The 72089-nt window shown below is 36.9% G+C and overlaps 1 protein-coding gene, 1 long non-coding RNA gene and 1 pseudogene across 2 annotated transcripts; all 3 read right to left on the bottom strand.

Annotated features, from left to right (window-relative positions):
- Positions 1-36318: 36318 nt before the first annotated feature.
- On the bottom strand, positions 36319-36994 carry LOC149168204 (uncharacterized). Its single transcript, XR_016259321.1, has 2 exons — positions 36841-36994; positions 36319-36668 (listed from the first exon to the last, which is right to left on the bottom strand). It is a non-coding gene; the product is annotated as an uncharacterized LOC149168204 (long non-coding RNA).
- Positions 36995-37843: 849 nt separating this feature from the next.
- On the bottom strand, positions 37844-40952 carry LOC149168203 (malate dehydrogenase, mitochondrial-like). Its single transcript, XM_089424851.1, has 4 exons — positions 40812-40952; positions 38555-38723; positions 38132-38193; positions 37844-37975 (listed from the first exon to the last, which is right to left on the bottom strand). Exons 1-4 carry the CDS (start codon positions 40950-40952, stop codon positions 37844-37846), a joined length of 504 nt encoding a protein of 167 aa, XP_089280977.1.
- A 54-nt stretch (positions 40953-41006) lies between these two features.
- On the bottom strand, positions 41007-48252 carry LOC149168202 (malate dehydrogenase, mitochondrial pseudogene; annotated as a pseudogene).
- Positions 48253-72089: the final 23837 nt, after the last annotated feature.

The following is a 72089-nucleotide window of genomic DNA, read 5'->3' as shown; positions in this document are numbered from 1 at the left end:
AACCAACATTCTCGTATGACTGTGCAGGTATTTTGATCATATGGCAGCAATGGTGGTGAAAGGAGGCGACATGAGTGGATGATGGAGAAAAAATTGATTGCATGCCTCCTCATCGGACTTCAAGCTTCAAATTATCCTTCATAGTCGGTCCTGGCCCGTCCAAAGGCTCTACAGGATGTTTCCTGTAGAAATATAGAACTTCCTGTAGAAAGTCATGTAGATTCCTGTAGAAGGCTAAACTATGACTAGATTGCGTCCAAACCTTGGAAGAGATGAGTGTTTGTGGAGGGAGTGTTTGTGAGGTTGCCTGGTAGCATGGTAGGGACCCTTGTCCTTGAGTTGAGACGCCTCCTTTTTGCATGGAATACCTGCAACCTGCAACAATTTCCAAATATTAAGCCTGTTTTTCTGTTTCTGCCTCTTTCTCTTTTTTCTTTTCCTCTTTTTTGCTTCTTCTTTTTTTTTTCTAAGAGACAACATGGGCGCCTCAATGAGGTTTTCACCCCTAATATCTGCCTTGGGTACCTCAGAGAGGTTTTCACCCAAGGGTCTTTTTATTCCAATTCTTTTTCAGAGAGACAGCAGGGGCGCCTCAATGAGGTTTTCACCCCTACCATCTGCCTTGGGTGCCACAGAAAGGTTTTCACCCAAGGATATTTTTTTTTTATTTTTTATTTTTTTTATGATGCTCAGGGTATGCGCAAAAAAGAGGCAAAACCCTTCTCTATGACCAGCACTGATTTTTCCACGGTTTTGATGAACTCTTGCCTCGAAAGAGGTTTCCTGTAGATCTTTAGTCGATGCCCATTGACGAGCATGGGGATGGCTCCCTCATCAATGGTCCGAATAAGGACAGAACCATTGTCATTACACTTCTCCACTGCATATGGTCCTAGCCATCTTGTCCTTAGCTTCCCCTTGAAATCCTCATGTCTGGAATCATACAGCAGCGCCCAATCTCCCGGCTGGAATTGTTTGTTATTGAGGTGTCGGTCATGCCATATCTTCCTCTAGAGTTGAACCACTTCTAAGTGGAGAAGGGCCTGCATTAGGTGTTCATCTAACCCATTCAGCTGCAATAACCTTTCTTGTTGGGCATGGCTGAGATCTCGGTCCAACTAAGCTGCCATCCTCAATGTGTTGTACTCGAACTCAATTGACAGCAAAGCTTTCTTCCCATAGACCAACTCATAAGGTGTGAAGCTGGTTGTGGTCTTCCAAGTGGTGTTGGAAGCCCAAGTGGCCTCAACCAAGCGATCTGCCCAATCCTTTCTGCTGCTGCTCACCACCTTAGTCAAAATCCCTTATAATGCTCGATTGGTGGCTTCCACCTACCCATTTGCTTGAGGATGATAGGGGGTGGAAGTCCTATGCGTGATCTTGTGATGAGCGAGCAAGTCTTCAATTAAGTTGGAGGTGAACTGGCTTCCTTGATGGGTGACTAACTCTCTTGGGTAACCAAATTTGTAGAAGATGTTTTCTCTTAAAAAGTCAGCCACCTTTTCTTCTGTCACTGCTTTGATTGCCTTGGTTTCCACCCATTTTGTCAGATAGTCTATGCACAGAATGATGTAAGACCTTTGCCTTGAAGGAGGATTGATAGGACCCACAAAATCCATACCCCACTTCTCAAATGGTTCAAGAGTCACTTGAGGTTGGAGAGGAATTTCGTCCCTTGGGGCCGGCTTCCCCATCTTTTGGCATCGGTCACATTGGCTGGTATATCTTTTGACATCTTGATGAAGCGTGGGCCAATAGTATCCTGCCTGTAGAATTTTGAAGGCAATCCTCTTGGCTGCAAAATGTCCTCCACAAGGCCCATCACGACAGGTTAGGAGGATGCCAAAGACTTCCTCCTCCCTTACACAATGCCTTAAGATCTGATCGGGGCCAAGTTTGAACAGGTTGCCCCCGATCCAAGTGAATGAAGCACTTTTCCTCACAATTCTGCTCTTCTCTTTTGAGGATAGATGCGGAGGGAACTGTGCTGAGACCAGGTAGTTTGCTATATCAGCAAACCATGGAGAGAGTACTGAGATAGCAAACAGATGTTCATCTCGCATCTGGTCATCCACTGTTCCATCTTCACCTGCAGGTAAATCCAATCTAGACAAGAAGTCAGCAACAACATTTTCTTTACCTAGTTTGTCAACAATAGTCAAATCAAACTGCTGCAACAAAAGTAACCATCTAATAATACGAGCATTCACATCCAGTTTATTCATTAAATATCTAATTGCAGCATGATTAGTATGTACAAATGTTTGATAGCCAGTGATGTAGTGTCAGAACTTGTTCAGGGCATGGACCACGGCTAAGAACTCTTTATCAGTTACAGTATGATTCATTTATGCCTTGGACAAGTTTTTGCTGACAAAGTATATGGCATATGGGAGTTTTTGTTCAACCTGTCCTAAGGCTGCCCCTATGGCTTTTTTCGAGGCATCAATGTGGATGTGGAAAGGTAGGGTCTAGTTTGGACCTCTCAAGATCGGGGCAGACACCAACTTATCCTTTAATTCATTCAGAGCCCCTTGACAGTCATCCGTCCATTTGAACTCAACATCTTTTGCTAAGAGGCCAAACAATGGCAAGGCTAGCTTACTGAAGTCTTTAATGAATCTTCTATAATATCTTGCTAAGCCTAAGAAACTCCGAACATCTCTTACCTTCTCAGGAGGTGGAACCTTTTTGATGAGGGCAATTTTATTAGGATCCACCTGTAATCCTTGGCGAGAAATGGTATGTCCTAGCACGGTCCCTTTAGTCATCAGGAATTCACATTTTTTAGGACTAAGGGATAGGTTCATCTCAATGCACTTGGTTAGAACTTTTCCCAGATTGGACAATGCTTCCTCGAAGTTGGACCCATAAGGAGTGAACTCATCCATATAGATTTCCACCGAATCATGGAACAACTCAGAAAAGATGCTCAATACTGCTCTTTGGAAAGTGGCAAGAGCGTTGCATAGCCCAAAGGGAAGGACTCGGTAAGCAAAGGTACCCCAAGGACAAGTGAAGGTGGTCTTATCTTGGTCTTCTGGGCTGATTTGGATCTGACTATACCCGCTAAACCCATCTAGTAAAGAGAAAAACTTCTTTCCTGCCAGTCCATCCAACACTTGATCTATGAAAGGTAGAGGGAAATGGTCTTTCTTGGTGGCTTTGTTTAGTTCTTTTTAGTCCACACAGATTCTCCACTTCCCATTTTTCTTGGGAACCAACACCAGAGGGGAAACCCATTCGCTGTCTGAGATGGGGTAGATGAATCCTGCATCCAACAATTTTTGCAATTCTTCTTTGACAATGTCCTTAAGGGCTGGATTCATTCTCCTCTGAGGTTGCCTAACTAGTTTACAATCTTCTTTAATGTAGATTTGATGGGTACAGACCGAAGGGTGTACTCCTTTCATCTCCTTATAGCTCCAAGCAAAAGCATCTAGATGACTGGCCAGCAAGCTACACAGCTCCTTTTCCTGGGAAGGAGATAGGGAGGAGCTGATCTTTAAAGTTCTCTCAGGGCTAAACTCCACATTCTTAACTCTGGCAGAGGTTGGATCAGTCACACAGAGGTCCACTAAGGTGCTGGCTTGAGTATCCTCCACCAATTTCTCTAAAGACAATGCAGTGGGAGGCAGATTTTGAATCAAGGTCTCAATCAAATCATCCTTGGTTTGAGGACCTCCACTGGTGGTTTCTAAGGTGCACAAAGGTGCAGAGTACACCTCATCCTCTTCTCCTTCTTCCAACCAAAGTGGTAAGTCATGCTCTAATAGAGGTTGGGCAGGAGGGTATAGGACTAGCTGCTTGGACATAGGACCATTTTTTGTGGTCATGTTTCCTGCTCGGTAGCTTATGTAAGCATCTGCAGTGGCTAACCAAGGCCTTCCTAAAATAAGGGGGTATCTAGTAAGCTTTGCCTTTGGTTGAAGGACCAGGAAGTCTGCAGGATACTCCCAAGAGTCAACAGAGACCAAGACATCCTCCACAATCCCTTCGGGAGTCATGGTGGAGCGATCTGCCAACTGCAGGACTGTCGAGGTCTTCCTTAAGGAACCCTGAAGGTTGAGTTTGAGCATGGTATCCCTGGTCATCACATTAATGGCAGCCCCTAAATCAATCAAGGTGTGAGGTATGATGGTGCCATTGATGTGGACATCAACTACAGGACTCCCAGGATCCAAATACTTTGGACAAATTACTTGCCCCAACATGAGATCAGACAGTTGTCCTATGACATTGATGGTTGAGGCATCTATTTTTCACCTGCCTGGGTGCCTGAAACACTTTTCCTTAACCAATTTGTTGTATATCGGTACATCTTTGATGGCTTGGAGAAGTGGTATTCTCACACACAATTGTTTGAGTTCTCCCAGAAGCTCATTCTCTTCTGGGTCGGGTTGTGTGGTTACTGTTAGTCTCTCAGGAAAGGGTCGAATGGCCTTGGGTTCACTTCCTTGTTTATCTTCCTCGTCCTCTGGGGAAGGAGGTTGGCGATCCGGAAGAGTCTTCCCGGATCGCAGGTTAATCTCCTGGATTTCCACAGCATAGGTAGGGCATGTTGTTTCCCCAATATATACCCGTTGGGCCTGTCGGTTGTTGGGGTTCGGGCTTGGTTGAGCAGGTATTTTGGGTTGTCTAGGAGGAGCAGGAGGTAATGGTTGTGGTTGAGCTGGTGGTGGAGGCAAAATGGCGGGAGGAGTGTTGTATTGGGGCCTCCACCCTGGTTGAGGTGCATTCCACTGAGGTTGTGGCTAGACATGTGAGTGAAACGAATGAGTAGTGGGCTGAGTATGGTACTGAGGTGGGTAAGACCATGGAGGAGGTACAAACCAGGAAGGATGAGTGGGGGGACCCTAAGAAGGCATAGGAGCAGATTGGTTGGGGCTATAATAAGCTTGGGATGTCCCTTGCATCCCCTGCTGGTAAGGTCTAGGTCCATGCGGCCTCCTTTGGTTGAGGAAGTAGAGAGGTTCAGTGGGTGCCTCAGTCCCTTGGTATATGGATTTAAATCTAGGTAAGGTTCGGCATTGGTTTGTGGGGTGGTCTATTGGAAATAATACTGAGAGGGGGGGGGTGAATCAGTATTATCGGATCAGTAAAACCTTTACAATTTCATACTCAGAAACATATACGCTACTTCAGTTAAGTGAACCCGCGTGTACACGCTACTGTGTCTGAAGCAACTAGCGTATATCCAGAAATCTTATGATTCAGTTAGCTTATCTTCAGTAAATGCATCAGAACATTATTAACCATATTAATAGTAAACAGGTGCAGTATAACAGAACAGATCATCACACAAAAGCCACACACATGAACACCATGATATAAGGTGGAAACCCAATGTGGGTGAAAACCACCTGCTGCAATTCATCTCTTTCTTCTTTAATAAGAAACTTCTTTTACAATGTACTAGTGCAGTCCTTTACCAGCACGCAGGCTACAACCTACAGAGGGCTACAACCCTCATAGCTCTTGTACTAGCCGATCCATTTACTAGTACGTAGGTGCCAATCCTACAGAAGGGTACAACCTTCACTCGTTTTCCAGCTGCTCCTGGAAGGGAGCTACAACCCCCTAGCTCTTGTACTGTCTGATATGTTCACCAGTACGTAGGTGTCGGCCTACAATCTTCCCGGGACCACGTTTCATACATTTTCATACTGGATCCATGAAACTATCACCATTGTAGTACAACCTACATCATCAATCTCTGAATCACCCAATACTAAATCACTGAAACCCTGTTAACAACAACAACCAGATCCAACTCCATCTTCAAATATCATACTTCACATTGTATACGCTACTTCGACGAACCCAATCTGCGTGTATACGCTCTTTCACCAAAACCAACCCGCGTACAGATCTGCAAATTCTAACTTATAACTCCGCAGCTATATCAGACATCAAAACATACCCAGATCATAACAATAAACATGCGTCAATAGATCTGGTCTATCCACAGTCATACCATATGAAGATGATCATTCCAAGCCTTGAGATCTCGTTCCGTCATTCATCATCCTCCACATGAGTGAAACCTTGGTTCAGATCACCAACCCATAACTAGCACTTGGATCTCACACTTCCTCAGATCTTCATCACTCACACACTCTTTCTCCTTCAACTGGCCTAATGATATTCTCCTTATATAGGTTTAGGCCCTTCACAATACCACGGTCCAAAACCATAGTAACACAATACCATCAACTTCAAAACTAGGGATCAACATGTCCGTCGAGACACCATGGTCCAAAACCATAGGCACAACTTCCAAGGACTAACCGCCACGGACCAAAGATAAGTTTTCCACATGTACGCGCTTTTACCGAAGCCAACCTGCGTGTACACGCTGATTTTCCTTACTGAACCTGCGTATATCTCTTTCTTGTCTTGCTGTACTGAGATCTGTCCTCTGATCAAGTTGCCATCACTTGTACCTGTCTCTGAGTGAGTTGCCATCAAGGACAACACTTGTATCATAATGCCAACAATCTCCCCCTTTGGACTTGATGGCAACCACCACACCAAGTCACTCTCCCCCTTTGACATCAAGGGCAAAGGGCGAACCAAGATATTCTCTTCTTTGGTATACCTTCTGCTATCCATACTCCCCCTGAGTACCTGCTGAAATCTCCAAATGTGCTCCCCCTTTGTGTATGCCAAAGTGTACCAATCTATCCATCCTGCTCTTGCTGCATTGTGCTGTTCATGCTCCCCTTGACTGTAGGCAAGATCTGCAAAAGATGTTCTTCAAGAAGAACAAAGACTTATACATCATAGAAGACCTTCCTATCACCAAAAGACTCAATACATACATTCATCACCCAACCTAGTGGGGATATACCAATATTGATGCATCCACCTAACCATGTGGAGATACATTAAGAGTTTACTCATGATAAGACATGAACATTACATCATTCATCCCAGGAATTGTGGGGAAACCAATCATAGGCCGTTACATGACCTTGACATCATAAAAGAGATATCACAAAAGAGATACATGACAAGACTTATGAAAACCACCAGCAGCATCATGATCTGTACCATAAGCATCATCCTGCAATACCATTCCTTTGATCAAACAGCAAGATGTATCATTTAGCTTCATAGACTTTTTCAACAACTTCTAACCATAATGCCAACAATGCATTATTTGAAGTATATGCTCCCCCTGAGCCTGCGCCATAAGTATCAAGACATTTCCAGACATCCTCAGCAGACTGTAACTGTTAACCAATAGAGAAAATACTGGACTGGATCATGTCAGACCCCTTTTCTGAGTTTGTCCCCACTGCTTTTTCACAAACTGACATATATGCGACTTTGCAGTGTGAAACTCGCGTATATACGCGACTTTCCTTCATGAAACTTGCGTATGAGAATTAGAACACTGAAGTTTTACACTTTCAGCTCCCCCTGAGTCTGTTCTGTCTGTGCTGTGCTGAGTACCCTGTGTTATGCCACATCTTTCTGACTGAACTTCCTTCTTCTTCCATATCTTCAAGCATGTTGATGATTTCCTTTTATCATGAGCTTTGTTCCTGCAATCTTTTGCTCTATGTCCAAACTTGTTACATGCATAACATCATACATGTTTCATATTCCTCCTATAGCAATCAGCAGCTTTGTGGCCAAACATATTGCAAGAAAAGCAATATCCATTAAAGTACCTTGAATGTGATGATCTTTCTACATGATGGTCTTGAAACCTTCTTCTTCTACATATGGCTGCAACATGTCCAAGATTATGACATACATGGCATTCAGCATTATTCATGGGAGGAGTAAAAGATTTTCTTTGAGGAGTCTCTTTCCTTGATTGTTGATGGGGTTGTCCTTTCATCTCCTTGTAGAGCCTTTCAGATTTTGCATTAGAGATTCTTGTCTTACTTTGTGAACCTGATTCTCCTTCAATAGACTCATGAAAACCAAGACCAGTTTTGATAGCAGGGGAGCTTTGACTACTAAGAATATCATCCAAGATCTTAGTACTATCTTGAAATCGTAATAGTTTATCCTTTTCTTCTAATTTACTTTTCAAGATATTTACCTCAACTTGATGTTGTTCTTCTTTTTCCAGACATTGCTTCTTCAAGGTCTCTTTAGCTTTCCTTCCTTCATCCAGCTGATGCCTTAGTTTGAGGATCTCATTTTCTTGCTCTTTATTCAGCGCTAGCAGCATTTGTCGAATTCTGGAGGCACATTCCAACTGATCTTCTAATCTGATGATTTCTTCTTTGAGGGCATTCTCCTTTTTGCTAGGTAGATCTTGCTGATCTATGGTTTGATCTGATGCTTCATTTGTTTGTCCATCTTCATTCTGAGGTGATTCAGGATCTGAATACTTGCTTCCACTCAACTGCAGGTTGTCATTGTTCCTTTGAGCTGTCTTCTTCTTCTGACGCGCTTTCTTCCCCATTGTTCTACGAATCTCCTTCAAGCGATCAAGCTTCTCTGAAGGACCTGGCTCTGATCCCAATTGTTGGAAATAATACTGAGAGGGGGGGGTGAATCAGTATTATTAGATCAGTAAAACCTTTACAATTTCATACTCAGAAACATATACGCTACTTCAGTTAAGTGAACCCGCGTGTACACGCTACTGTGTCTAAAGCAACTAGCGTATATCCAGAAATCTTATGATTCAGTTAACTTATCTTCAGTAAATGCATCTGAACATTATTAACCATATTAACAGTAAACAGGTGTAGTATAACAGAATAGATCATCACACAAAAGCCACACACATGAACACCATGATATAAGGTGGAAACCCAATGTGGGTGAAAACCACCTGCTGCAATTCGTCTCTTTCTTCTTTAATAAGAAACTTCTTTTACAATGTACTGGTGCAGTCCTTTACCAGCACGCAGGCTACAACCTGCAGAGGGCTACAACCCTCATAGCTCTTGTACTAGCCGATCCATTTACTAGTACATAGGTGCCAATCCTACAGAAGGGTACAACCTTCACTTGTTTTCCAGCTGCTCCTGGAAGGGAGCTACAACCCCCTGGCTCCTGTACTGGCTGATATGTTCACCAGTACGTAGGTGCCGGCCTACGATCTTCCCGGGACCACGTTTCATACATTTTCATACTGGATCCATGAAACTATCACCATTGTAGTACAACCTGCATCATCAATCTCTGAATCACCCAATACTGAATCACTGAAACCCTGTCAACAACAACAACCAGATCCAACTCCATCTTCAAATATCATACTTCACATTGTATACGCTACTTCGACGAACCCAACCTGCGTGTATACGCTCTTTCACCAAAACCAACCCGCGTACAGATCTGCAAATTCTAACTTATAACTCCGCAGCTATATCAGACATCAAAACATACCCAAATCATAACAATAAACATGCGTCAATAGATCTGGTCTATCCATAGTCATACCATATGAAGATAATCATTCCAAGCCTTGAGATCTCGTTCCATCATTCATCATCCTCCACATGAGTGAAACCTTGGTTCAGATCAACAACCCATAACTATCACTTGGATCTCACACTTCCTCTAATCTTCATCACTCACACACTCTTTCTCCTTCAACTGGCCTAATGATCTTCTCCTTATATAGGTTTAGGCCCTTCACAATACCACGGTCCAAAACCATAGTAACACAATACCATCAACTTCAAAACTAGGGATCAACACGTCCGTCGAGACACCATGGTCCAAAACCATAGGCACAACTTCCAAGGACTAACCGCCACGGAACAAAGATAAGTTTTCCACATGTACGCGCTTTTACCGAAGCCAACCTGCGTGTACACACTGATTTTCCTTACTGAACCTGCGTATATCTCTTTCTTGTCTTGCTGTACTGAGATCTGTCCTCTGATCAAGTTGCCATCACTTGTACCTGTCTCTGAGTGAGTTTCCATCAAGGACAACACTTGTATCATAATGCCAACATGGTCCTCTTCACAAACGAAACATACCTCTACCGAGTGTAATGGACACTCGTTCTTAGGGTGCTTCCTTGTACACCTAGGACAGAAGATGGCCAAAGCCCTCTCAGCTTCCTCTTTCTTTTGCTAGATTCGAAATGTATCAAGTTGCATGGCAATGGTCTGTCTCACCTCACTTTTGAGGTCCTCCAGCTGATTAGCAAACTCATGCTTGGAGAAAGTAGTACTAGCTGAAAGTGGGTTTCCCCTACCTCTTTTCTAGGATACCCTAGAGTGGTTTCTAAACACAGTCTTTATATCCTCATAAGTTAGTTGGTAAATATCTCCTCCATATAGCATGTGAAGGGTATCTAGAAGGTCTTCAGGGACTCCTCGGAGCAGGACCAACTTGAGAGATTCAGGGTCAAGTGTGCACTTGGCCTGTTTATAGCTAAGTTGGAACCTTTCCTCGTAATCTTCTAAAGACTCATCATTTCCCATGGTCATCCGAAAGATTTCTCCCTTGGCTTCCTTGGACCTACAGTAGTCCCGGTATTTGGTATTGAAAGCTTGCTGCATCTGAGCCCAAGTGGTGATATTGTTTCCAGGTAAGCCCATGAACCAGCGTAATGCTGCATCCTTGAGGGTGGAGGGAAAGAGTTTCAATTTTTGCTCATCTTCTGTATAGTCATAGGTTCCACAAAGGACAGAAAACTCAAATAGGAAGGTATCAGGGTCTTCAGTAATCAATCTATGGAAGTGAGGTAAATCGGAGGGGCTTATATTTTTCATTTTCATGTCTCCATTGGTCTCTCGGATGGGAAAGGCACCTTCTATTCTCTCATCTTCTCTTCAACCGTTTCGGTTTTCAGCCATGGCTTCAGATGGAGTGTTCTCTAACTCTTCTTTTGTTATAGAATCTTCGTATATCTCAGGAGGCTCACCTATAGGTTCTTCTGGATCACTGTCACCAAAGAAGAGAGAAGGGTGATTCAGTGAAGTGGTTGGGGTGTTGGGTAAGAATTTGTCGGTTTTATCTATGTTCCTACGAGGCATGAAATGGAAATACTTTTGATTGATTTTTGCTTTTTTTCTGCTTGTACCTGCAAAAACTAAAATAGATTGAACTCGAACTAACTATCTTGCTGAAACAAAAAATGCGAAATTGAAATGAAAGCAGGAAAGGACTAATCTATGTTGCCCAAATGAAATTGCAGGAATGAAATGCTAGTCTACGCTTGCAGAATTGAAATTGCGGAATTGAAATGCTAATCTACGCTTGCAGAATTGAAATTTCAGAATTCAAATGCTAATCTATGCTTGCAGAATTGAAATTGCAGAATTGAAATGCTAATCTATCAAAGCAGGAAATATCTACTCTACTTTTGTGGAAATGAAATTGCAGAATGAAATAAACTATTTAGCAGAAGGCGAGAGTAGGAAAATAGAAGAAAAGCAACAATCACCAATACTCTGACGCTTCCCCGGCAACGACGCCAAAAAGATGGTGGGCTCCAGTATTGCAGCAATAATGCTGCAACTCCTGGGACTCCCTTCTTTACTTTTATCAACCCGGTAGTTCGTAACAATCTTGGAAGCGACGGTGTTGTATGCACAAGTACTAGCTCTTGCCGCAGCTGTCACTTGGTCAGCTAACACAAGTCTGCTAGGGGCTTAAGCCAACTTCTATGAGCTCTTATAAGAAGCTTTTTAACTGATGGATGGAAGCTAACTCAAAGGAAGCTGATCTACTTGCGGAAAGAAACTGAAAGCCAAAAAGTAACGCAAACCCTAGCAAACCCTAATTCTACCAGCTAGTCCTACTGATGTAAAGGAGAGAATGAAAACTATTAAAAGAGATGCCATTACTTCTATGAAGGTAAAATGCATCTCTCAAAGCTACCTCTATCTGAAGAAAACATCTTTTTGTATTTTTGAATAAGTTATCAGAATTATCATGCATGTGTTTTTTTTAACTGGCTCTTTGCTGTGCAGGGGTGGATCAAGGAGGATAAATGCTTGGAAAAGGTTGGGAAGGTTTAGAGAGGGTCTAAGGAGTCCCTAACACTCTTTTGGAGAGTTTCACAAAGTTTGGCTATCAATAAACCTCATTTCTGAGCTTCTACAAGAAGTCTGCAGGGGTTCTACATGATGTTCCAGGGATTTCTACATGATGTTTAGAAATTTCTACAGGATGCTTTAAAATTGGGTTTTGGAGGATGGGTGAGTGGGGGGAGATGAATGAATGGATAGGGAGGTAGGGTAGGGGTCTGAAATGATCCAGGGACTGATGGATGGAGTGATGAGACGGTGTGGAAGGCTGACTTGGCTTAAAGGAGGCTAAGACAATGGAGGAGCAAGAAGGTAGGGTTACGTCAGCAGAAGAACAGTTGTGAGATGAGGAACCTAACTAGGAGATGGAGCAGTTGGCCTGGACGAAGCTTAGGTGGATGAGAGAGTGGTGGAGATGCCCTGCACAGTGTACACTTAACCGAATCAACCAAGTCCTGCACACAATCGAAATCTTAGCTAATCTATTCTAACTGTCAATGAAACAAATGAACAGCAGCTTTATTTATAAATAGAACCATGTACAGCACTTAAGCAAAGAAACATTTCGAAGGTATGATCGCATAACTAACTTCTACAAATGAAAACATTACACCAAGGATTGCATGGTCAAGCAAACTAGTGTTTTTGTTGGGGCAGCACTGTTTCTGCAATTCTAGCCCCTGATCCAATAAGGAAGAGGTGAAACTGAGAGTGTTGTCAACCCTTTTCCTTGGAGCTTTATCTGTTATTATCCTACCAATATATTCTACACATCTGAAGCAATTATATTTATCACCAGTGACCTATTTAACCAACACATCTAAATCTGCTCAACAGAAACACGTTTCAAATGCATAAAAGGAAAATCATGATGCATAAAGAAAAGATAACAATACAAAGAAGGAGGCCCTAGGCTCTCAGGTTGGGCCCAACCCTGAGAGCTATGGCTCCTATAGAAAACTCAGAGCTGAGATCAAATCGGACTGCTTCTCATTATCAAAAAATAATCATAAGTCAAGAGTCATGCCAAAAATGGCTACAAGAGAACAAAATGAAGCTAGCAGCACTGTAGTGCAAAGTATGCAAGAGTTTCCGAAAGTCCCTCACGAAGGCTGAGGCCTTAACATTTATACACCACGAGGCCCTAGCTGGCCTCCTAAATCTATGGGACTTGGCTGCCCAAACTGTGAGTGAACATCTCCTTCCAATATCTATTTGGTTTCCTTCTAGATCTGGTTTTGGTGGCCTTTGGAGCTCGGAGTTGGGGGTGAAGATCTCGAGGGAGGTTATTTAATGCCATAGACAACCCCCCTATGAATCCTCAACCCAAGCTTGGATGTCTCCTAGCCCATGACTGCTCGGTTTTGCTCCAACATATGTCAAAAAAACCTAAAATGAGCACGTGTTAGCCACCTAGGAAGAGTGACTACCCTTATTCGTACAAATGACATAAGCATACTGAAAAATAATGCATAAGTTATGAAAAATGAAGGACTGAAGAAGGATAATTAGGCCAAATGAGCCCAAAATGTTACCAAATTTGGGGCTCATCAACAAGCAAGAGTTGAGGCAAACACTTAAGGTAATGGCACCCAATCCATCATATAGGATGGGACCTCCCACACCAAATGGTGTGAGGTCTAGTTGGGACTTCATACTGAGGTGATCCCCTGAATTTTGGCGGGTCCGGCACCGTCAGCAACGTGAAAAGTTTTAGTTGGACCAAATATATAACCATATTTTTGTTTTGACTTGTGTATCATGGTTTGAGTATGTTGTTCTAGTGCATTGATTCCTAACTATGTCACTTATGGTGGGCATGCTACATGGCATGTAAATTATGCTTCTTACTTTGAAGAGCAACACTTAGTCGTACATGTGTATGAGGCATCACATAAAATTATGTCACTTATATGTGTTTCTTAAGTGTGCCACACATGGTAGTCTCGTACATGGTGTGTTTAGGATAAATTATTCGCAATGACATTTAAACAACAAAATGCCATCCATATAACATTTCATGTCTCCTTAAAAATCATGAATATAAATAATACAAATAACATCACAAGGAAAGTGCATAAGCATAATGTTTATGTTACCTCCGTAACAAAATGAGGCTATCCACACTTCACCTTAGTTGTTAACTAGGTTTTCCACACTTAACCTTAACTAGCATAAACTAATAAAATTTGGAACAAGTGAGACTCCCTAAACACTTTATTCAATATCCACCAAAATAAGAAATGTTAGGCATAAGGTATGCTTTTCAAATTCAAAAAAATTGGCATTGTCAAGTTCAAAATTACCAAGTGTTAAAATTATAGAAAACTAAGGTTTTCAAATCACACAAAACCATGGTTTTCTAAATTCCACATCAATATATATCGACATGCATTGCCAACTTGTGATCCAAGGTTAATATCATATATTTACTTGCATTTTCTAATTATGCACTCAAATATGAACTTACTATGTTTCTCATCATTTATATCTTATGTGCATCATTTGTGTTGTTAGTTAAGGTCATCACCTATATGTGAGATCTAATATGGTTTTATATGGCTAAAGTGAGCATTTCATGAGTGCATTGAAGCTTAGTTATGTCACTTATGACAGGTATCTTACATGGAATGTAAGCTATGTTTTGCACTTTGGAGGGTATCACTTATATGTACATTTCCTATATGGCAAATATTTAAATTATGTCACTTATATGTGTGATTCTTATCTATGTTGCTTATGGGAGTCACCTACACGTTTGTTGCGTATAAATTAGTTAAAACGACATCTAAACAAAACAATTCAATCTACATAATGTTTTTTGGTTTCATAACATTCATAAATACAATGAACGAAAATAACATCCAAGGAAAGTGCATAAGGAGAAGGTCTATGTTGATCTCTCAAAACAAAATGAAGTTTTCCATACATTTTTATATCCATAAACATGATTTTCCACATTAATCCTTAGCCATCATAGCTTAATACAAGTTGACACAAGTGATACTATCTAAACTCTTCATATCGCATCGAGCAAAATAAGGAAACTTAGCCACCAACTATGAAATTTTTCAAATTCCAAAAAACTAGCATTATCAAATTGCACATTATTAGGGTTTTCATATTCTACAAAACTAGGTTCTCAAATTACCCAAAACTATGTTTTTTTTATTTCCATATCAATATACATCAAGAACATTTCTAACTTATGATTCAATCTCAATTTACTTACATTTTATAGTTATGCACTAGTGTTATCAAATTCCACGTTACAAAGCTTTGAATTAACTCAATAATAGGTTTTTCAAATTGCACAAAACTATGGTTTTACCTATTCCAAATTAATATACTTCGATGAAATTTTTTAACTTGTGATGCAAGGTCAATATAATGTGTCTACTTACATTGTCTAGTTATGTATTCAAATATAAACTAACTATGTTTTTCATTTTCATTGCTTAAATATGGCATTTGTGGTTGGTATATTATTGTTATAACCATTTTTTCCACTATATGTTAGCTAGAGGAACCTATAATTAGCCCTTAAAAGTTACTCTTGAAAGTGCATTCTTGTTTCCCCTTGTTTGTGCCCTTTTACTACCTCATCACTCCCAAAATCTTTCCATCTTGTCACCCATCGCTCTTTTGTAGATATACATCCTCACACTTGAGTATACAACTTATCTTCACCTTGGGAGCCATGGAGGTCAAAATTCTCAAATAGGTCATTAAAAGGAAAATCAGCTCGGCCCAATTTATCTTGAGTTGGTTGAGGGTTAATTATTGGAGAAGCTTCCTAACTTCTCATGACCTTAGGTGCCTAGATACATTCTCCTAAGTTAGTGTAGCAAAATACTATATAGTGAGACTCTCTCAATGGAGACTACCTCACCCCTTACATGTGTGTGAGAGAGTGATTTATACTTATTTATTGTTGTAATTATAGAACTAACAATCTATTACAAAATTTCTAGTTTGTGCAATTTATAGATTATTCATAATTTTAGTAAGTTACTATTGCAATATTTATTGGGACACTGTGTTGTTTCTAACACTTGCATAATTTTGAATAGAATTAGGGATTTATTATAATAGATACACTTGCATAGTTAAAGGCATTCACATTCACCATAGGCCTCTCCTATGGCGATCTTCTATTCTCTCAACTTATAAGACATGCACATACGATACATTAGAAATAGAATGTTCTCTAAAGTGTCACACTAGAAGGAACATACAGTGTAGGGGACTTTTTTTTGGGAAGCCCTTATAAAAATATCCCAAAAATCAGTTTGTAGCTCAGGTAACTAGCATATGCTCGCATAAGCATGTTCATTTTGGAGGTAACTAGCATAGGCTCACAAAAGAATGTTGTGGAGGATTTTTTTGAAGGGTGAGTATAAATTCTACAAAAGCACTAGTGATTTACGATCCATACAAGCACCAATGCAAATAACATGGTGCATTATCTATTCTTTTTTATAAAATAAGAAAAACACAGTGAGCTAAATAACATAAAGCACTAGTTTTTGAATAGTGGTTAACATAAGAAAACTTCTAGGTGCATACTAGTAAGGAGCACCCATGTAGTTTTAAATTTCATAAGAAAAAAGTGTTGTTGCTTAGTGAAGATTTAGTAATTCCACAAAAAAACCTCCAAAAAAACTAACAATACAAAGAAAGCAACCACGCTAAAGGAATCCAACTAGCCAAATTACATGGCTCCTACAATTAACTTTTGGTGAATAAGTAACTTGGAAATTCAAATATTGAGAGTATATCTTGACCATCATTCCTAGATAAGCAGCATCCTCACTCGAACGAAAAAATTATCTTTTTATTAAAGGCTACATTTCCAATACAATAGAATCAAACAATCCATGGATATATCTATTAGGATATAGATTATAGGGGAAAATGGCAGAGGAGGTCAATAGAATTGTCAAGTAAGAGACTATCCATTTTGAATCTCTAATTTAATTAATTAAATATTTCATAAAAATGAAGAACATCCCATACTTTGTGCCAAATTTAATGGTTCTTACAGTAAACACCAAGACAATGTGCTCTTTTTGGAGTATGATGTTCTTTGTTGAAGTTGTAACTATGTCTCCAAGACATAGAAGGTGAAACTCATCCCTGCTGTATGGAGAGGTGTTGCGGTCTAGTGGTTGATTGGAGCTTGGAGGATATAATATGAGGGCTTGGACAAAGATCTTCATTCCTTTAAAATATCATGATTTTTTCATGGATATGGACGAGAGAGAAGAAAGTTGTTGGATATCATATAGAGAAGAATAAAGCTTGGACTACTATGTGGAACATAAATGTACTTTGTAGTGATGGAGGAAAAATCAATTGGAGGATGACACAATAAAAGTTTTATTGTTAAGAAGAATTAAAAATGAATTAACATCCTGAACCCGATAATTGGTGTTGATATACCCCCCATGATTATAAGGACGCTTGTGAATTGTGTTGAAAGTATTCTATAACCACATCAAAACTTCGAAAATGGCTTAAGGGATATGTTGACTATAACCAACGAAATAGTTAGTGGAAGAGGTACCAAAGAAGAAATTTCCAACTTGCTAGAAGCATTCTAAATAAATATATTTAGTCCTTTAAGTTCATATATGTTGCAAGTACAAAATAAATGGGAGTAAGCATAATTTGTTTTAGGGATTTTATTTTTGAAGTGCGAAAAGAAGTATTCATTGAAGGAGTGATCATTAAATCAAGAGGAAATATTCAAATTATGATAATATGACCTTAGTCAGTTTGACATATAATTTCCTCTTGCAAGCTAGAAAAATCTCCCTAGGCCTCGAACTAGACCTAGAACCTAGGCCTAGAAAAAAACAAACATAAATGGAAAACTTTCGATGGATCTAATCATATACAGTAACAATGGAATGAGAGCTTAGTAACTAGCATATGCTCGCATAAGCATGTTCATTTTGGAGGTAACTAGCATAGGCTCACAAAAGAATGTTGTGGTGGATTTTTTTGAAGGGTGAGTATAAATTCTACAAAAGCACTAGTGATTTACTATCCATAAAAGCGTTGATGCAAACAACATGGTGGATTATCGATTTTTTTTTTTTATAAAATAAGAAAAACACAGTGATCTAAATAACATAAAGCACTAATCTAGGTGCATACTAGTAAGGAGCACACATATAATTTTATATTTCCTAAAAAAAAAGTGGTGTTGCCTAGTGAAGATTTAGTAATTCCACAAAAAAAACTCCAAAAAACTAACAATACAAAGAAAGCAACCACACTAAAGGAATCCAACTAGCCAAATTATATGACTCCTAAAATTAACTTTTGGTCAGTAAGTAACTTGGAAATTCAAATATAGAAAGTATATCTTAAGCATCATTCTTAGATAAGCAACATCCTCACTCAAGGAAAAAAGTATATTTTATTAAAGGCTACGTTTCCAATACAATAGAATCAAACAATCCATGTATATATCTATTAGGAGATAAATTCTAGGGGCAAATGGCAAGGGAGGTCAATAGAATTGTCAAGTAAGAGACTACCCATTTTGAATCTCGAATTTAATTAATTAAATATGTCATAAAAATGAAGACCATCCCATACTTTGTGCCAAATTTAATGGTTCTTCCAGTAAACACCATGACAATGCACTCTTTTTGGAGTATGATGTTCTTTGTTGAAGTTGTAAATATGTCTCCAAGACATAGAAGGTGAAGCTCATCCATGCTGCATGGAGAGGTGTTGCGGTCTACTGGTTCATGGGAGATTGGAGGATATAATATGAGCTCTTGGACAGAGGTCTTCATTCCTTTAAAATATCATGATTTTTTCATGGATATGGACTAGAGAGAAAAAAGTTGTTGGATAGCATATAGAGATCAAGAATAAAGCTTGGATTACTATGTGGAACATAAATGTACTTTGTAGTGATGGAGGAAAAATCAACTGGAGGATGAAACAATAAAAATTTTATTGTTAAGAAGAATTAAAAATGAAAATATTAACATCCTCAACCTGATAATTGGTGTTGATATACCCCACCATGATTATAAGGGCACTTGTGAATTGTGTTGAAAGTATTCTATAACCACATCAAAACTTCGAAAATGGCTTAAGGGATATGTTGACTATAACCAACAAAACAGTTAGTGAAAGAGGTACCAAAGAAGAAATTTCCAACTTGCTAGAAGAATTCTAAATAAATATATTTAGTTCTTTAAGTTCATATATGTTGCAAATAAAAAATAAATGAGAGTAAGCATAATTTGTCTTAGGTATTTTATTTTTGAAGTGCGAAAAGAAGTATTCATTGAAGGAGTGATCATTAAATCAAGAGGAAATATTAAAATTATGATAATAGAACCTTAGTCAGGTTGACATATAAATTCCTCTTGCAAGCTAGAAAAATCTCCCTAGGCCTCGAACTAGATCTAGAACCTAGGCCTAGAACAAAACAAACATGAATGGAAAACTTTCAGTGGGTCTAATCATATATAGTAACAATGGAATGAGAGCTTAGTACCTTATTAATGGGTGTTTCTCCTTTCTAGTTGTGAGTAATCTTTAACTCCGAGCTAGGTCTTCAAGGAGAAAGAACCTAGGATGACACAAAGACATACTAGAACAAAGCACCATTTATATACAAATATGATTTCAAAAAGGCATATGAACATGATCAAGGAGATATGTAATAAAAACCCATCAAATGTATACAATGCATAACTATATTAATCAAGAAAGTAGTGATTACAACCTTCAGTCCTAATGTTGTAAGTCCCCTTCTAGTTCGTTCCTTCATTCCAATGCCTTGCCTTCAAAATCCTTGTAATCAAAAGGTAGTTATTTGAGTAGAGTTTCACCAAGTTTTTTTTAGTTTTGCTAGCTAATCATCTCAATGGGAGATGGTTGTATTTGTGGGCTTGTGAAAGGATAGGAGGAGGATAAGGGATGGAAGTTAAGATCAAAGTAGGGATACAAGTAAGGTCGACACTTCTATGAGAAGATGGAGTCCACGAGCCTTCTAGAATAGAAGCTTCTCTTATTTTATTTTATTTTATTTTACCTTTGTTAAAACAAGCAAAGTGCAAAAAATGTTTGAATGCAATAGTTATACATCATGTAGATAATCACTAAACACCCATTGAAATTAAAATTAAGATTTGTTAAGGGTATTTTCATAAAATCCTTATCTTTCTTAGTGAGTTTCTCTTCCATTGGCAAAAAAAAAAAAATATGACATAGTTTATAAAAAATGCTACAATTTAATTTAATGTGTGTAAACAAGACACAACGAGCTTCCCCTACTAATGAATATGATAACATAATAGTTTGCTAAGAATGAAGTAGTAAAGCAGAATTACCATGCTTTGTTTCACATAAATCCGTGACAACAACCAAAAAGTTAATGTATGATTGCCAGTCAATCTCATTATTATAATTCCTTTGGGACAAATCCTTTAATACAGTACTCTGCTGTATATTAATGCCCCATCCTTTAATACACTTTCCTCAACGGTAGTGCCCACCAAACCCTAAATCATGGTTTCTCCACCCCAAAACTATCTTTGACAACTTGGTGGGTAACAGAATTTTTATGGTTTTGAAATAATGCAACAATACATTTCCTCCATATAATCACACTGTTTATGGTTTCTCTAACTTAATTTAAGTATTTGAATATATTTAAAACTTTCAAAACTTTCATATTAACTGAACTTAAATATGTTGCAAATTTTAAATTGCAGTTAGCCATTGCTCACTAGCATTATAATCGTATTTTAACTGTAATATCGTTAAAGAGAAAAACCGCGCGAATAACACGGCGATCTGATAGCGCGGTATCGCTCGTTGTTTGATATTGTGATTTCTGATTGATATTTTGATTTCTTTTTAAAGCTCTTTCGATTGTGCCAACGTGAATCAGAAGAGGCAAGAATGATGTGGCACGAGGCGTGGTACTCTCCCGATCCACCCACGGTAGTGATGGTCGTCCTTTTGGAGCTTACGAGAAAGCTCATTATAAGTAAATTGAAATCACTACACTGAAAGTTAGTAAATGCTTTACGCTTGATATGTGATTGCTGCAAGTATAACATCCACATGGGCATGTAGGTAATATGTATTACGTTATTTGTGAAAATGCTTCCATTTTTTTAAGCGCCAAGACACATGCAATAGCTACTTCCACTAGTATACGTTTTCATATCACTAAGTTCCTGCAGTTGTGTATACAATATTACTAATCGCCGTTGAGTTGGCGTGTAAATTGGAACGTGTTACATAGAAATTTAGTTATTAATTGCACGAGGCTTGTACTCGTATTTTTGCAGACGGAAATAAAAGTCGCATTACAGTTTTCCATATCTTATAAATTGCAGTAATTACCTAAATTGCATGAATTCGGACCCGTTTAATCCACGCTTTTCTGGAGATGTCATGAATATGGGCGCCCCTAAGTGGCCAGCGTGCTGATCATTCCCGTCCCTTGATAGGCAGCGATTTCGAGAGAAGCTGAGTTGAAGTACAACCAATTGAGCAAATAATTAAATGTGTGGTACCGTTCTATGAAGACATCGAATCCAATTCGAGTTTCAGCGATCATAACAGCCCAGATATTTCTCGTTTCTCGGAAAACCCTAGTTTATAGGCTATCCTTTGGTGTATCATTAGACTCAGCGAATAAAACGTCCATGGGATATATCTTCGGGACCTCTCTATTGCGTTTCATATACGTCCGTTGGTTTACACTATGGAATTAGTATTTATTTGATATCAACAGCCCTATGCACATAAAAACTAGTGTAGTATTCGATTGATGGAGTTGCCTTAAATGCATTTTGTTTAGTTATTACAAATTTTAAGATCGGAGATGCTATGAATTTGATTAAGTTTCACGTGGAATGAAAAATAAAAGTGGAATTTAAATATATTTTTTAATAAGTTTATTCTTACCCAGTTATTAATGTATTTTTTTATGAATAATTTTTTAATTATCAATATTTATAACTTCATAGCAAGTTTTTTAATTAGGGAAATTTTATAATTTTTTACAATTTTATGTGTCAATTTTATAACTTATCAATATCATATACTAAACAAATTTTAACTCACTTCTTATTATACTTGTTCAAATGACACTTTTCTAAAATTAATTAATTTAATTAAAAATCTCTCATAAACGTGATATGGATCACAGAAGCCTCAACTCAACAATTGAATCCCTGCACGGAGAAGCCATTGCATCCAAGGTTCATCATTTTGAACTGGCATGCTTGCAGGTTTCAAGGTTGAAGTCAGATCTAGCTTTTCTTAAAAGATGCAGAGACTCCTCCTGTTGGAGTCTCTGCTCAAGCTATTTATCATGCAAAGCTGGATCTGGTTCTTCAACTTGTCCTGACTATGAACCACACTAGTTGGTTCAAAACGCGTCCACAAATGATAGATCTTGTGATTTACGCCGAAAAATCTCTCATAAACCTGATATGGATCACAGAAGCCTCAACTCAACAAGAGTAGCCTCAACTCAACAAGAGTAAGAATTATTTTAGATAAATATTCAACTTTTGATTTGTGTATATTGTGAAGTTAAATCTCTATCATCACCTTAATAGTTATTGATAATTAAATTACAATTCTCAAGTCTTTATTCCAAAAAAAACATCACATAATTAATCATTGTTTTGTTTATATATTACATATTAAAATCCATTTTAATGAACATTAAATAATGACTCATTAAAATAATTAGTCATTATTTTGTTAGTGTATTCAACTTTAAAATTAATTTTAATGAATGAAAATAATAATTGTTATAGTATAATGTTATAAGATATATGCCTTCTAAAATATATTAATACTTTACCTAGTGACCTTTCGTAAAGTAATACATATTATTAACCATTAAGTTAATGATATCTATATATAATGGGTTTATAGGAAATATATACATATTATTAACCATCAGGTTAATGGTATCTATATATATAATGGGTTTATAGGAAATATAAGAAGAGAGAGAAAAGTCAATATGAAAGGGAAATGAGTGAACATGAAAGAAATACGAAGATTTAAGTAATACTCGGGAAAAAATAGGGAAAATAAAGGTCATGATATGAAAGATAATTGATGCGCACCAAGATAATGGATGTGGGAAGTTGACACTAATTACGAATTATAAAGATTTTATATTTATATAGAGAAGGAATTATATACCATTGATATTGGATCAATTTATAGTAATCCTTTCCACCGACGTTATCAATGTTATTGTAAATAGAATAAAGTGAAAATTTGACCATGATTTTGATGACGCTAAAGTGTATGTGAAACTAGTTGTGACCGGCACTTAACATTGGATATTTCTGTTTCAGTTATGGTTAAATATATCTATATGCTATTTGAATTTTTATTTTTTTCCAATTTCTCTATTTAAGCTATATACAGACTTCACATCGACATAGGATTTCATAGAATACTCGACGTAGGAAAGGAGCCAAACTTGTAAGTTTACATTGTTGAAGATTCTTTTAAGAGCAATGTGGGTTTTGAAGATGGTATGGATGTACTTTTATACGACGATTTTCGAAACCTTATGTGTGACTACTTGAATGACGAGGAGAGATGACTCCGTGGTTGAGGTTTGACAATGAGAGGGGGAAATCATTGCTTTCAATAGCTTTACGATAATGTTTTTTTATTTAACTGCAACACTATTAATGCAGTGATTTTTCAATCTTAGTTTTGATGGAATTGATGATATTATATAGATTTATGGATAGCTATAACATCTAAGATTTTCATTAGGACTATTTTTTGGTTTTGGTAGTGATATTAATGCAGTGATTTTTCAATCTTAGTTTTGATGGAATTGATGATATTATATAGATTTATGGATAGCTATAACATCTAAGATTTTCATTAGGACTATTTTTTGGTTTTGGTAGTGATATTAATGCAGTGATTTTTCAATCTTAGTTTTGATGGAATTGATGATATTATATAGATTTATGGATAGCTATAACATCTAAGATTTTCATTAGGACTATTTTTTGGTTTTGGTAGTGATATTAATGCAGTGATTTTTCAATCTTAGTTTTGATGGAATTGATGATATTATATAGATTTATGGATAGCTATAACATCTAAGATTTTCATTAGGACTATTTTTTGGTTTTGGTAGTGATATTAATGCAGTGATTTTTCAATCTTAGTTTTGATGGAATTGATGATATTATATAGATTTATGGATAGCTATAACATCTAAGATTTTCATTAGGACTATTTTTTGGTTTTGGTAGTGATGAAAATAGTGATGGAATATTTATTTGTACCAAGCTTTTTCGGGTAGACTTATTCAATTGTAACCATACATTGTCTTCCACCTTGAATAAATTATTTCTTCTCCTTTCATCATGATTGGCCTTATGTTTTTTCCATGACTTTTGTAATGTGAGGTATACTTGGATATGGATTTACCTTATCTTCTCAGCATTCTTTCCTACCTTTAAGGCATCCCCTGTAATATCCTCCCTCACTCCTCCTTACTAGACATATGCAAATTATATCCAAATGTGAAGTGTAAATTATCCAAAACAAGTTTTAAATGGGGACTTACCGATAAAAGTGTGGACTACTATGTTATAATAGTGTTTTATATATACTATATTTCCATATAAGGAATTCATATGCTTCTAATTATGACCCCTAAAAAGCTACCCCAAAGTGATGTTGACTAATTTCCTCCCATCTATTTGTGGACAGAATGATGTACATCTCTCTTTCTTCTTGTGCATCTTCTTCAACAATGTAGTTCAAGATGAACTGAGAAATCTTGTGTCCTTATCTAAAATGATGCTCTTTGTTGGTTTTGTCTATAGTCTAGCCGGAGTTATATGCAAAGTAAAACCAAAAAAGCCCCACTATATACTAGCCCTTTTGGGATCACTTATAAGATAGGTGAAATCTCACACAAGGCATAAAGGGGGACTAATGGAATCACACTTCTCCAACTACGAAGGGAATAATAATCAAATGGGCGTAAACCTTCTTCAACATCCTACCCATTATTCATAACGTTATTGCACGTGTAAATACATAAAACATTTATTGAGATTTTGATAAACCAAAATAAAAATTTAAAAGGGGGTATCTTAATTAGTGAAAATGTTGTAATATACCCAACAATGCATTACAACCATTAGGAAGAAACATAACTAATGCATGACGTGATCATCCCATAGAATACAACAAATGGAAACAAGCTAAGCATGAGCCATATTTAATTAGTAATTAAAAAGGGGCACTTCACACAATAGTTACAACATTACAACAACATTTCACCTCAACTCACCAACCTAAATATCATAATATTACAACAACAACAAGACATTATGAAGAAATAAATCAAGAACCAACTTGAATCCCCTTGTAATTCACCTATTTATACATAGTTACATAGACATCGATAGCATGGGTGGTACGAAGGAAATCAATTACCATGGGAATTACCATGGGAAGACACCCTACACGTTCCAATCTAGACCAAATCAAAATTGGTTCAATGATGTAGTCAAACTTAACCATTTTTGTCCATTCACTTTGTGCACTACTCCTATCCACACAATTATCCTTTCTATGTCGATTCTATGCACACTTTCTTTTACAAGAAATTTTTGTGCCACTTTTCTATGATGTTTTAATCCACCTTTTTGTGCACAGCTCCCAAAACTTCCTAAAAATTTCAACATTTCTTCAACTACCTTGATAAGTCTTGGTATTACAAAAAGGATGTTTGAACTCCTACGTTTACCAAATTTCATTTCTCAATCCAAAGTTCGTACAAACTTAAGAGGTGTGAGTGTTATAGGCACAAGAAGTAAGATTCTATTCAAGTTGTTCTAAACCAATGAATTGAATTGAGATGTACGAAGACCACTTTGGAAAATTCAAAAAGGAAAACTACTTAGCTTAATTTTTCAAGAAAATATATGATTGAAGCATGAATTATTCTATTACATTGAAGAAACACTAATCTATTTGCATGAAAGGAATGCTAGAAACAAGATCCTAATCTATCTTGCAAAAGGTAAATAGTAGGAAAGTAACTCTAAGCTAGTTGCATGGAAATAAATTCCATGAATGTAACTTTGGTCTACCTTGCACAAACGACAAAATTTGCTATTGCAATCAAGATAAATTCTATTATATTTGGAAAGACAATTAAATGCTCAAAAGTGATAAAGGTAAACTATTTTAATTCTACTTAACAACTAATCAAAACAATACACCCTAGTTGTAGGATTGAAACTACATTAATGAAAGGAAGGTACCTAAAGGGTCTGTAATATGTTCAAGTTTATTTTCAAGGCTTAGAGGACATTATGGAGTGATGAGAAGGAAAAAAAAAATATCTAGAAGCAATTCTAGGTGTTTTCTGAATAATTATGTGTACTACTACAAGATTGCTATAGGATTCCCATGTTTGCTACAAGATTGTATCGGAGAGAAACTGATGCTTCTGGGAGTGGTCTCAAGGTGGGAGAAGGTGGTAGGTGTTATATAATGCATTAGGGTAGATACTAATTCAATTCATCCTTATTTCTTAATATTTTCTTGTAAACATTATTAGACAATGGACATAGAAATTAGGCTCCACGTGAGGGAAAAACCCTTCCAAAGGGAATACCTAGAAAATATCCTCTTCATATAGAGTCCACGTCAAATGAGAAAACCAGGACCTGAACCCTAGGCCAAGCACCAAGTCATCCCTCCAAGAAGCTCTTGAAATTAGGCTAGAGAGTAACCAAAAAAGCAAGGGTCAATTCAGCTCCAACCAACATCCACCTTCAACTTTGGCCCAAAGCTTCAACCTGTAACTTCGAACTACAACTTCGCCCCTATAGTCGCTGCAGAAACCTTAATTTTGGAATGTGTCATCTCTTCAAGAAGACTTTCTTAAAACAAGCCAAGGTCTCCAAAGTTAAAATTGATCAAAATAGAGTATTTGATTCTCCTACAACTTGGATCTACAAAGCGATCTCCTACATTTGAGTCTTGCAATTTTTGGCCTCCCTTAAAGTTGAAAAAACCCTAACCTTTACACGTGTGATAGAATAAAGCCCAAAAAAAAATTCCTTCATTATTCTTGAGGTCTTCTTCCCTTCCAGAACTTCACAATTTCTTCCTTGATGCTTCGAGATTCAGATCAATTTTTTTGATAAGAGAGATCAAATTAGTGATCAAATGAGATTCATGTTGCTTCTATTTATACACATTTGAGGGGTTCAAATTCCTTATTTTAGGAAGAATTGTCATTTCCTAGGCCAACTTGTTCTTGGAGGTTTTTAGGACTTTCTAGACTTAAAATCAATATCTTTTACATGTTACATCTTTCCCAATATGAGCTATATAAATTATAAAGACTCTCTTGACTTAATAAAAATATTATTTTGACATTAAAAACCCTGCAAGCATGAAGAACATGATTTACCTAAAAGACCATCAAACTTACACATGTAACCCGTGCTTTAAAATAATATTTGTATTTCTTCTTTTTCTTGTAACATAAGACATACATAATGATTTGAGTACATATAAAATAATGAAGACCAAAAATAGTCACATTTTCCAATCATAAGGAGCTATGGAAGGGTTCAAAAGACCTTACCAAGCCCATATCTACTTAGTAGCCTAACTTGTATAAGGGAAAAGATATTGGGTTGGGCCTTAACCCAAAGAGACTTAACTCCCTTGGTGAAAACTTATAATAGAATCAAAATTATGCTTTTAATTAATTTCAAAGCTATTCAAACATGTAACATGTAAATGGAAATAACAAGCAGAAGTCTCCTTATCTAAAAATAACTATCTTGTCTCTAGAATTTGAATTTCTATTGAGTTGAAAAGCTCTCTTATTTATATAAAAATGCGAAAAGGGAATCCTCATTGAAGGGAGGATTGCTTCCCTCTAAAATTCCTACAAAATTGGATCTGGTCTCTAGTGCACTTGTAGCCATTTACATATCGGTAATAGTAAATGTGAATCAAAATCCACGATGACCTCTCGAGTTCAGTCATAAATTTTATTGGTGGTTTTAATTAGGTAGAAACTCACAAGTTTGGAAAAGTTGAAAATGACATGAAAAACCTATTTAACCATAACCTTGACAACTTGAGAATGGAATTGAAGACTAATTAAACAACATGATCCTCAACTAATCCATAAAATGTAGTGGATACTCCATCAGACAGATCGTTATAACAAATATGATAAAATTATACTTAAAAATATGAAATCTACACTATCGGGCTTTATTTGTATTTTATATTTATAAATATGTAAATTACATTTTTTTGCGTATCTATGAAAATTTTAATTGTGTAGAAAATAGGAAACATTTAAATATAAACTCACAAAAAATAATTGGCATAACAAATATCCTAGGAAACCCTTTGAGGAGAAAAACTAGCTCAAAGTTGAGGCCACTTTGCTCTCTTTCTCTTAATAGAAAATGGTTGCAAGTACAAAATGTAAGGTCCATGTCCCGTGGGATACTATAGTGTACAAATACTCTCTGTGCTCTCTCTTCCTATCCCACTCAACCTCTTTACTTGTCTATGGAATAAAACACCCTAGAAAAGAATGGAATGTATTTTCCTCTTAGTGTCTCAGTTATAGCACAACCTGATATCCTACTAATGCTTATGCTTGACCCCTTCAACTTTGAACTAGATATAGAATATGGACACTTTTCCATGATCAATTGGAGGCTAGTGTGGCATCCTATCAAATTATGGCGGTCAAAACAAGAACCTCAACTTATGAGTGCCATAACTTTTGCATATGTAGTGTAATTAATGTGATCCTTTTGTTGTTCAAAAGGTATTTATGTGTAGAATAGAAAAAAATATTATATAATGATAATATGGCAATTTTTTCCCCCACAAAAATGTCTTTTCATGCCTAAAAATTCTCATGGAATGTTTAATACCCCAATTTTATAAACTAGGTCTTGCCATTAAAATTGGTCTTCTCCTGTGATTCTTCCATTTTTTCCACTTTGAAAGCATCTAAATGGATGGAAAATAATATAATAATCCAATTTGGATCACACCCTATTTAGGGAGGCTTTTGGTCCCTAAATGCTTCTACTAAATGATGTGAGGTGACTTTTACTCCACCTTCTCTTTAGTACAATACCATTTCTCCTTTTCTAGAAGTTGTCCTTTTAGCCCAATATATGAAATGTAATGTTGCCCTTGTCTTGTATTTCATGACCTCTTCTACAAAAATGTATCCTCTATCAACTATGCTTGACCATCTCGTGCCAAATCCCTTACATAAGGTAAGACTTGATCTTCATCTTATTCTGGCATGGAAGGTTAAGATAGTTTCATATTATCCACACTCAAAACTAAGTAAATGTGCATGGATGTAGGTATATTAATTTTATAGGTAGTATCTCTGATCTTTTCAAGTATCTCGGAGGGACCATACCATGGAGCCTTGGTTTTCTTACAAGATCTTGTAACCTCTCCTTATTCAATTATAACCATACATTTTCTTATGTTTTCATCATGCTTGGCCTTATATTTTTCCCATGGCTTTTGTAATGCCACATATACCTAGATATGGATTTACCTTATCTTCTCAACATTTTTTCTACCTTTAAGGAATCCCCTATAAGATCCTCCCTCACTCATCATTGCTAGACATATGGAAATTATATCAGAAGGTGAAGGTGTAAATTATCCAAAACAAGTTTCAAATGGAGACTTACTAATAAAAGTGTGGACTAGTGTGTTAGAACAGTGTTTTATATATATGATATTTCCATCCAAGGAGTTCAAATGCTTCTAATTGTCACCTCTAAAAAGCTGCACCAAAGTCATGTTGAATAATTTCCTCCCGTCTATTTATGGATGGAATGTTGTAGATGTCTCTAACTTCATGTGCATCTTCTTCCACAATGTAGTCCAAAATGAACTAAGAAATATTGTGTCCTTCTCTAAAATAATTCTCTTTGTTGGTTTTGTCTACATTCTGACACCAATTATGTGTGAAGTAAAACCAACAAAGCCCCACTATATATTGGCCCTTTTGAGATCACCTACAAGATAGGTGAAGTCTCACACCACGCATAAAATGGGACTATGGGAACATCACTTCTGCAACTATGAAGGCAATAAGAATTAAATGGGCATAAACATTCTACAAAATCCTGCCCATTATTCATAAGCTAATTTCATGTGTAAATACAGAGAACATACATTGAGATTTTGATCAACCAGAATAAAATTCTAAAAGGGGGTGTCATAATTAGTGAAAACATTGCAATAGACCCAACAATGCATTACAACCATTAGAAATAAATATAACTAATACATGATGTGATCATCCCACAGAAGACAAAAAATGGAAACACTTAAGGTAGGGCCAAGGGTGTATACCTGGCTATTACCCAAGGAAATGGTTGATTAGTCTTATTTTATTGGTTGTAAGGTTTCTCATGCCTAGCCATAATGTGTTGTCCCTTGTCCCACAAACAAGGGGGTCTCATACACCAATTTGGTGTCTATATTGGCCGTGGCCTCAAAAATGGATATTATTATTATTATTATTATTATTATTATTAAGACTAGATCTCTAGCGATAAGCAATATGAAAGTCCTAATTTTCTGTATGGTTTGTGAAGTTACATAAGGTGTGTACAAGAGTGGGGTTTCCAATGCATGTGGAGTATTGACTAATTCAAAATGTTCGATTGTCAATTGTCACGAAAGAATATCATTTAAAATGATCTTTTAGTGACCAAGTTGATAAATTACAGTTGGGAAAAGTTGAGATGTAACATTAGTTATGTGACCTTCAAAATGTTCTTGCGGTAACGCTTTGCTTCACATTTTGTAGGCAGAGACAAAACACTCATGATTAATGACCATAAGTGTGAAGTTTTGATTCAGGTTACTTCGCATATATCTCCTTGTGGAAGCTATAATGTGGGTGTGAAAGATCTCTATTACCCGTTGAAAATTTTAAACTCGATGATAATGAATGTGTGTAATGAGCTAGATAATCACAAACTATCATCATTCTAGTATGGTGGTAAGTGGGGGGCACTAATGGGTTTATGAAAAATGAAAATTATGAATAGTGGACTCGCGAGGTGGAATGCACAAAAAGTAAATTTAGATCTTTTCCACCAACAAAATCATACAAAATGTCATTCCTCCTCAGGAATTAATTCAAATAGTTCCCCTAACAATGATTCAAGATGTTGGGGCCCCAGAGTGTTGTATAGACAATATCTTTTGTGGAAAAAAGTGATCTCTCTAGTCCTTATTTGGATGGGGTCTCTTGGGTTAGTTTGGGGTTATGATAAGCCAAGTTCTGGTATAGTTTTGTAAATAATGTAAAGTCTCTGTGATTTCAGGATTCAGAGTGCGTAGATGAATAGGTGTCAAAGGGGCTTAACTCCTTGTCTTATGTAAAGTTTTGAGTCAGTTTTGAGATTCACCCACGGTCTGTGGACCATGGCATTGTATGAAAAACTATAAATAGTGAGTCTTAGCGAAGGGGAAAGTAGACTTAGACATAGAAGGGAAACAAGCAGAAAAGAGAGAATTGGGTGATTCATGTGTCTAGGGCAGGAAGGCTCTGCTTCTTGTGCTTAGATAGGGAAAGAAAGGCTTCGTAGATCAGTGCGCAAAGGCTTAGGTAAAGTCTTCAACTGAGTGCACGGACCCCTGCAACTATGTGCACAGGGAATTTTGAGTCTGTAACCTTGAATTAAAGATCAATAAAGACAGTTTTTCTAAAGAATTCCAAAGTACTCTTCTTATCGTTGTTAATGTTATATACTACTGATGAATGATTTGTTTATGAAATATTGTTTGAATGTTACACAATTCTCTTGAATAAGTCTTAATAATGTACGTTGTTAGGTTCCTATACCAATAGGAGTCATAATTTTGAATGACTAAGGTTAAGCCTTGTAATATTATACATACCTTTGCTTTCTCCAAATGTTTTCCGTATTAAAAGATTAAAAAATGTAAAGAGGGCATGTCCTAAAGGAAATATCAAAGGACAAAAAGAATAAGAGAAGGTCAAAAAATGAAAATATATGGACCTCAAAAACAAAAAGGGATCATGAAAGTGTGCAAGTCTAAATGCCACTACTATTTACTTTTATGCATAATAATGATTATGTGTAGCTTGTTATTCATGCTAGAATCTATGGTAATCAAACTGTTTAATCTTGGTTATTTCATGCTTCAAATTTTATGTTTATAGTTAGAGAACAAAATCTGACCAAACAGTTTAATCTTGGCAGATCATTAGATAGGTATAGAAAATAAAAGGAGCTCATGAGTTTAATCTAAGCCCTTGGATGATATAAGGTTAGAATTAGTTATATTAATTTTCAAAAGAAAAATAGATGATAAGGGTTTTCCAGTCTAAATGCACCCAAATAAAATGAAGAAAAAATGGTAGGGTAAGTAATGGGTATGTAGAAGAAAGGTTGCTAAAGTATAAAGTTGATTGGATCAAAACACATGCATCATGCTTACACACATATTTCAATATGTATGATCAATTATGGAAGAAAAAACAAAGGTTTGAAAGTTAATATGATTAACTCCCCCTCATTCATTCTTCCCCTTACTTACTAATTCCCTGCCCACAAATATGTTCTAGTACTTTAAATCCTTTAAGTCAAAGAGGCTCAAAGCATTTCTATGACTTTTGGTGGGACCAGACCCTCAGCTTAATGACTTAAGGACATCAAGTGTCAGAATCCCCTTCATGAAATTCATTTCTCCCTCATTACCCTAATAAAACCCCTTTTCCTAAGGTTAAACTTCATTTGTCTAGGAAAAGTAAAAACCCCCATGTAAATTACATTTCACTAAAAAAACCCACAAAAGTATTTTATCCTAAGTATCAAAAGTATGTGAATAAAATGTGCAAATTTTACATTTATGCTAAGGATATGATCACTCCTCTCATTTCATATTAATTTTTAACTTTATTATATAAATCACCGATATACATTTTCCCATATATTTTTTTTGTTAACAGAGGAATTGGCAACTAGAGCAGCCTCACAACTCATGTTACACGGGGTCAATTCTGACCGCTACCACTATAACCCCTGAGAAACTGCGCCCACCCCTCTCCACAGCTTTGGGTTAGTCCGAGGAAATTGAACTCCTGACCTTCAGTAGAGAGCCCGCCTTTCTAACGAACTTCACCGCATTGTGATTACCAACTCGCCTACCATCGTGGGGATTCCTTTTCCCGTATATTAATTAAATCATATAATAAATATCCCAACCCTTAGTTTAATTATAGAATATATAATTTACCCCAGATCTCGACAAAATAGGTAAATCCCATCATTAAGCCCCGCCCGATCGATTAAATTTGGGATCAAGTCTTAATTAATCCCAAACCGTCAAAGTTTAAAGCCATGGGCCCCCCGAAGCCCATGCTCTTATCACCCGCACACCTCCCTTGCCCGACTGCCGTCCGATCACCATCCCCCTCATCTGACGGTCCACACTCATATCAGCTGCACTCGACGACCAACCTTTACCGCCTGATAAGGTGGTTTTCCCCGGCCTCCCAATTGCTACATGTCTAGTGCTGGAGTAGATCGGGTGACCCCTCCTCAATACCGCCTCCTCCCCTATAATTGGTCAAAACCCCTAGAACATTCATAACTAGCTTGAAATCCCAGCAAACAAAGCTAGATCATATAGAGATAGCCCTCTCTAAGCCTAGGTTGGCTAGAGCCTATGCTCCAAAGTTTGTTTTTGGTAACCTTGGTCATTTTCTTTCTTCTAATAACTTCTAGAGAAATTTCTAAGTGATAACATGGTGGCAACCATACTGGGTACCAGCGAATCCTCAGTCCTAATAAAGCTTTAAGAAAATTCTAAATCTACATTCTGAGCCTCTTAAAGTCATTTTTTAGAAGTTATTTTGAAAAAATCTCACAAAAAAAAGTAAAAATTTTGAAATTCTGGCTTCTAGGAAGACTCATTTTACTAGGGCTAATCCTAATCCAAACCCTGCCCTAGTAGTTGATAATCCCAATCTAATTTCAAGAAAATTTAAAAAGGGAGAAAGTTCAGTTAGCCAAATACAATTATTTAAAGCTAATTCATGTCCCCTTGAGTGGTTATTTTTAGAAGAACTTCCCTTTGATGTGCCATTTGATCTTTCATTATTTAGAACAAAATCTAAAAATGCAATCGATGAAGCAGTTCTGGATCCTAATTTTATTGCAGACCTTCAAATTCAACAGGCCAACAAATCAATTGATGAATATATTCTGAAATCTCCACAATCATCCATTAATACTACCTCGACCCCTGAGCTTTCTGAACAATCATCCATTACTTTGAGTTCACCATTGTTTCCTTCAACTTCAACGATAATACCTTCTGAAGTCCATTCTTCACCACCATTTATATCTACACTCCCTCACCAACCTATCATTACTCACTACAACAAAACCAGCGATTTGCGCCAGATTAGCGCCAGATTTGTAATTGTGATGAGCAACCTGGCGCTAAATCTGGCTCTATTGTACAATTTTTAAAGCGTCCTTTTTTGCACCTGATTTTTCATCCCTTTTCACGCTAGATTTTGCATCATTTTTTACACCAAACTATGCATCATTTTTTGCGTCAAATTTTGAACCAAGATTTGCATCTTATTTTATGACAGGTTTTGCTTCTAGTTTTGTGTCATTTTTTGCATCTATTTTTCATTCTCTTTTGCTTCCTATTTTATGTCATTCTTTGCTTCCATTTTTGCACCATCATTTGCATCAAGTTTACACTGTATTTTGAATCCAATTTAACGTCTTTTTATGCATCCATTTTGTGTCAGTTTTTGCATCTAGTCTTACGCCAGGTTTTGTATCTAGTCTTACACTAGTTTTTGCTTCTATTTTTGCACCAGCTTTGGTGCCTATCTTTGCACCATGTGTTGAATTTGATTTAGCACCAAATTTTGCATCCGTTTTTGTGCCCATTTTTGCATCGTTTTTTGGACCATTTTTTACATCCACATTTACGTTTGATTTGTCTCCATTTTTCCCATCTCATTTTGCACCATATTTTGCGTCATTTGTTTCATCCAATTTTGCATCATTTTTAACACCATCTCTTGCATCTAATGTTACATCATTTTGAGCATCAAAATTTGCATTTATATTTGCATCTTATGTTGAGTCATGTGTTGTGTCCACCTTTGCATCTTATTTTGTGTCTAATGGTACATTCAATTTAGAGCCATTTTTTACGTCTACTTTTGTATTTGTTTTTGCACCAAGTTTTGCATCCAATTTTAAGCTATTTTATGACCCTTTTTGCACCATTTTTTTGTGTCTACTTGTGTCCAATGTTGCACCATTATTTACACCGACTTTTTCATCCAATTTTGCATTTTTTTGGTGTCTAGTTTTACATCGTTTTCACCATCCAAATTTGCATCTTTTTTTGCCTCATTTTGTGTCCACATTTGCATATAATTTTGTGTCTGAGTTCGAGCCTAAATTTGCATGTGATTAGGAATCATTTTTTACATCCAATATGGCATCCTTGGTTTCACCTTTTTTCAGCCCCATTTTGCATCTTGTTTTATGTCTTTTCTTACATCTTTTTTTTTTCCTTTTTTGCACCCAAGTTTGCATCCCAAATTTACACCATTATTTGCATCATCATTTGGCATATTAATTTGTAACATTTTTTGTTTCTTTTTAACGCTCAACTTTGCATCTTATTTTACATCTAGTTGTTGTCTTTTTTTGCATCTAATTTGGTGCCCATTTATGTGTCCTTGTTTTTGCCCAATTTGATATCCTTTTGTATGCCATGTTTTGTTCCCTTCTTTGTGTCAACTATTGCACAATTTTTCACTTCTAATTTAAAACACTTTGTATGTCAATTGTTTGCATTTTGTATTAATTCCTAGTTTAACATCCAATTTTACTTTCAATTTTGCATCCATGGTTACATCCGCATTTGACTTCTTATATAGAGTATATTTTTCTTTACATATATGACCCCCTTTATAGATTCATAGTGAAATATATGATAGTTTCTAAATATCATTAAGGCAGATATCACAATTCAAAATTATTTGTAAAGAAATTTAAGAGAAATTGACAACATCCATCCAAAAAAATAACAATGTGCCATTAACAATTTTCAAAACATGTATAAAATAGCAACATAATACTAATAAAATCAGTATTATTTTTAATCAAAACAACTAAAATTCAAATATGATTAACAAATCAAAATATTTAATGAATATCGTTACGATAAATTAACAACATACATAAATCAAACTCATCGTATGATTACAAAATCAAAATGTCTCATTGATATAGGGTAAATTCACAACACCCATCTAAACATAACAATGTCATTCTACACAATAATTTCTTCATAAAAAACAATGCATGTGCATGCCTAGCTACCACCACCAAGATCATCCTCATGATCATCTTGACCATCCTCATTACTCTGATCCACATCATCACCAACACCGCAACTATCATCATCATCTCCTCCTTCACCACCATCATCTTCATCCTCATCCTCATCATCTCCTGATATATGTTGAACATAATTTGGATCATCGTCTTGGCAATCATTATCTATAGCATTCTGACAAAAAAAATCTATATTACATGTTAGTATTAATTACATAACACAACGCATGTTTTTGTTATACAATGTTAACCATAAAATGAGGTAAGATATAATATCTAATAGTACTAAAAAATAAAATGAAAATATGGTTTAAAAGTATATTGGAAATCCAACTAAGATTACATACCATAGAGTCCATCCAAACAACAAATTCAACCCATCTCTTTTGCTGCAGCACCTCCTTTTCCAAATGATTTGGAGGTCTTCAGGGTAAAAATATATATCCCATGGTTTATATTTGGCCTTAAAAAACAGTAGAAAAAAAAAATTTGAGAACACAGGAGCAAGATGAAAAAGGAATTGCATGTCTAAACATTTTGAAGTCTCAAAAAGCATTCATCAACATAGAGAAGACTACAACACTACTCTTGACTTCCAAGTTTTCAACTAATGGATTTAACTGACCAGCAATGTTTTTTGCATGAACCACGCTCAAATGCTCAAGATGAGGTAATGAATGGATGTTATGCACCTATCTGTGAATTGCAACCACAGGCATACATGTAAGTGCAAATTTGTAAATCTCATACCCAGATTTACCCATCATCAAGCACACAACTTTTGCGGGATCCATTTGACATATCTTATGTTTCAGAAGGAATAACATCCTTGAAGAGACTCATGGCTTTTCTTAGGGAAGGATCTTTGCATGCAGAATCTAGATTAACTCTGAACATTTCAATCAAACTAAGGTAAATGAAAGGCAACAATCCATCGGTCAAACCTCACAGGTTAAAAGCACCCGCTGAGTTTCACACAAATGAGAAAGCCTAAGGGAAAAGATTTGACACATGCATGCTACATGATTTCATGTAGGATAAGTACCTAAGCTTAAGGCAAAAGATTTGAGACATGCAAATGTATGAAGTACAAGATTCAGATAAAGAGAAAGAAGCTCCTTCATGCCATATTCTCACTGACAGTGAATCTCAAATTAGGTACTTATCAAGCATGAAATCATGTTGAATGCCAAGCATGAAATCATGAAGCACACACCATGATAAGATTATCTGACTCCAACTACTGCATCAAGATGAAAAATTCAGCACTCTAGACAGTCACATAAGAATAAAAAAACATTCAAAAGATATGAATGCATATTAGCCACTATAGAGGACCAAAACATAAACTTACGCCATAGACAGTGTGGCTGAACCTTTCCCTGCTTTTGCTTCAACAAATTCAGTTCCTCCATCCTGTGTGTGCTTTGTCAAGGCTTTAATGTCCTCCTCAGATAATACAGAGTTTGGCTTTGGTGTTGCCTAAATTTTTTTATCAAAACAAAAAAGTGTATGTTCCCTTTTTAACTGTATTGAAGGGTAGGTAATTATGATCTCATTTTATCTTTGATAAATTAATCTTCTAATATCCAAGAGTAAAGAACAAACTCAAGATGAGGATCCAACAAAGTCATATACATGTGAAAAAAGTGGAAGAATTGTAACACCTGCATGTCCACCTACAACAGGAACATCAACTTCTGCAGACAGCATAGGATGACATCAACAACAAACATAAAACTGAGAATTGTATCTAATGTTAAAAAAAGCATGATGTTGGTAAGATCCTGCAGCATATCATGTATTGGGTCTAGCCCAGATGGTTGTGTGCAAAGACTGTTATCCTTCCCACCTGGGTTCAATTCCCTCAAGTGACATCTTGAGCTGACTATATTTCTGATGGCCTTGAGCCCTATGATACCATCCTTGAAATGAGGAGAAGTGCCTGGCATGTTTGCCCATGATGCATATTTCATGATTAAATTATAAAAAATAAAAATATTTTACAGAATACTAAATATTTGAGAGTAGCTAAGCATAACAAGCCAGAATTTTAAATACCTTCAACAGGAACCCCTGCTTTTGAAGCATAGAACGTCTTTGCACGGACAACATCAAGAGTAGTAACACCAAAGAGTTTCTTTTCATTATAGGTCCCTGCCTTCTTAAAAACCTCAGCAGCTATTGGTACAGTAGAATTTACAGGATTGCTGATCATATTTACAATTGCCTGCCATGGATATCAAGTCCTCAGCAATGCCATAAAAACCAATTCTAGATGATTTCTTGAATCCAAATATACCATTCCTGATAGAAGGAAAACATTATCCAGTACACTCTCCCCCCTCTCCATATCTCTATCTATATAATATGTAACAATATACTATACATACTGTACACTGTATACTATACATACTGTACACACATACTGTCAACAACAACAACAAATAACACGATTTTATATCCCAAGGGGTGGGTGGCCCTTCACGGGAGCAAATCTCATTAAATACCTTGGGGTTACTAGCTGGTATTTCAGCGAGCAGTTGGTTACTACCCTTGTCGTCCATCCAGAAAAATTGGGAAGAGGGAGGAAATCTGCAAGGGGCTATCAAGATGCTTGGAACGCCTAAACTGTGGGACAATATTTTTTCGGACCCGAAAAAGAAAGATGACTCCAGGTGATGTGGAGTTGGAGTATGATGTTACTAGGTACCATATAATAATACCTCCCTCCCAGGTCAAAGACATATGAGTTGAGTTAGAAGGTTGTCTCAGGTTTCAAGGGAAACTGTTTGTCAAGAAGATTCTACAATACAAGAATCAGCATAGATGGTGCCCTGTCCAGCAGTCAAAGAAACTCTACCAAGCAAAACCCTGCTAATACACATTTAGCATTAGCTCTAAATCTTTTTCTGTGCTTTTGATGGCTAGTAACTACAGTTAGACAAATGAGACCTGCTAACAATTAGACCACAGTTTATTCATTTATTAAGAAGTCTGGTGTACATAGCTTGATGATGAGTGTGTCCCAGCACTCTAGTGTTAGCAGATAAAAAATCGCAATTCCAAATTAGTTATCATGATTTCAAGTTTCACGGGGCCAATTTGACAGCACAGTACATGTAGCCTAGTAGGGCATTTAAATTCCATGTTATCACTTCACCAACACAGAGAACACATATAGCCTAGTGGTATACATGGATACAGAAAGAAACAGGGCATTTGGGGGGCTTCTAACAGTTTAAAGAAAGAGATGGCGTTTAGCACAACTCCCTCCAAGTGTTACCAGATGCATAATCAAGGAAAATTCGGGGAGGCCAAGTCTTGGGCAAGGATAAGGAAAAAATTCGGGACAAAATTGGAGAGTAGAACAAAAATATAAAGATATATACATATATATTTTGATGAAAATATATAAGCAATGGTGAGTGCGACTTATAAGAGCGTTTGATCTGGACTTACTAGAAAAGAGGAGACTTCTTATAAATTTCAGCAAAATCTATCTCAAGGCACTCCTCAGCAACTCTAAAGCTGATTTCTAGCATCCATGTTGCAAGGTTACATTTATCAGTAATCTTTGTCGCACCTTCAATAGCTTGTCCAGGACATTTCAAGTTGCTAGATTCAATGAGACTTGAATAAATTGTAAGATGCCTTAATAACATATGCTGCATTAGCAAACATTAATCATATACCTGGAAGTACTCTATGACATGGATTGAATGGCAACCTAGTGGACCGCCATATATAATTTGACCACCTTGTTTCATCAACAGTAGCTGCAAAAAAAGAAAGAATGCTATTGTAGTTGGGATTGTTTGGGAAAGTAAGCATCATTAAATATTTGCAAGGTTTTGTTCAATAAGCATTGCTTTACACACATGATTATCAGGTTTTACCTAGGTGTCCAAATGCATTGCCCTTCAGAGTGGGCAGTGAAAATTGTTTTAAATATTGATATTGGTGGGCTTCTAAAAGATCTTCCTTTCTAGAAATTTACAGAACCATCTACTTCTTCCTACAATCCATCTTATAACCTTTTCAAAACTAGCCATTTTGCTGAAGACCTTTGATATTAAATATTTAACTCCATGGCCTTGGATTTGAAATTTAAATATAGCTCTCCGAACTCTAGATACATCACTACCAATTGGCCCCCTATGATTATTGTCAGTGGTTTGGATTTCTAGTGAAAAATATTTTTCCTTCCATGACATGTGGTCTCATGCATGCTTTCATATTTTTTTTGTGGGTGTCTGATCACAATTTCAGATTTGGCTATATTAACAACCTGTAAGGAGTTAGAGATGTATCTTACCTCATCAAATCCTTCAAAAATATCTATACTTGGCTGATGGATAGTACAGACTACAATTCGGCCTGTGTCCACTGTATTCCTAACTGTATGCATCGCGATAGTTGCAGCTCTGGCATCCAGACCAGATGTCGGCTCATCCATGAATATGATTGAAGGATTTGCAACAAGTTCTATAGCAATGGTTAGTCTCTTCCATTACTCAGTTGATAGACCAGTCACACCAGGAAGACCCACCAATGTGTCTCTCAAGCTATCAAGCTCTACAAGCTCCAGCACTTCATCCACAAACATCTGTTAAATAGAACAATCTCAATCTTAGGAAACCCAATATTAAGAATGAAAGAAAGAAACTATATTAAAGTCCACAGGTGGTTCATAAGCGGCTCTCCAGTAAATAATTATTGAATAAAAACAATAAATTGAATCTAAAGGGAAATTCCAGTCCTTTACTATACATCTGTAACAATTTTTATGTGTATTTTGTCATATATTTTTCATACCAGCATTTTGAACCATACATTACAATGAATCAAAATAGTTGAATTTTATCATTACTATGAGAAAAAGCAGTGATGAAAGAACAAGGCTGGAAAGCGCTGTGGGCTGGCAATGGCAAGACCTAAGGGTCTAGATTCATCCTCTCCTCTCCTCACCAAGTCTATATAATGAAGCCACTCCAGAGAGAGATAATTACATGCTGCTGAAAAATCTTAGAGAGAGCTTTCTTTCTGTCCCTTAGGAATGACTTCATTATATAGACTTGGTGAGGAGAGGAGAGGAGGATGATTCCAAACCCTTTGTCCTAGTGAATTCAAAGTTTAGTATGAGTTCCCAAGCGATTAGATGAGGTAATTGAAAATTCAAACCTCTTCAAAGTATCCCCTAAAAAATGAACAAATCTAAGAGCTTGACCAGGTCATTGCTGCTGAAGGGCATTAGGCAATCATTGCTCCTTGCAGTAAGGACAAGGGTGATGCATTGCTCCTTGTCAGTGTACAGGGAGCAATGAACCTGCTAATCTTTGTTTTTAAGGGAAGAAAAGTGGTGCTTCAGCAAAGTGACATCGTGGGACCCATTTTAAAACAAATGAACCATATTAAATTTAATCCAAAAGAAAATCGAAAAATCTAACCTTAGATTACATCTTCAGAAGCTTACCTTGCATCATTTGTCAGTCGTTGCTCTCGTGGAGAGAGCTTGCAGTTGAGATGTTAAGTAAACCTTCCCTGCTGTTGTAGCTGATTTGGAGATGATTTCACAGGGGAAACCATTTCTATCTGAAAATGACATATACATACTTGTACAGTTATCAGCAGAACCCCAGGATCCAATTTATAATTTTAGCGTATGACCCTGGAAATTATGCTCTACTGCGGTGTAACCTGAGGATCAAACTTGCAAAGCTCAATGCCTGTTAAATGACATTACAGGTGTCATGATGAAAGGTTCCAGATATTTTATCCTTAAAATGTAAAACTATCTTTAAATGTTTTCTGTTTTAAATGCCTTAAGAGGACCGAATCTACAGAAATAAATATTATAGTTCTCCTCTCTTGAACAACCCACAATCTAAAGAAAAGCATTGTTCTTGTTTTAGCAATTGACAGAGTGCATTCAAAGCAATCTTGGATTTCAACTTTTCTCTTCTCCCATCTGAATTCTTGTTGATGATTTCTAGATCAACATTTCCTAGCTAGAAATTTAATCTGGGTTGAACTTCAGTGGTGAAATTCTAATTCGTTGATTGGATATTTAAGCGTCATTTTCCATTTTGATTCTCTAGAAGGAGGTCTTGTCATCTATATCTGTACCTTTCTTCAGGCTGTTATTAACTTTATCTAGCATGCAGGGCATTGGCATTGTGTTTTGGCATTTTCAGGCAACAGTTGTAAGCAACATGATGGGAAAGGCACACCTTCTGTCTGCATTCCTTGACTACAAGATTTGGACAAGTGATTAGACCCCTTTGGGCTCATTAAGAGGATCCATAAAAGAATCTGCAACTGTATCAAAGGTAGTTGCATCCATGACCAGACTTGCAGACCTTTGAGAGATCTACAAACTTTTGAGAGGGGTGCCAGTCTCTTAGGGATATATATTAATAATCCAACTTTTAAGGTCATAGCCAACCGATACATCAAATTCATGTATAAGATCTTTTTGTTTGTGAGACAAGGGACCTACCTTTAAGTAGCCATTGGATCCTTCAGGCAGCCATTGTACTACTAAAATATACAAAAGCATACATAATCCACACTACTCTGGATTTTAACAGGAAGAAACACATGTTCTTAAGTTCTCACTGATCTTCTTCTAGAGCTGTACATGGTGTCAAGTTGGTAGTCGCAGCAATCAACCGCATTTTGTACACAAGTCACCAAAAAAGAAGCCAGAGTCCCAGATAGAGAAAGTAGGTTGGCAAGCAGTCCCTGAAGCATTTTCTCAGGGAAACGGTTAATTTCCTGTTTTCTTGTTTCACACAAAATGTAATACTCAGCCGTTAACCCTTTACATGCTTAATGACTCTTAACCAGTTTGTCTACCAATGTTTTGTACTTTCATCTTCGAAGTTCGAACTACAACATCTGGAAAATTTTACAAGCTAGGAATCAAACCCAACCCAAGACCAAAGCTGCTCTTTGACCGTGCTACGTGCCATTTTCATGAAGACACGCTTAAGAGTTCGCTGTAGGAATGTGAATTGCATATTCAAAAATACCATCTTCCCTGCAATTTGAAGGCAGAGGAAAAGGGCCAACTTTTATAAAATAATATTAAAGAAGGGACTCAAGACACCAAACTTGATCATTGACAACCACTCTTTCAATAAAAGGACCATGGCATAAAACCATAAAGTTCAAAAAAGTTCTTGCTTTACTAAACTTTATTAATCCCTTTTGCATGATGAATCGTTTCTGCTCTTAAGACATTACATAGTTTACACTACCCCGTAGCAACAATAACATGTTGCACAAGCTAGTAGCCATGGAGCTTCAAAGCCTACGATGGAGACTCTTTTTCGACAGCCAGGGTCAACACTTGGTCTAAAGACGATCTCCCGTACATAGTCAGGGATGCTTACTCAAAGCATTTAAATAAGAAGCCATCTCTTACAGTTCTAGCTGTATTGTGTCTATTTCCCTCTTACATAGACAGCCTGAACCTTTCTAGCTGTATTGTGTCTATGACTATTTCCCTCTTTCTTAGAGGCTGTAAAACTCAGCTCATTGGATTTCGAGTAAAATTGACAAAAGCCAAAACACTATGTTATTTGGATAAACTGGAAATATGCATTTGGGATTTCTGAAGCTAAACTGGAAATATGTATTTGGGATTTCTGAAGCTGCACACTGAGTCCAGTATCCATATTAAATCATAAATGTACCAAATGCATGGATTTGATTCAATACACGCTTGGTGGGAGCAGGGGGCATGGGGCAGTGGACACAACTCAGGTTGTAGAATACGCCTCCATTTTGTTCTTGGAACTATCAAGGGATTCGGGAACCTACTTAGCTTAATGGGTATTTGCTTTTCAAATCAAAGAGGTTTTAACTACTTCAGTAGGATTCCTTTGGTTCATAGGTCTAACACATGGAATTCAGGCATGTAAAATCAGCCAGGAATCACACCATCATTAAACACAATACCATAACCAAACTCAGGCAAACAAAATTAACTTGGTATGAAGGAGAAGAAAGAGGAACCAGGACGAGTATTACCAACAGTTGAAAATATACAAAAGCATACATAATCCACACTACTCTGGATTTTAACCGGAAGAAACACATGTTCTTAAGCTCTCACTGATCTTCTTCTAGAGCTGTACGTGGTGTCAAGTTGGCAGTCGCAGCAATCAAATGCATTTTGTACACAAGTCACCAAAAAAGAAGCCATAGTCCTGGATAGAGAAAGTAGGTTGGCAAGCAGTCCTTGAAGCATTTTCTCAGGGAAACGGTTAATTTCCTGTTTTCTTGTTTCACACAAAATATAATACTCAGCTGTTAACCCTTTACATGCTTAATGACTCTTAAGCAGTTTGTCTACCAATGTTTTTTACTTTCATCTTCGAAGTTCGAACTACAACATCTGGAAAATTTTACAAGCTAGGAATCAAACCCAACCCAAGACCAAAGCTGCTCTTTGACCGTGCTACGTACCATTTTCATGAAGACACGCTTAAGAGTTCGCTGTAGGAATGTGAATTGCATATTCAAAAATACCATCTTCCCAACTTTCAGGTGATGACTCTGATATGCAAAATGATGAAGAAGCTATTGTCTATAGAGGGAGCTTCAAGAATGGATACAACATTGGAAATACTCCAAACCAAATTTATTGTAAAAATCCAAAGCATGTTTCGATGGATTTGACAAAAAATTCTCATGTGGTTGGAGAATATAACCCAAATTCTTTCATAAGAAATGATAATAATGTTATAGTGCATTCATGGTCAACACAATATCCAGCTCCTATTTCAAGGACTCTACCCACTCATGTAGGTAAATCTTCCTCATTGCAAAGGATTCAAACAGCTAGTGTCATATTGTCTGCACTTGATAAGCCTATGCAGACATTATCTGTCACAGATTCTGGTCAACATGGAATGCCTTCTAATGAAACAAATGCAGGAAAAACTTCATATTTTTGGGTGCAACCTAGCGATATTCAAGGTTTAAAAAGACAACTTGTACACATTCTCAATATATATAGAGGAAGTATGCTTCTTGTACATGTTCCATCTGAATATCAAAAGGTCTTTGGCAGACCTCTATATTTATTGGAGTATGGTTCTTATAATCTAGTTAATTTGATAGAAAAGATGCATGATGTCTTCACCACATCATTGAAAGAAAAGGAAACAATAAGTTTGTGTCTTTAAGAGAGTTATCAAACAAGTTCATACAAGGTAATATAAAAATGAACTCTTCTACCAATGATTCAAGAGATGTGCTTAGGAAGAAGGAACATACTGGAAAGTTAGAGAAGGGAAAAGTTTAAAGGAGTCCAAGAATTCACAGATTTAGGTGCTTGTAATGACCTATGTGATGACTTTGATGCATATGGCATAGAAGTGAAAATGGCTTCACATTGAGATGGAGGTTCAGATGATGGAAGTTGAAGTGAACAAGATGACGAAGATGGGGATGGAGAGATGATCCTCCAAGGAGATTTGAATGTTGATGAATATGCAGCAGAAGCAAGCCTAGAAATATTCAAACGAGAACTGCATGGGATTTTGGTAAGCCATTCCTGTGCAATTCTGCTGCCAAATTTTTCAACACTGGACTAACAAAGATACACCGAAGATCTTGATTACAATGTATTTGGTGTTTAATAACTTGAAGCACTAATTCAAAAATTTATAGATGTTGCAATTGTGATGGAGGAACGCGACATTAAAAGGAAATTCGTTGTTGCTGACGGTGGTTCTAAAGTTTATTAAAATTAACAATCCACCGATGTTGCAGTCACCATTCTTTGTCTAGATGTAAGTATCAAATCTTAATGTCTCAGGATAGATGATTTCAAACTATTTAGAGCATTGTCAAAATACATTTTTTAAAGAGTTAACTAAGCAAGTAATTGACATCTTGATTCTCAAGAGCATTTTGAAGTTCTTGGCTTCTCAAGAGTTTGAAGTTGTTTCTAAAAAGAAAATGCTAGAGTTATGGAACAAAGCTCTAAATGATATTGAGAATTACAGGTTTGTAATTTATCTATAGCGACATATAAATATGCAGAGTAGAGGTTATGGTTTGCATTTTGGAAGATGTAATTTATATATTGTATTGAGGAATTCTTATTACAAATATATAAGATGAAATGAGAGCTTTTATATTGTGAGAAAGTTGAAGGCTGACATAATGATTTTGTTTTTTAGTCTCTTGTGATGTGATTCTAGCAACATGACTTGTTTGATTACTGATCAATTTTATTTCATGACTTGTTATTAACTAATACAGGATGTACAGGACATGTGACCCCATAAAGATGATATTTCCCATTTTCTGAACAAATTATATAAACGTATTTGAAAGGAACAGAATTTCCTGATTTCCAAATAAACCTGGACTTTGACCTTCTGAGGATATATTTGGGGATTTTCTGTTTCAGGTCTCCGCAACATGGTTTCGGTTTCCTCTCAGTGCATAGGTCCACATTAGTATTGCTCTAGTAGTGGGCATGTGTTCATGAGACAAAATTGTCTGGGGTCAGCTTGTTTAAATGCATCTTTCGGGCAATGGCATTTTTGAATGTGCAAGATGCGTAAAAGTTATATTGCAAAATAGATATGGCTCGTCTTTCAAGCTTGATGAAGTTCCTTAAGAAAATTGCAAATAATACTATCCCATGTGTTATTGGTCACTGAATAAGTACTGGTTAATAAAGTCGGAGGATATTTCTAAATTGGGATATTGAAAATTGCCCTATTCCTGGGGAAGTCCATCCAGAGGATGTAGCAGGTAATATTAGGATGGCTCTTGGGTTGCATCCAATGGTTACAGGTGTTGTCACTATGCTCTCGGCATTATGGAGATTTTAATAATTTTCCTCCAAGACTGAGAGAAGGCTGTCAAAAGACTGGAGTCAACCTCATTGACCTTCCCAATGGAAGGAAAGATGCAGCATATAAATCGATTTTAGTGTATATGTTTTCATTTTCTCTTGATAATCATCTTCCTTCTACCATTTTATTGATTTCATGAGATGTTTATTTTTCTCTTGCTTTGCACAAACTAGGGAAATGGGGGTATACAATTGTTCTTGCATTTCCAGATGGAGTGGGTGTCTCTTCTTCACTACACAATGATGGTCGATTTGTGTGGGATTAACCATGTTTGGCTTGAGGTGAAGGTCTTGTTCCAGCAAAATCCTTGTCTCTAGCACCCGATTTCACTTTTTATCATGTTGGTTGTCTTTCAGGTGATGACTCTGTTATGCAAAATGATGAAGAATCTGACCATGGACAATATCAGAAACGTAAAATCAAAGAACTAATAACAGGTAAAACACTAACGAAAAGTAGATCCTACCAAGTGGGTCGTCGTACGATCGATCCCAATGGAGATCCCTTGAAACTAAAATCAAAACATCTCTATCGTTCGCAGAGAGAACAGATCCAGCATACAGAGAACGAAAAAAACGCGGTAGGAAAAGAGGAACCCACCTCAGCATGACTGTTGATGTGGCCGACATCTGCAGCCACACCTGGAGTGCCAGCGATATCATAGAGTGCCAACTTTGACACCAGAGGATTGAGTTTCATCAGAAGAGCCAATGGCTGCCCGATACCCCCAGCAGCTCCCAACACAACAACCTTGCGTGGCGGACTTCCACCACTCGAATAAAACCTTCTCGGCATAGCATTAGTTTTGAAAGAAGAAGATGATGCATTCTTCAGTGCAGATCCCACCAATCGTCGCATTGCAGAACTCATTTTTGCCGCTGGTAACACTGAAAGAATGCAAGCTGAAGGCAGATGAAGAAGAAGGGGGAGATTCCAGAGCTTAAAGGCCGAATCAATGGAGATGTGTGGATACGACTTTGTTAAAAGGGATTTTAAAGCCTCACGGTACTATGCAGGGCTTTGGTTTAATCTATTTTATTGCGAAATTCTTAGTTATTGACAATCAGACAGCTCGTGATAGAAATCCCTCTTTTGGGGGGACGAGGTTCGGGAATGGAACATCATGTGATCGAAATTTTCAGTTGGTCAAATGTTAATTAAGTTATTATAAAATAGAGATATTTTTTATTTTATTTTTTTAAATAAATTTAATAATATTAGGAGATTTTTATCAAACTCTGGTTAGGGGTCAGACTAGTCTACAATGTATTTAAACATTGCAAATCTCGGTGTGTTTAAAAGGAAAGTGTTTTTTTTTTTTTCAGGGGTGTTAGTTATTTATGGAATATGTCATATTGTGGATATTTTGATTGATATTGGACCATTTTAGTTGTTTGTTATGTATGTCGAATAGTCCAATCCCAAGGAATCCTTGAAAGTGGTGAATCTTTGCAGAGAATCTTTAAAAGTGGTGAATATGATGTTAGGGTGTTTTTTAAAAGGGAGTGATAATTGAGATAGCTATATATTTTAAAAGAATATGTTTTTAGGGGTTATAAGAGTGCGAAGGACCATTTTCCATTCTAGGGAAAGGGAAAGGTTTATATTTAGGGATTAGGATAGTTTTTAATTTTTATTTCAAAGTAATAAGATCATTGAGGAAAGATATTATAAAAATATAATTTTTGATGGAGATTTATAATGATAATTAAATCTTTTTATAAAGGTATAAGGTAGGGTTAAAGAATGTTGTTATAAATAGTTTACAGGATAAATAAAGAGATAGAATTGTTTGAAAGAAAGGAGTTATTTCATGCGCTTAGCGCAGTAAATAACAAGGTAGTTGGGTTAATGTAGCAAGTAAGTTAGATAAACGAGTATTTTAAAATAAAATCCGGTAAGTAAGGGTATTAATCCCATAAGAGTTCAGCCTTGAGCTAATAATGACATATTTTTGTAAGATTAGAGGATTTAGATTATATTACTACGAGAAAAAACGTGATTATAACATAGATGGATTGGTTTGGTCTATCATTAGGGAGGTCAAAGCAATAGCACATAAACAAAATTTTCATATTGCTCGCATTCTTTCTAACCTGAGAGTCTGGGAATTTAAACCAAAAACAAGGATATACATAGAAAAAATTACATAAACTAAGAGACCAAAATACATTCTGAAACAAGTAGAAGAATAGAGACGGTATAGAGAGAGTTATCATTTTTCCTAGAGTTGCACTTGAGTTGTCATTCTACAGGGTGTTAAGTATGAGCTCGAGGGTGAGAGTCATCTCCTGTGGTTGATGGAGGCTGGGTAGTAGATAGAATTTGGTTGAGGTTGTCATCCATGTCATTCAGCATGTTCTCCATGTTGTTCATTCTGTCCAGGAGTTCTAACATCAAATAAGGAGCTCTTGTTAGGTGTCAACCCTGTCAGTAAGTACCCAGCCCATGAGTGTCTCAGTATGCCATTACAGGTTAATATTCTTAAGCAGAGGCCCTCGCCCTGGTGGAGTTTCTGTTATCATGAATATAATCTTGTTTATATCGCTCCACGTGATGATTTGGCACGTATCTTCTAGCCTAGCGAACTTGCCCTTTGATGTAAGCGATAGCTCACTACATGACCTCAAGAACGAGACGTTGATAATGGTCCACGATGGCTCCGGTGGAATCCTGAGCATGGGAGGCATGCAGGGAGGGAGGAGTAGGAGAGGGGAGTTGACTCGATCTGCCCCTATGTTCTGCCTCTGTGGAGATGGTGGTGCAACATCGAACCATGACTGAGTGAGAGGTAGGGGCGGTAGAAAGTCGATTGAAAGGAGGAACAAGTCGATGGTGGGTAAAAATAAACTAGATAGAGGTTAACCTTTCTAACTGAAAGTGGGGGGGGGGGGGTTAAAATTGTGAGGAGGCTCAGGTGACGAAACCTGCAACAAAAATAAAGCCAAGCATGGGGACAGAGAGACAAGATCCGAAATTCCAAATCGGAGCAAGAAGAGAGGTTGTGGAAAAGAACCAATCTTGAAGTGAGTTGCAAGGGGAGTAAAGGAGAAGAACAAACTTGATTAATAGAGATCCTTGTAAAGGAGAGGCATGGATGATAACCGAAAGTGGAGATCCTAAGGGGTTGATTGCAAATGCAAACGTCGGGGATTACATGGCGCTTGCAAGCTAGATTCATTGATAGAGTGTTGCAGGACCGCATGACCATATGCCCTATTTTAAACGCTTCGAGAATTGGCTGTATTTTTCTCTTAATGATCCAACATGATATGCTTTGCTTCTTTAAATGACAGTGGTGTACTCACCTACACAAAACCATGAATGTGTGCTCGATTCGAAGAGTGTGAGATCTACGAAATGATAGTAGCCCACCTCCTTTCGTACAAATGCCTCTAATACCATAAATATCATCCTCTACTGAGAATTGTGATGGTGGTGGCAGATATGCCATGCAGGTCGCTGGGTGTGGGCATCTTGCCTCCCTCTCATATGATTACTACAGATCATGGTCAATCAAGAAAATTAATGTTGTGCACCCACCTTAGGGAACTTTGTCTTGTTCAACAATGTCTTGACATTCATGCTTCCATTGAGCAACAAAAATTTGTTCCCATAGAGATTCCATGACCTCTAAAGTGAAGTTGAGTCCTTCATTGGCAAGCATGTTTACCAACTTGTTGCCCTTTCTTAGTATGTGTTGGAAAGCGAGTGCATTGAAGTTTAGGAGTTGTTTTGTGATATTCTCTAGACTAGCCAAAAGTCTCCAACTCCTTTAGCTCGAGTAGCCCCGCCTACCACCATCTATTTGATGTCTGCAAAGAAATGTAGTAAGATCATTTCACAGACTAGGAAATTTGTTTTCCTTATGATTCACCCTCCGGACAAGAAGAAGATTGTGGCCACAAATTCCAAACATGGCTCCTCCGCACAGTAGTAGCAGATGGACAAGGTCATGGAGGAGTACAAGGACATTTTCACCTCACCTGCGGGGGTACCTCTCCATTGTCAGGTCAAGCACTCCATCGATCTGACCCCAAGCGCGTCATTCCCAATGGATCAATATATCGACGTTGTGTTATGGATAAGAATGAGATCAAGAGGAAAATTCAGGAGTTGTTGTAGAAAGGGCACATTAGGAAAAGCTCATCACCCTGTGGGAGTCTGATTGTATTGGTACATAAGAAGGATGGGACTTGGAGACTCTATATTGACTATCGGGTGCCAAAAAAAATCATTGTCTATAATAGGTACCCAATCCCATGGATTGATGACCTTCTGGACCAGCTCAAGGGGGCCAAATATTCCAGCAATATTAACTTGAAGTTTGGTTAATTCTGATGTGTGGAAGACTGCCTTCAAATCCAAGGAGGGACTTTTCGAATGGTTGGTCATGCCTTTCAAGTTGATGAATGTTACTGCAACCTTCATGAAGTTGATGGATGACATCTTGTGACCCTTCACTAATGCATTTGTGGTGTTGTATTTAGATGACATCTTAATCCTCAACCAAATTTGGGAATGAACAAGAGGTTAGTCATGATGATAATACATGGAATGAATACTTTGATACAATTGTTATACTTTGTGGGTGTTATAAATAAGTTCAGTTATAAATTAATGGACGATATAAGTACATCATATAGTCTAATCTCTAACCTTGGAAAAAATAATGCATGTATCAATTATTTTAGGTTGGCAATGGAATCAAAACAAATGAGGAGTTTAATCATTTTGATAGACCAATACAAATACCTGCATATGGACGTGGCCTACGCCGTACAATTAAATCACGCAAAAAGAAATGGGTGGAAGAGGATATGACAATGGAGTTTGTAAATGAAATAGAAAATCAACACAATGAACAAGAGGTTGGTCATGATGATACTACATGCATAGATGAATAATTTGAGACAATTTTTGTTTTTGGATGTTCCTAAGGTAGAAAATCTAAGAATATGAAATTAATGTGGCTTGTTTTTAAAATAATGTGTTCAAAAATAATATTTTTAATTTATTGTATACATGTATAATGTTGTTTTTTTGAGTAATTTATTGCGTATATCTTTGAAATGGATCCATGTTCTATACAGTAATTGCTATCTAACATTAAATAATGGTTGCATTTAATTATAGGTAAACGATGTTGATGATACACCTATTAATGATCAAGATCCAACTAGACCATTAAGAATTCAACGAGATGATCCAATTCATCCTTTAAACCATACTAGGAGAAGAAGAGAAGCATTGAAGAGAGCACTACCACGTGAAAAATTTGAGGAATTGATGAAATTAGCATACATTGATGACATGCCATCCACTACTCAGAGTAGAGATGTCGATGGAAATGTAATGCATGAAGAATGATAGTAATACGTATCCAGAAGATGGTATTGAAACTAGTAATTGTTCATGAATCCATAAGATTGTAAGGTCATTCTCATTATCATAATCATTGTCATCATCATCACCATCATCCTTGTCATTGTTATTGCCATCATTACATTATCATCATAATCACCATTCATGCCATCATCATCATCATTATGGACATTGTTTGCAATTGTTCATAATTGTAGATGTTGTAAGAAATATCATCAACCCAAAAAATGTGATCAGTGCTAGAAAAGGGTTGTTTAGGACACATTGATATACGTAAGAGAAATAACAACTCTATTTTTGACAGATGATCGATGATGATCATCATCACCACCATTATCATCGTCATTGTCATTTTTATCATCCCCATCATCATCATTAATGTAATTTCTATCGACATTGTTGTAATCATGCATCATCATCATTCATGCCATTATTGTTTTTGATGATGACCTAGATGAAAATGATGATCATGACACCAAAGATAATGCTTATGATTATGACAATGACAACATCTAAAATTGGGAAGATTCGCCAACGTCATTAGCATCGTCATCATCATAATCATTGCCATCATCATCATTGTCATTGTAACCACTATCGTCTTTATCATCATAATCACAATTCATGTCATCGCCATCATCTTCATTTTCATCATTGTCAATATTATTGACATTGTCATCAATTGTTCATAATTGTCAATGCCATAAGGAATATCATTAATGCAGAAAATATGATGAGTGTTGGAAAAGGGATGCAAAAGCGAACATAGAAATGGGGGCAACAATAGAAGTAAAATTGGATGAAAAGTGGATACAACATAAGTAGATGCACAACAACATGAAAAACCTGACACAAAAGTGGATGCAAAAGTAGATGCAGTTGTCAATGCAAACTTGGATGCAACCATGAAGGCAAAAGTGGAAGTAAACATGGGTCCAATGGTAGGTGTAAAACTTGGCACAAATTGTGGTGAAACAAATGTGGATGCAACAACGGAAACAAAAGTATATGCAAAAATGGATGAAACAAAAGTGGATGCAAACGTGGAAGCAAATGTGGTTGCAATGGTAGGCGTAAGATATGGTGCAACAAAAATGGATGTAACAATAGACAAAAAATATGCAAAATAAGATGCAAAAATGGATGTAAAAGTGGAAGCAAACATTGATGCAACAGGCAAAACAAAATTGGATGCAAAAAATGGATATAATGTAAGTAGATGCAAAAGTAGATACAAAACGAGATGCAAAACCCAATGCATAAACCTGACATAAAAGTGGATGCAAAAATAGATGCAATATTTGATGCAAAACAGGATGTGAACATGGATGCAAAATTGGAAGCAAACGTGGATACAACAGTGAGTGCAAAACATGGTGCAAATTCTGGCATAGCAAAAGTGGATGTAATGATAGATGCAAAAAAAGAATCAAAGTATGATGCAAATGAAGATGTAAAAAGGGATGCAAAAAGTGAAATTTAAAATGGGTGCAACAGTGGATGCAAAATTGTGTGCAAAAGTGGATGCAATAGAAGTCGATGCAAAAGTAGATGCAAAACGAGACACAAAACCCAATGCAAATCCCGGTCCAAAATTGGATACAAAAAGGGATGCAAAAATAGATGTAGTAGTTGATGAAAACCTAGACGCAAATGAGGATGCAAACGTGGATGCAAAATTATAATCAAAAGTGGGTGCAAAAGGAGGTGCCAAACTAGGCGCTAATTGTGGCACAAAAATATGAGATGCAATAGTGGGTACAATAATAGATGCAAAAGAGGATGTAAGTATGGATGCCAAACAAGAGGGAAAAGTGGATGCAACAAAAGTAGATTCAAAATTTTATGCAAAACTAGACACAAAAATCGATGTAAAACTTGGCGCAAAAGGGATGCACAAATGGATGAAAAAATGGATGCAAAAAATGATTTTAAAAAGGATGCAAAAGTCGATGCAAAAGTTGATGCAAGTGTAGGTGCAAAAAGTGGATGAAAATGAGGATGCAAAAGTATGTCAAACAAAATTAGGTGCCAAACTTGATGCAAAACCTGGAACAAAACCTGGTGTAAAGGATGACACAAAACTTGGCATAAAATTTGGTGCAAAACATGGTGCAAAACCTATTGCAATACCTGGTGCTAAACTTGGTGTAAGATTTGGTGCAAAACTTGATGCAAATTTTGTGTCAAGTTTTGCACCATATTTGATAAATGGATGCAAATAGCACCAAAAATGGGCTCTAGATGCAAAAAAAGAAGTAAAAAGGGATGCTAATCGTTGGTTTCGTTGTAGTGACTCATTCATCATCTACTAGTCCTGGTTCTTCATCCATTGCTACATCATATCCAAGTACCTCAACCCCAAATCTCAGTCTCCCCCAACTTACAACAATGGCAAACATATATGCTCCTCTTATTTTACCTGCCCAACTTCATGCTATGCCTGCAAATTATCAGAGTAAGATTTTCCTATTTGATGCCACTGGTCATTACACTGCCCAATCACATGTGAACAAGATGTCTAGCTTTTTTTAATTGCATGAAATAGATGAAGCAGATGTCTAGATGAGACTCTTTTCCCAAACTTTAACTGGTGATGTCAATAAGTGGTTTAAAGCCTTTCCTACCAACCACATTGCAGACCTAGAAAATTTCCAAAGGTTCTTTATTAATACATGGGAAAAGAAAAAGAATTCCCTACAAATCCTTTCAGAGTATGAGAATATTAAAAGAGGGCCTAATGAATGTGTTCAAGGTTATTGCACTAGATTCAATAATATATATAATGCAATCCCTTTTCACCTTAGACCCCCACTTGACTTAGCATTAATAAAGTTCTCTGATGGTTTTGACACAGATATGGCATACAAACTTAGGGAAATAAATCCTCCAATATTAGAAGAAATGCAAAGTGTAGAAGTTAGTGTAGAAGCTAATTTGTTATCTAAAAGGGCTAGAGTTAGAAATGAAAGGAGAGGAACTGCAAAGGGTCAAACTTCACCATCTGATATTAAAATAGATAATTTACCCAAAAGTATGGAAAGAATAATGGATAGAATAGAGAACATGGAGAGAAAACCGCAATGGGATAACCAAAAAGCACCTCCAGTTAGAAACCCAAAGTTTAGAAAAAACCAAAATATTGGGAAAAATGGACCGGATCAGAACATCAGACCTCTTTTTCAAGAAAATTATGCACAGACATCCCATCCAGAAGATCTAGAACAAGATACACAAATTAACCTAATGGGACTAAATGATGAGGACATTATTTTTCTAACCCAAGATGAGTAGGAACTGTATATGTTGCAGCAATTATAATTACAGTCTTGGGAATCATTTCATTACAAACAGGGATATGATTATGCCATCTTTGAAGTCCATAAATAGTATAACCTAGGAAGAAAAAAGAATGTTAATGTCCCTGACCAAACTAAGAAAACAGTACAAAATCAACCCAAGAAAATAAAAGAAGCCCCTATTTCAAAAATCCTCCAAATTCTCCCTAGGGAAAACCCAAAGCCTTCTAGCCCCACAATTATAGACATAACTCTGATCAACCTTTTGCTTATCAACCATCCAATTTAATTCCACCTAAGGAACTAGTGCACAAATCTTAAAACATCATATTTGAAAATCCACATAAGAAGGTCCCCAATAAAGAAAAAGAAGATAAGCCTACTCAAATCCCTACTGCAAAAATTCAAAACCTTCAAACATAAAAAGTTTCTTTACCATTCAATTTGGGAACAAAGATAGCAAAGCTAAAGGTTTCAGATCATTTAACAAAACTAATCAAGAAAGAAACTTATAAATCATAGATAACCAGACCTTAAACATTGCAGAAAATGAGGATTCAGCCAACTTGTTTGATGACCAACCAGAACTCATATTTGGTCTAGATGTTAATAGAAAACCATTATAAGGAGGAGTTCCACCTTTTCACATTAGCCTTAGTATCCATGACAAAATTCTACATAATGCAATGTTGCATTCTGGGGCCTCCCACAACTTAATGCCCAAATCAGTGATGGAGAAATTAAACCTATACATTACAAGGCCTTATAAAGATTTATTCTCATTTGACTCTAGTCGAGTAAAGTGTCTAGGATTGATTAAAGACCTATGTGTCACTTTAGTCCAATATACTTCCAAAATCATCCTTATGGGTATTGTAGTTGTTGACATCCCACCAAGGTATGGCATGTTGTTATCCAGATCATGGGGAGCCAAACTTCAATGATCCTTACAACTAGATATGTCATATGAAACAATCTCTTTTTTTGGACAAGCTAAGAAACTATACTAAAAACCCTTAATGAAATATATGGTAAGTAGCGAGGATCAGCTTCAAAAATTTCCTGTCTACTCCATACACTCAGATATTGATTCTTTTATCCTATATAATGTTGATCCAACACAAGAAAGAATTTCAGATAGTACTCAAACAGAACCAAAAGAAATTGCTTTTCTACACAAAATGAAATTGACCAGAGTACAAAACTGTTCAATCAACAAGATGGTCAAATGGCTATAAATGATGAAAAATTTGTTGCACAAGATAGTGTAAATATAGATCATGAGATGTTATGGAATTTAGATTTTGATGGATCAGTCAATAGGTTAGGAGCAGGCGCAGGAGTGTGGATATATAATTTGGAAAATAATTACTCAAAAGGCCATGCATATAAATTGAATTTTAAATGTACCAATAATATGGCCGAATATGAAGCATTAATTTTAGGTCTTAAGTTAGTTAGGAATCTAGGAGCTAAAAGAGTTCCTGTCATGGGAGACTCTGAACTAATTGTAAAACAGATTGATGGTGTATATATGACAAAGGACCCTACATTAAGTTGTTATAGGGTAACTATAGTAGAAATACTTAACACTTTCCTAGAATCAAGGCTTGCGGTAATTCCTAGAAAAGATAAAATGCAAGCCCATAGTTTAGCGATGTTTTCTAGCACCTGAAAATTACCCTTCCAACCTAACCATCAATACACTTCTAAAGTTAGGCAGAGACCCGCAATTCCAGATAATTTGAAGAATTGACAAATATTTTCTGATGATAAATAGATAAATAACTTTTTAACTTCAAAAGAAGAGTTTACCAATAAAAATATATATACTGTTAGGGTCCCACCCTAACCCCCTTATTTATGTCATGGGATCACGTCATAGTCAAGTGTCAATAAAGCCCATATTAATAATTGTAATTGGTTAACCCGCAATTAATGACGGGACCACAATTAGTTGCGAATGGGCCGTAGTATTAGATAGATGGTATTAATCCCACGGTATTGGCCCGTGGTATTGCATGTATGAGTCATATATAAAGGATAGAGAGTCCCTGCGAGGAGCATTGTGTCTTGTTTTTGTAATCGAGCTCTGCTCTATTGGAGGTTGCCCCCTCGAAGAGGCATGTGAACATTGCTCTCTGAATAATAAAATCATTGCTATTCTGTGTTCTGGGTATCTTTTCTTCGCATATTCTGTATTTGGGTATTATTTTGCAGGTTAAGAGCATAACATATACTAATACATCAATAGATCTTGACACTAAGGATAGAAATAAATGAGATAGAAGGTGAGGAAATAGATAGACTCAACCCAACTAAATTCACCAAATTAGATGTAGATAACTTAGAGCAAGTTGAGACTGATGAAATAATCAGTGAAGAAACCAAAGTAATTAATCTCAAGGATAATTTCTTACCAAAGGGATTAACCCCTCTAGAAGATTTATTTGATTCAAATGATGTTCCTAGGAAACCTAAAATGGAACCTTCAAGGTGTGATATAGAGGAATGTAATATAGGCACCGATGAAAATCCTAAACTGATCAAACTTTCAAAATCATTACCCTCAACTGAAAAAGTGAAATACATTGAGTTGTTGAAAGAATTTCAGGATGTCTTTGCTTGGAGTTATGAGGACCTCAAATCCTATGACACCAACATCATCCAGCACACAATTCCTATTAAAGAAAATAAAAATCCTTTCAAACAAAAAATTAGAAGGATTAATCATGTCTTATTACCTGCAACTGAAAAATAAATTCAGACGATGTATGATGTAAAAATAATTTGATCAATCAGATTTTTTGATTGTGTCTCAAACTTGGTGCCAAGTAGAAAGAAAACTTGTGAGATCAGACTGTATGTGGATCTCAGAAACCTCAACAAAGTGTCACTAAAAGACAATTACCCTCTCCCCAAAATGGACCACATTTTACAGAGAGTAGTTGGATCAACCAGAATCTCGTTGTTGGATGGGTTTTCTGGTTACAATCAAATCTTGGTTCATCTAGATGACCAACCCAAAACTGTCTTTACTACTCCTTGGGGCACATTTATGTATGTGAAAATGCCTTTCGGACTAATGAATGCAGGAGCCACTTTCCAGAGGGTTATGGATATAGCCTTTGCAAAAGAAATTCATGATTTCCTTGTGATATATTTATATGATATTACTATATTTTCAAAATCTGACAATCAACATTTGGATCATCTAAGGCAAGTTTTTATTAAATGTAGAAAAGATGGAATCTCCTTAAACCCCAAAAAGTCCTTGTTTGGGTTAGAAGAAGGAAAGTTGTTAGGTCGCATAATTTCAAAAGATGGTATAAGAATAGACCCTGCTAGAATAGAAGTCATCTTGCATATAAAACACCATAGGAACATTAAAGAGTTACAAGCTTTCTTAGAAAAAATTAATTTTCTTAGAAGATTTATATCTAATCAGACAAAGTTAATTAGATCACTAAACAACATGCTGAAAAATGACTCCACCATAAAATGGACTGTTGAGGATAAAAAATCCTTTGAAGACATTAAACTAGCCTTGACCAAAACACCTGCGTTAATCAGTCCTAAATTCGATAAAGAAATCATCTTGTTTTCTTTTGCTTCTGATCACACAATTGTTGCAGTTCTATTGCAGAAAAATGACCAGGGCTATGAACAATCCATTGCTTTCTTTAGCAAAGCACTGAGAGATGCCCCCTTGAAATATAATATAATGGAAAAACAAGCATTGGATTTAGTCAAATCCATTAACGACTTTAGGGTATACATCTTATATGCTCGTATCATAACATACGTTGCTAATTCAGTAGTTAAAGACATCCTAACTCAGAATGGTCTGAATGGAAAGAGAGGAAAGTGGATTGCTACTATTTTAGAGTATAATAAATAAATCAAACCTACTAAGTTAATCAAGGGCCAAGTTTTAGCCAAACTCATGGCTGAATCAAACTGCTAGGCCTTGGATATAAACTTTATTGCAGTAATAGATAATTAAGAGGAGATGGCGACTCCACTGATTAGCCAATCCTTTATTGAATAACCTTGGTATGCTGATATTATTTATGTTTTACTAAATTTACAAGCTCCTCCTCAATTATCTAGGACTAAAAGTAGGTTTTTGAAGATGAAATACTTGAAATTTTGTATATTGGACAATGCTCTATTTTGGAGAGATCGTGAAGGTATTCTTTTCAATTTCTTATTAAAAGATGAGGCTGACAAGATCTTTTAAGAATTTCATGTAGGTGACTATGGAGGACACATTTACTGGAATACCACTATAGATAAAATCCTTAGAGCTGGTGTCTACTAGCCTACCTTGTTTGCTGATGTCAAAAAATATGTGACCTCCTGTCACAGATGCCAAATTTTTTAGGGGAAGAAAAAGCTCTTACCTTTACCTCTCAAACCAATCTCTACAAAAATACCTTTTCAACAATGGGGTTAAACTTCATTGGTGAAATTCACCCACCCTCCTTTGCCCCGAAAAAATGGATCCTCACAGCCACAGACTACTTCACAGAATGGATAGAGGAAATACCTTCAACGCAAGCCACATATATTGTTATCATAACCTTCCTTAAAACCAAAATTCTATCAAGATTTGGATGTCCAACTAAGCTCATCACCGATAATGCAGTAACCTTTAAATCCAAAAGAATGATAGATTTCTACAATAAATACCATATCACCCTTGGTCATTCCACAACCTATTACCCTCAAGGTAATGGACTGGCGGAATCCTCAAGCAAAGGCCTAGTAAACATCATCAAGAAGTTACTAGAGGATAATAAGAAAAATTGGAATAGAAAGCTAGTCAATGCCTTATGGGCAAATAGATTGACTACTAAGAAATCAATTGGTACTTCTCCCTATCAACTAGTTCATGGGATGGAAGCTATCCTTCCATCCTCTTTTGGAGTACCAGTGATGAAGATACTTCAAGAATTTCAGGTTGAACCAAATAGTATCCAAAGAAGAATCAACCAAACTATTCATCTACAACAAACTAGAGAAGAGGTCTATCTCAGGTCTCGAGTTGTTCAGGAAAATATTAAAAAGGTTTTTGATAAGAGAACCAAGGCTAGAGATTTCTACATTGGTGACAAAGTTCTTATGTGGGATTCAAGGAAGGAAGACAAAGGAAAACATGGGAATTTTGATTTCCTATGGAAAGGTCCCTATATCATTTATTCTTACAGGGGAAATAATGCTTTCTTCTTGAGAGAAATTAATGGTACAGATGCAGAAGGTGGGCTAGTGAATGGTCGAATGCTAAAACATTACTTTGAACCAAGTTACTAAATATTTTTTTTTGGTAGATAAGCACCCACGGGGGATTTTAACAAGTGACCTATCGCGAGGCGTACCTTAACAGTGCACCCATTCACTGTCAATCCAAAGCCCCATGGGCTCAATTTTTTTTTTTTGGTAGGTAAGAAACCACAGGTGTTATCGGGGAAACTAGTGTCTATATAGAGATACTAGTCCCACTAAGACGGGTAGCTATCTTAGAAACAAACAGATTAAAGTCACTTGTTTTTCCTTTATGAGAGAGAGATGAGAAAGAAGCAGAGAATACCAACCTCAGTCTTCCGCTTGGCTCCTTGCTTGTTTCCTTTCCCCTTTGACAGAATCTCACCACTGCTTCCTTACTTGCCCCGCTTCAAAGAACACCTGTAGATTCACAGCAGCATAATACCATCAAAGCATAGAGATCTATCACTGTAAACAATATAGGATCATATATATATTGACCATACAAATGCATATATCAACACAATATTCAGAGATACACAAGAATATGGAGGAAAACTCAAATAGCTTTATTAGTAAAAGTAGTAGAAGAGAGAATTACAACCACTTGGTCTGACCCAGCTCCATCCTCCCAGCATGAAACCCTCTTCACCTCATACAAAACAAGATCACCAAAAAATGTCTTCAAAGAGAAACCAACAGCACTTCCTTGCAAATTACAAAATTCCAGCCTTTGGATCTGTTGGATGAGGGATCCATATATAGATGTTTACAGGAGAGTGAGTTAGCTTCTAGGATTTTGATTAGTGTCATTTCACTGATAGTTCTTGGTTCCACATGGATATTTTATATCTCTTACTCATCCCTGGGTGAACTCAGAGAAGCAAGTGTCAAATGAGCAATTTCTAGAAGATTCTCTGGGTTTCCACCTAGAAAACTACTTGTGCCATTTGTCTGCTCTCGCTCATCGCACCCTATAGAAGGGATTTCTAGTATGCATCACACTTTTTGCATGTGGAAGGTGAGATGCATCACACCTTAGCACTGGGCAGTCTGTATGGTCCTACTTTGACCAGTTCTGAGTAGTTTTTCATGGAGAACTTCTTGCAGATGATGTAATTAGTTGACCTTGCCCCTTTAGGGTATGAAACAACCATTTTAGGGACATAGAATCCCTTGGTTTATGGACATGTATGATTGGGGTTGCAGTGCCTAAATATGTCTATAACAACGGGGGATTTGAACCAATTTCCTATCGCAAGGAGTGCGTTAACAGTGCACCCATTCACCGTCAATCCAAAGCCCCGTGGGCAAGCCAAGTTACTAATTTTCATTTCCCATTTGTACATACTTTATTTTACAAAGTCTAGTTTGGATTGGACGGTGATCTTTGAAGTTGAAGCCCGAAGAGAAGGCCCTGAGATTTAAAAGAGTTACTGTCATAAGTATCAGTAATGCACAATCACATAAGGACACTTTGCAAGGTAACATCAACAACAATTCAAAGGCTATTGATCTTTAGAGTTCTTGACATTTCACTAGAAATTCCATCCCCACGTGGAGCCACTGTTAGGTTCCTATACCAATAGGGGTCATAATTTTTAACGAATAAGGTTAAGCCTTGTAATATTGTACATACCTTTGCTTTCTACAAATGTTTTCCATACTAAAAAATTAAAAAATGTAAAGAGGGTATGTCCTAAAAGAAATATCAAAGGATAAAAAGAATAAGAGAGGGTCAAAAAATGAAAATATATGAACCCCAAAAACAAAAAGGGACCATGAAAGTGTGCAAGTCTAAATGCCATACTATTTAGTTTTATCCATAATAATGATTGTGTGGAGCTTGTCATTAATGCCACAATCCATGGTAATCGAAATGTTTAATATTGGTCATTTCATGCTTTGAATTTTATCTTTATAATTAGAGAATAAAATCTCACCAAACAGTTTAATCTTGGCAGATGATCAAATAGGTAGAGAAAATAAAAGGAGCTCATCAGTTTAATCTGATCACTTGGATGATATAATGTTAGAATTAGATAGGCTACTTTTCAAAATAAAAATGGATGATAAGAGTTTGCTAGTCTAAATGCACCCAAATAAAATGAAGAAAAAATGGTAGGGTAAGTAATGGATAAGTAGAAGAAAGGTTGCTGAAGTATAAAGGTGATAGCATCAAAACACATGCATCATGCTTAGACACATATTACAAAAACAAAGGTTTGCAAGTTAATATGATTAACTCCTCCTCATTCATTCTTCCCCTTACTTACTAATTCCCTACCCACAAGTATGTTCTAGTACTTTAAATCCTTCAAGTCAAAGAGGCTCAGAGCATTTCTCTGACTTTTGGTGGGACTAGACCCTCATCTTAATGTCTTAAGGACATCAAGTGTTAGAATCCACTTCATAAAATTCATTTCCCCCTTATTACCCTAATAAAACCCCTTTTCCTAAGGTTAAACTTAATTTGCCTAGGAAAAGTAAAAACCCCCATGTAAATTCCATTTCACTCAAAAAACGCACAAAAGTATTTTATCCTAAGTATCAAATGTATGTGAACAAAATGAGAAAATTTTACATGTATGCTAAGGTTATGCTCACTCCTCTCATTTCATATTAGTTTTTAACTTTATTATATAAATCCCCGATATACCTTTTCCCATATATTAATTAAATCCCCTATAATAAGTATTCCAACCCTTAGTTTAATTATAAACTATACCATTTACCGTAGATCCTGACAAAACAGATAAATTCCGTCATTAAGCCTCGACCAATCGATTAAACCTGGGATTAAGTCTTAATTAATCCCAAATTGTCGAAGTTTAAATCCATGGCCCCCCTGAAGCCCATGCCCTTATCACCCGCGCACCTCCCTCGCCCCACTGTTGTTCGATCACCATCCCCCTCATCCGACGGTCCACAGTCATATTGGTTGCACCCGATGACCGACCTTTACCTGCCCAATAAGGTAGTTTTCCCTGACCCCCCAACTACTACGTGTCGAGTGCTGGAGTAGATCGGGTGATCCCTCCTCAATACTACCTCCTCCACAAAAGCGGTGTGATGGCCATGGAAATTGCCACCCCACTCAAAATGATAAACCACCCATTGTTCATTCATAAATTACCCTCTAGAAAATGACCATTGCTCCATAAAAAGGCTGAGAAGCCCTTTTCTTCCTTTCTCGCTCATTTTCTTTGTGAACCTCTGCGCACCGGTGTGATTCCTGCAAATCCTGAATTCACCAATTGAACTCCAAATTCACTCCTAAAGAAGCTGCATAGACCCTAATCAACCTCTCAATCCATACCAAAGCCATTCGAACTTCTACAACTGCCGTGAACTCCAAATTTGAAGATGATTCACCTAATTCCAAGTATTTCACCATGAATTATCACTCACCCTTTCAAAGTTGAAAACATTCAGCTTGTAAAGTGTTTTAATTAAAGTAAAATTAATTAAAAATTACTTCAAATTTGAAAGTCTGTTTCCCAAACCCTTCTCAAAACTAGCAGTTTCTGTCAAAACCTTTGATACAACCCTACAAAGTCAAATTCAAATCTACAAGAACTGAATTATGGCTACCCATGTCGCCATGGATGTTAGACCCATCACAACTCCCCATTTGGACCTAGACCACCTCCCCCTGGTGGACAAGGATTTCCAAATCAGAGATACCAGTGCATATGAGGTCGTGCTCAGACTTCATTGTTTGAGTAGGGTTAGATATCTGAACCATTCTTATGAAATTGGTCCTTGAGAATCCAATTTTCCCAAATACCAATTTCCCCAAGTACATGTTTTTCCTAAAATTTTCCATATGTTCCATACCTGTTACATTCCCAGCCATAGAGCTCTAATGTCCCCTGACTAGAAAGTCTTGTTTACCATCACAGTGAATCAATTAATGAGATGTTACAAGTCCAACCAGGTCCAAAATTGACCCCACTCTCAATTGGAGATTTGTTAGACCAATACACCAAGTTGAGTCCATCAAAAATAGCCCAATTGTTCGAAACTTTCACTATAGAAGAGCAACACATTCCCAAATATGCCCATCCATGTGTTTCTACCATTTTCTCTGAAAGGGGAAAACATATTATAAATATGATATCATGTGTTTTGGGATGTACTATTGATGAATTTGTTGATGAGATTATACTGGCCTTCATGTCCATTTTCACCCCAAGAAAGCCTCGTGCTACCATATACAATTATGGTCATTTCATAGCTGAAAGGATGCATGAACAATTTACTAGAATGCATAATAAGAGAGTGTTCAAGTATTCATCTGTAAGTATTCAAGTATTCAGACAGATTCCCTTTCACCCTCCAGAAGCTTGATACTAGAGGCCAACCCAGGTCTGTCATAGTTTGGACTCCATTATGCCACAAGTATTCATCACCATACACTTATACAGACTTCATTGATTAGTTTGTCCATCCAATCATGACCATGCTAACAAGAATTCCTCCACCTATAATAAGCCAAGATATCAAAAGAGTCCTTCAGATGTCCAAGCAAAGTAAATTGGGATATTGGTACTTTTACCAAAACCACAGAGAAATAAGAATCTATGGGTACTAACTTGCCCTATACAAACTCGCAAAATACCTCCCCATGACGTTCTTTTCTCTAAAGTACTATAGGCAAATAATGAACTCTGATGAAGTCAATTTTGTCTCAACCAAGAAAAAAACACAGTTCAGAGTCAAAATCTAGTTAGGCCCTCTCATTTACAACTCTAGAGAAGTAGGGTAGGAGGTAGATCTGATTCTACAATAGATGAAATTCCAAAGCAGTTTTATGTGGAGATATGACCCTCAAGGGTTCATGACCAGACTTATAGAAAAGATCAAATTAGGGCCTTACATTCATCATCCCATACCATAGACTGAAAGATATGCAAATCAATCTGAGTGGTTGGAAAACACTCTTGTAGACAGGGATTGTACAAAGGTATATGTTGAAAATACCTTTATTGATTTAGAGAGATATCTTGATGAAAGCTCATTCCTGCAAGTACCACAACAAGAAGCAACCATGAGTACCCCTGCTGTTTTATAGACTCCTCAGAATGACGAAAGAAATCCCAAGAGGAACAAGGGGGGAGCCTCCACTTCAAGCATGGGCACATCCAACATGCAGTATGAAGGCAACCAGAGGAAAAGGCCAAGGCTCTATCCTCTTTTAGAACAAGAAGACACAGAAGGCTTAACAAAGGTAACTAATACTGAGTTTGAAATGAGCAAGCACATAGCTCCATCTGGAGAAACTCAAGAGCCATCCACATCACAGACTCAAAGTTTGGAATGGTAGATTAGTGTAGAAGTCTCCTCATTTAGTATGCCTACTGATAAAGACAAAGACATTAAAGGCAAGTATAAAGAAATAAAAATGAGAAATTGAGAGCACGGTCTTATGCACAGTATTTAAATCTCACACCTACAAACCAAACTAGATTGATGTCAACTTTTGACATCAAGGAGGGAAGGATGCAAATGTCCTTTGTAAAACCAACTATGCAACCACCAAGGACATCAACAGATTATAAAAATATTGATTTTGAGGTATTGGCAAGGGATATTCATTCCATAGACGAAATTGAATTTCACAAATAGGCTAGAGAAATTATTTACTCCACCCTTACAGGTAAAGCCATAGCTTCCCATCAATTGCAGAATTCATTGACCAATATCTTAGCTCAATATCAGTTAGAGAAGGCCTCCTCACAGGCCAAGGATACTAGAATCAAGTCTTTGGAACACTTAGTGATTGAATTGGGACATGATCCTAAAAACATCAAAACCACTGAGAAAACAATTAAGAAGAAGAATGATGATATTGCAACACTTAAAAAGCAATTGAAAATACCTCACTTGTAGCATCCCCAGACATAGGAAGTCTTGGAAAACCAAACCAAACATGAAGAGTTGATGGACTTAGTCCTCAAACTCAATGATCAGTTGAGGGAGACAGAGAAGGAATTGGACACTTTAATTCAACTGAAGCAAAGTGGTATTACCACTACATCTGTAAATGTCATCCCAACAGTCTCGATAGTTGTTCCTTCTACATTGGCAGCGTAATTAGCTCCCACAACTCCAATGGCCATAGTAGAATAGATTTCAACATAGTCTACATCAACAGTAGGCACATCAGATGAAGCAGCAAAATTGGTTAGAGCTATGGAGGAAATGTCCATACAGGCTACAGAAATGAATAAGCTGAATGAAAAGGTGACAAGATTGGAAACTGATTACAAGCTTGCCAAAATCATGCAGAATGAAGAAGTGCACAAAGCTGCTAGAATGACCGAAAGAATGAAAGCTATGGAGAAGGTCTTGACACTAAAAGAACCTCTTGGACAAGCTAAGGAACTGATACGAGCCAATATCATTAACTCTGACAATGATATTTGGCCATCTATTCAGGTAATTTTTTAGCAGATAGATTTAATAAAGATGGCTACAGAAGCCATCCAAAAGGTAAAAGAGGAATTACTAAGGAAATAATCCTGAAGATGCCACCAGAATCATCTAATTCCTTAACAATAAAAACAAATATGAGCTTCAGGAATTGGAAATTGAAGACAGAACAAAAACCATTTTGGAAATAGGGAAGGTCCTTTCAAAGAGAAACTTGATGTTAAACTTAGAGGACAAATGCCAGAATATGTAGGTAGCCATTGATAGATTTATGGCTAAGTTTCAGATTTTAATAGAGAAAGGGTTACCCAGTCCGTTAGTCACAAATGACAAGCTCATGACACAACAAGATTACAACAACAAAATCAGAGAGATAACAAAAGAACATGCCAATACATCATCAGTCAAGGCATTTCCAACGAGCAAAGTGCTTTATCAGACATTTGAAACTTTGTTTTACCTCCAGCATGAGGTAAAACACTTGTTTATCAATAAGCCTACTTTTGCCAAGTACAATGAGGTAGATAAAATGTACAAAAGGATGTTGAAGATCCAATTACCTGATGTTGAGACATGGGAGAAATTGATTGATTTACAGTGAGAAATATGCAGTAAAAATGTTAGTTTACAATAAAAGTAAAACAACGAGGTGAAAAGATGAAGACAGGTCTATAGTGTCAAAGACTATCAGTGTCAAAGAGTATCAGATGAAAGCTAAAAGTAAATGAAGATTACAGCATGAAAGACCAAACAACAAGGCAACACAAAGGGCTAAAATCAAGCCATAAAGCCCAACAGTACTAAAATAAAGGGGATAGCATGAAAGAAATATAATAGTTGTCTCTATCTTCTTGCAAGAAGATATTTTTATTTCCTAGATTAAATCTTAAATTAGTTTGAGATATTTTGTAATAATTTTTGTATAAATACTTCACAATTTGAAGTATGTGGGGTGGATTCTCAGACATTTCTATAGAATTTTGATCAGAATATTGTAAGGCTATTGTGTGATTGACTGAGCCAGCAAGCTAGATTAATGAATAAAGACAAGATATTTCACAGGATTAATGTGTTGAGAGAAGTGCAGACAAGTATTTTCTTATGTTATTGTTACCTTTCTTAAATTTTTTCCATAATCTTTAATGTATTTCTGAACCTGAATGTTATAAATGGGACAATATCTCAGAATTTGTTTAATTACACTCTGTTTTAATAATTATGCATATAAATGTTTTCTACTGATATCTAAGTTAAGGAATTCTTGATTGCTCCTTAGTTTAGGTTGTTTCTTATTAATCCAGATCAAAGGATTATTAATTTCCCTTTGGTTTCAATTACCCTCTATTCCTCGTTTATATCCTGGTCGAAGAAACCTTAATTTCTCTCTCACCTCTATTAAAACCATTTCACCTTCCTATTCCAAAGACCTGCACTTTACTCTATTAGCTTACCCTTTGAACATTCCCTTTAGTGAGTTGATCCAGTTCTGCTACCCTTCTATTGACTCCATATCCCAATGGTCTAAATACATCATTCTATCCATCTGTTTCTAGGATCCCACCACCCAATCTTGAATATAAATAAAAAAACCGCAGAACATTCACAACTAGCCTGAAATCTCAACAAACAAAGCTAAATCATATAGAGAGAGTCCTCTCTGAGCCTAGGTTGGCTAGAGCCTATGCTCCAAAGTTGGTTTATGGTTACCTCGGTCATTTTCTTTCTTCTAATAACTTCTAGAGAGATTCCTAAGTGATAACATATGCAATGCATGTTTAAATACTTTCGCAAAGACTCTGGTGATTTCTCTTATGTTTACTAATGACTTAAGTAAATCTACTCAAACGCTAAGTTATAATTACTATCTAATTTATGTAAGTAGGCGAATTGACTGTTAGAGGTCTGCAAGTACTGATCGCAGACCTTCGCGAAGGTCTAAAGGCTGCTTTAACAGAGTTGCAACAACATGCCCTAAGAGTGTATCGATCCGTGCAAAGGAAAATTTGAGGTGCTAGAAGACATCACACAAGTCTCTGGATATAGAAACTTGGTTATTGCATCCCCTCGTATTGCTTCAGGTGAGACTGCAGCCTGTGTTAAGTAGGTTTTGTCGAAATTTCCAGTAGTGTAGGGTTTTGTTGGTTGCCACATCTAACTCTAACCCTGGGTCAAGACCCCCTAAGAAAACAAATGGTTTTGTTACTGGGACTGGGATCTTCTTGAAGGAGATGTGTGATGTCGCATCATTGGAATCCGACCAAGAAAGAAATTAAAAAGTGGTTAGATCGAAAGATTCATGAGTTCGCGATGCAAGAAAATAGGAATTCGTGCCTGTCAAAGAAAGAGTGGTTGAACAATTATCTGTATACAGTGATACACGAGATCTTATTCTGCACTTTCCCCATCGAACTGTATGAGTGGTTAGCTAAATTGATAGACTACCAGGGAAGGTGGAAGCTCAATAGTACTATAGTGTGGACTCCATAACTAGTGCGGTGACTAGAAACTTCTGAAGACAAGATCCCGTGAGCTGTCGATCATTGGCTTGATCGAATTCTGGGAGGATTTGTTACAAAATTTATAGTTGATACCTGACTCAGCTATAGCGAAGCGGAGTGATGATTTTTCAAAGGACCACGAGGTAAGTATTTAAGATCATTGAATACTTGGATTAAAATGTTGTTTTGTGAAAAACAGGTGATGCCATTACCTTGATGTTCAGAGGTACGTGAAGCAGACGATTCTTTAGAAATCACGAAGGATCAGGACTAGAGTATAGTCCATTGATTGGACCTCCTCCAAGTGATGATGAATGGGTAGGGCAGGCTACACCTCGAAGCATTGTTCAGCTAATCACTCAAGGGATTCCTCGAGAAAATAATCCTTCCACTCCACCTCCACCTCCACCTCCACCACATACACATTCCCCCACACATCCACCTCCATCACCACCATTCAACATGGTGAACGCAATGAAGATGCCAATATTCAAGGGCATAGGAAGTGAAGATGCAGACCAGTTCTAGTTTGTCGGGAATGTTGTATGGACAACGCAACAGATTTCTGATGACAATATAAAGAAGGCACAGTTGGTTACCTCTTTGCAAGATTGCACAAGAACCTGGTGCATTAAGTATTGTTCTCATAATCCTCTTGCAACGCTAGTAGAGACTAAGGTGACATTAAACAAAGAGTTTAGTAAGCCTAAGTCTTACTCATAGTTAGTATTTGAATTTAAAGAAATCATGATGAGGGTCGATGAGATGCCTTGGCAATTTGATCAAAGGTTGAATTGTCAGATCAGAGAAGCTAACATGCAGATCACAGATAGCTAGCATCATGAATGGTTTATAGCATCGCTCTTGCCCCACTTGAGAATTTCTTTGTCAAAACAAGAGATAGAAAGACAGGAATAAGCCTTGGAAGTTTTGATGAGGCTGCATGCATCACCTATTCAGGATACAAACCTGGGGTATAACACATCCACTCACGACAAGCCAGCTTACACCTAGAATTATAGAGTTTGAAAAAATACAAGAAGACTAAACAAGAAGTGCATGCATAAGTTTGGTGTTTGAAGTGCAAGGGCCATGTGCATGTTAAAGACCATTGTCCAGTGTACATGAATCATATTACAGGAGGGGGGAAAATTCATCTGAAGCTAGAAGCCCCAGTAGGGCCAAGCGTGGGGGTCGCACTATGGTGGGCTATTTGTCAAGTTGTTGGACAACATGTGATAGATAATTTCCATTTACTTCAAAATTTCATCCAACACCCCAATAGTTTTTCTGTAACTTTTGCAAATTTTTGGGCCATGATGAGTGTCACTATCGAAGCTATAACATAATGATGGAAAGCACACGTACATATCAGATGCAAGGAGAAACTCGACCTCGAGAGCCATGCACCAAAGGAGCATGTGGAGGTTAAAAGGGTCGAGGATAGGGCTAAGGAGGAGGAGGACCTGGTAGAGGCTGTGGTCAAATTATCTGCTACAACTATGGATAGCCATGACACTACATGCGAGAGTTCCAGAACCCTACACACCCGTCATGTAATACTATCGACAATTTGACCATACTATAGCAGAATGTTCTGTCCCAATAGCTAAAATGTAAGAAAAGAAAACACAGCCTCAACATCCTACACAGAATCTATAGATGATGAGGACAGAGCCACGCAAAGAGGATCAAAGTGTTGATATTGTACTAAGAAGTGGAATGATGACTGGCACTGATAAGGGTAAACAGCCCAAAGAGGAAGGATGGGTGTGCAAAGCATGAGAGAAAGAAGTTGGCTTTGATTTAGATCACGCTA

Source organism: Pinus tabuliformis, chromosome 4_2 (genome assembly GCF_031772625.1).
Source record: "Pinus tabuliformis cultivar Carrire ecotype Pingquan chromosome 4_2, CPIR1, whole genome shotgun sequence".
Lineage (NCBI taxonomy): Eukaryota > Viridiplantae > Streptophyta > Pinopsida > Pinales > Pinaceae > Pinus > Pinus tabuliformis.
Note: the sequence above shows the minus strand (reverse complement) of the source record. Positions and strands in the feature narration are given on the sequence as shown.

Coding starts and splice junctions, on each gene's coding strand:
- LOC149168203 (XM_089424851.1), bottom strand. CDS start 40,952: ATGGATGAGCCGACATCTGGTCTGGATGCCAGAGCTGCAACTATCGCG. Junction 38,194..38,554: donor AGCAGGGGTTCCTGTTGAAG/GTATTTAAAATT, acceptor TGCTGTCTGCAG/AAGTTGATGTTCCTGTTGTA. Junction 37,976..38,131: donor TTCTTCCACTTTTTTCACAT/GTATATGACTTT, acceptor AAAAAAATTTAG/GCAACACCAAAGCCAAACTC.